Below are 56,124 nucleotides of genomic sequence, written 5' to 3'. Positions count from 1 at the left end.
AACCAGTAACTGGTTTCACTTACCAGCAAAGATAGATATGTCAGTTGAAGTCCAATGGTACTATTTTCAAAAGTTTTATTAATAAAGGGGCACAAAAATTAAGGTTAATACAAACATTCAGATAACATGCGTCAATACTCAATCTAAAACGCAGGTACATTAATAATCACTCAGAAATAAGCTCTTTCGTTGTCTAGGGTATAATACTGAGTCCAATTGGAAATATATAAAGAGTCACTCTGAAGTCTGCAGGCTTTTCTCTTTTGGTTTCACGTGTTGGAGAGAGAGAGAGATAAAACGGAAAAACTTGCCGTTTACATCCGTGGAATCAGGGGAGCGATCTTCCCCGTTGTTAGTTAAAAAGCGATCTTCCGTTGGTTCCAGCCACAAACCCCGCATTCGGAATTTAACGCACGTGGCTTACTTCAAAATGGCTTCCCGTTCCCACGGGAAGCGTTATCGTGCTTCTTGGTGTCTCCTTGGTGCGTCTGAGGGTCGTCCTCTTTCAGACCCTTCTTTATACTGCCTCACGGGATCTCAGGTGTCAATCAGGTTGCAGGTGATGCAACCTCTCTCTCTCAACCAGCCCACTTTGCCCGAGGGCTTTACAATGTCCCTGCGAGTTGGCACGTCTGCAGTTCCCAGGTGTCTCCTGAGAACAATGCCACAGTCACCAGCTTTTGTCCCAGTGGAATGTCTTTCCATTTCCTGTGTCCATTCAGCCTGTCTCTCTCTCTCTCTTTTGGGTCATTGACCCCCCTTTTCTAGGGCTCTTGCAATTCTCACAAAGGAGGGGGCTGGTATCATAACACTATGTATAAGAATCGAAACACCTCGAAGCTCTTTGCTTCTACCCTCCCCCTCCAAGTTTCACCTACCATCTGGTGTTTCTCTGTCCCCTCCCCCCACCTTTCAAATCTACTCTCAGCTTTTTTCTCCAGTCCTGCTGAAGGGTCTTGGCCCGAAACGTTGACTGCTTTTTTTCATAAATACTGTCTGGCCTGCTGGGTTCCTCCAACATTTTGTGTGTGTTTTGAAGCTTTCAGGTACCTAAGTACATGTTGGTATCTTCCATGAAGGTGATGTCAGCTTCATCTCACTCACTTTTGCATGGAATCCTCGACAGAGTGTCGTGAAAGATTTATCAAGGACATGTTCAATGTCATAACAATACTGCATAAGCCTCATTCTGAATCTTTGCAGACATGGATGTAAATCATCCAAGTGTTTTAAGCTGAAGAGCTGGCAAATGGCTGTGGACTGTTTCAAACAGGAACTTTGTGCCTATCATGTAGCAGTTGAAATGCCACGGGCTCTTAACTTGGTAAGCAGCCTCATGTGTGGCCCTTTGTCAAAGGCCTTCTGAAAGTCCAAATATACAACTTCTACTGCATCCTCTTTATCTATTCTACTTGTAATCTCCTCAAAAAAATCCAACAGGTTCATCTCAGGCAGGATTTTCCCTTAAGGAAACCATGCTGACTTTGTCCTATCTTGTCTGTGTCACCAAGTACACCATCACTTCATCCTTAACAATTGACTCTAACATCTTCCTAACCACTGAGGTTAGGCTAACTGGTCTATAATTTCCTTTCTGCTGCCTTCCTCCTTCCTTAAAGAGTGGAGTAACATTTGCAGATTTCCAGTCCTCTGGCACCATGCCAGAGTCCAATGATTTTTGAAAGATCATTTCTAATGCCACCACAATCTCTAACACTACCTCTTTCAGAACCCTTGGGTGCACTTCATCTGATCTGGGTGACTTATGTACTTTTAGGTCTCTCAGCTTTTTGACCACCTCCCTTGTAATAGTAACTTCACCCACGTCTCTTCCTTCACACACTACAACATCTGGCACACAGCTATTGTCTTCCACAGTTGAAGACTGATGCAAAATACTCATTTAGTTCTTCAGCCATCTCCTTGTCCCCATTTTTATTTCTCCTGCCTCATTTTCTAGCTGTCCTATATCCGTTCATCTCTCTTTTATTTTTAACATACTTGAAAAAGCTTTTACTACCATTTTGATATTATTTGCCAGCTTGCTTTCATATTTAATCCTTTTCCTTCTGATTTTTTTAGTTGCTCTCTAAGTTTTAAAAACTTCCCAATCCTTTATCTTACTGCTAATTTTTGCTTTGTTGTATGTCCTCTCTTTTGTTTTTACATTAGCTTTGACTTCCCTTGTCAGCCATTGTTGCACTATTTTGCCATTTGAGTATTTCTTCACTTTTTGAATACACATGTCCTGCACCTTCCTCATTTTCCCCAGAAACACATGCCATTGCTGCTCTGCTGGCATCCCTGCCAAAGGCTCCTTCCAGTTTACTTTGGCCAACTCCTCTCTCACACCACTTTAATTTCCCCTACTCTACTAAAATACTACACAGTCAAACTTTACTTTATCCTTATCAAATTTCAAGTTGAAATCAATCATATTGTGATCACTGGTTCCTAAGGGTTCTTTTACCTTAAGCTCCCAAATCACCTCCAGTTCAACACATAACACCCAGTCCAGTATAGCTGATCCCCTAGTAGGCTCAATGACAAACTGCTTTAAAAAGCCATCTCTTAGGCATTCAACAATACTCAACAGTATTTAGATTGATTACCAACCTGATTTTCCCAATCGACCTGCATGTCAAAATCTCCTGTGACTATCATAACATTGTCCTTTTGACATGCCTTTTTTATTTCCTGTTGTAATCTGTGGTCCACCTCCCAGCCACTGTTGGGAGGCCTGTATATAACTGGCATCAACATCCTTTTACCCTTGCAGTTTCTTAGAAACATAGAAAACCTACTCCATGTACCTGTCCAGGAGTCTCTTAAAAACCCGCATTAGTTTCTTGCAGTTACCCTTGCAGTTTCTTAACTCAAACCACAAGGATTCAACATCTTCCTATCCTATGTCACACCTTTCTACTGATTTAATGCCATTCTTTACCTGTAGAGCCATGCCATCCCCTCTGCCTACCTTCCTATCCCTCCGATACAACGTGTAACCTTGGGCATTCAGCTCCCAACAATAACTGTCCTTCAGCCACAATTCAGTGGTGGCCACAACATCAGACCTGGCAATCTGTAATAGCGCAACCTTATTTCTTATACTATGCACATTTAGATAAAACACTTTGAGTACCATATTTGCTATCCTTTCTGATTATACATCCCTAATATTTTGATACTCAGCCTGTTGGCTGCAACTAAGTCCCATCACCTGCCTGCCCTTCCTGATAGTCTGACTGTACACAATCTTTACTTTTTTACCACCAGTCCTATGCTGAGTCCCTTCACTGTGGTTCCCACCCCCCAGCCAAATTAGTTTAAATCCTCCCCAACAAGCCTGCCCATGAGAACATCCTGTTTCTACCCTCACTGCTGTGTGGCACAGGCACAATCCTGAAATTACTACCCTGGAGGTCCTGCTTCTCAGCTTTCTACCTAGCTAATTCACCTGTTCTGTGCATGGGGCAGGATCTAAGTCATCTAGCCTGAAGAAACATCAGAAAATTAACAGCAACAAGAAGCTGTTCACTTGTTCCATATACAGGAAGAGATTCACTCAATTGGCCCACCTGCTACTGACAATGAATTCACAAGGGAGAGAGACTGTTCAACTGTTCTGGGTGCACTTGGTCATCTGATTTGCTGACACATGAAAGAATTCACACTAGGGAGAGGATGTTAATTTGCTTGGACTATGGGAAGCAATTCACTCAGTCATCCTACCTACAGGCACACCAGCAAGTTCATAGTGGGGAAAGGCCATTCACCTGCCCAGACTGTGGGAAGCGATTTGTTTGGTCATTTGGCCAATTTGCCCACCAGTCAGTTCACACTGCAGGTTGCAGGTCGGGGGTGGGGGGGATGCCATTCACCTTCTCAGACTCTGGGAAGGGGTTCACTCAATCACCTCACCTACACACACACCAGTGTTCACATTGGAGAGAGGCCTTTCATTTGTTAAGTGTGTGGGAAGGGATTCACTCGATCATCCAACCTACAAGCAACTTATGAATTAATACAGGAGAGAAACCATTCACTTGCTGCTCAGAGAGTGGGAAGCCATTCAGTCAGTCAGCTCAGCTGAGGGTAACCAGTCAGTTCACACTGGGAGACTACTCACCTACTCAGACTGTGGGAAGGGATTCACTCAGTCATCTTACCTACTGGCACACCAGGCAGTTCACACTGTGTAGAGACCATTAGCCTGGTCAGAATGTGGGAAGGGATTTACTCGGTCACCCTACCTACTGGCACACCAATGAATTCACACAGGAGAGAGGCCATTCATGTGCTCAGACTGTGGGAAGGGATTCACTTGATCATATAAACTAGTGGTGCACCAGACAGTTCACAATGGGGAGTGTCCTTTCACCTGCTCAGACAGTGGGAAGAGATTCAGTCAGTCATTTCAACTGAAGGTACATCAGTGAGTTCCCACTGGGGAGAGGCCATTCACCTGCTCTGAATGTGGGAAGGAATTCACTCGGTCATCCCACATTGTAAGGCACTACCAAAAAACTGGCAAAAAAGTTTAAATAATTTTCATGCTAGATATTTAACCATCACAGTTGCTGAATCAAGAGTTATATTTAAAATTGACTGTTGGTGTCGAACTCTGCAATTATTGCTGCTGTTCATCAAAGCCAGTTCTGCACCTTGATCACTGGGCATGGGAGAGGTTTCTTCTGCAGGTGTTCCCCTTTAGGGTTGCAAATATTGTTCCCTTGTTCAAGAAAGAGTGTAGAGATAACCCAGGAAATTTTAGACCAGTGAGTCTGTCTTCAGTGGTGGGCAAGTTGTTGGAGAAGATCCTGAGAGGCAGGATTTATGAACATTTGGAGAGACATAATCTGATTAGGGATAGTCAGCATAATTTTTGTCATGGGCAGGTCATGCCTTATGAGCCTGATTGAATTCTTTGAGGAAGTAACAAACCACATTGATGAAGGTAGAGCAGTGGATGTAATGTATATGGATTTTGGTAAGGCAATTGATAAGGTTTCCCATGCAAGGATCCTTCAGAAAGTAAGGAGGCATGGGATCCAAGGAGACCTTGCTTTGTAGATCCAGAATTGGCTTGCCCACAGAAGGCAAAGGGTGTTTGGAGATGGTTTGTATTCTGCATGGAGGTCGGTGACCAGTGATGTTCCACAGGGAACTGTTGAGACCCCTCCTCTTTGTGATTTTTTATAAATGACCTGGATGATGGGTTAGTAAGTTTGCTGATGACACAAAGGTTGGGGGTATTGTGGATCATCTGGAGGGTTATCAGGTTACAGCAGGACATCAATAAGATGCAAAACTGGACTGAGAAGTGGCAGATGGACTTCAATCCAGATAAGTGTGATGGGTTCATTTTGGTACTTCAAATTTGAAGATAGAATATAATATAAATAGTAGGACTCCTGGCAGAGTGTTGAAGCTGAGAGATCTTGGGGTCTGCGATAGGATACTCAAAGCTGCTGAGTGTTGTTAGGAAGGCTTATGGTGTGTTGGCATTCATTCAATCTCTCCCTTTTCCGATTTAAACTTTGAAATTTCAACTTTATTCAGTCGAATCTGTACAGCAATAGTTATAATTATGGCTACTTCGAAGAGCACCAGGCGAAATCCGGACCCGTCTAATGGGAAATCTAAAAAGGCTGACGAATTCGCGGAAGAACCCCCTTGGGTCAAGAGATTAGAATCTCGAATCAGCAGTATCTGTACTGAAATAACTCAACTAAAAGATAAATTTGAAGAAAAAATTGACTCTTTGAGCCTCGATCTTAAAGAAGTTAATCGAAATGCGACTGATCTTTCTTCTCGTTTGGATAAGGCTCAACAACGAATCGTGGATTTGGAAGCTTGATCACGTCGGAATAATACTCAATTTGTTGGATTAATAGAGAAATCAGAATCTGCTGACACACTGGATTATTTTGCTAAAATGTTTCAGTGTTTCAGCAACTCCCGGAGATTGAATCGGCTCAAAGAACTGGTGCTTTAAAATTTTTGGATGAAGGTAAAAACAGGCATATTGTTGTGGGTTTTCTCCATTTTAGAGACAAGGATCGCATTATTAAGCTTGCAAGAAAACAAAGATTATTTTCATTTCAAGGCTCAGAAGTCCGTTTTTTTGAAGATTTTCCATGCGAAATTGTTAAGAAACGTTCTGCTTTTGCTCCTTCTATGAAACTAGCGTATCAAAAGAAGCTCTTCCCATTATTACAATATCCAGCAAAATTAAGGCTCTTTATTAAAAATTTTAAAATTCTAAAAATTCTTTATTAAAAATTGATAGGCTGTAGTTAAGTTTGAACCATCTAGAACTTTTTTTGCAGCATTTAAATGAATTAATTGTTTTTTTATTCCGTATGCTTTATTGAAGATTTTTTAAGTAATTATTTGGATTTCCTTGTGTTTTAAAGACAGATTGGACAATTTAAAGATGGCGATTGTTTTCCTTTTGTGCAAATATTTCAAGAATTGTTTTGGATGTGTTTTTCTTCCCTTAACTAATATTATGAAGGTTACTTTCAAATTGAAGGTCGTTTTGTTTTACAAGAAAAATTCTTTGAACCTTTATTTGATTTTGAGAAGAGATGGGGCTTATTTGCTCGTTACTATAACTGATAGATTTCCTCCAAGATCTAAATGTAAATTTTGTTTTGATGTATTTTTTCTTCTTGTTGGTGGTTTGATGTTTATTTTTTAGAAGCTTTCTATATGACGCATGGCTCTGGGGTTGTGCCCTCAATGGGTTCTTTTTTTTCCCTCACTTTTCTTGCTTAGTAGGGTTTTTTTTATTCACAAAAACTTTCAATCTTTAAGATAACTTTTTGAGGCATTGTATGTGTTGTTACTTCGATGTACCTATGAATTTTGGAATAATAATAATAAAAAGATCTGAAAGGAAAAAAAAGAAAAGAAAAACACTATCCTTCCAAGTTAATTATACTGAGATTTATGTTGACTGTAATGAGATTTATAGTCGGTAGAGGGAGATAGAGATTACTTTTTTATTATTATTTTTTATTACTTAGGTAGGCAAAGTTGTATTTGCGTCTATGCTTTTCTTGGGGCTTGTGTTGATTGACATCGACTTGTTTCTGGGCTTTGTAGTTTGGGTGTTTTTTTTTCTTTTTTTATCCCCATTATGGAATCCCAGAGCATACGCTAATTATTTTTATTGTTGTTCATCTCTGCCATTTTCGATCACCTTATCCTAACATGCGCCTAACTACTTTTTTTAGATACAAAGTTTCATGATGATATCTAAACAGTTAAATGTTTTAACTTGGAATGTTCGCGGCTGGAATCACCCTATTAAGTGTGAGAAAACATTTAAAGTTATAAACCGATTCCAGCCTGATATAATTTTTGCTCAAGAGACGCATATCAGGTTATGTGTTAAAATTTGATTTTTTAAATTTTGGAAGAGATCTCAATTTCATGCAAATTCCCAGAGTAAAACTAGAGGTGTCTCTACTTTTATCAATTCTAATATTCCTTTTAATCAGAAGGATATTATAGCTGATATTAATGGTAGATTTTTAATTGTTAAAGGAATAATTTGTAATAAGAAAATGGTTTTGGTTAATATTTATGGACCAAATGTTGATCTTCCCTAATTTTTTAAAGCCATTTTTGCTCTATTACCTGATTTAAATGAATATATGTTATTAATGGGTGGTGATTTTAATACTTACTTAAATCCTTTAATGGATAAGTCATCATCCAAACATAAACTTCCTAATCATTCTGCATCACTTATTAATTCCTTTTTAACTGATTATGGTTTAATTGAGATCTGGAGGCACATGCATCCCAGTGATAGAGAATATTCCTTTTTCTCACATGTTCATAATAAATATTTGAGAATCGATTATTTAATAGTCGACCCTCGACTTTTATGTAATGTTCAGAAATGTGAGTATGATGCGATTGCTATCTCTGATCATGCTCCTTTACATTTAATATTTGAATTGAAAGATGTTGTTTCTACCAGACCACTTTGGTGTTTTCCAGTACATTTATTACAAAGCTCAGAATTTGTTATGTTTATTGAAACTCCGATAAAAGAGTTTTTTTCTCTTTAATGATATAGGAAACGTCTCAAAGTTAGTAATTTGAGATATATTAAAAGCTTATCTACGTGGTCAAATTATATTGTATCTAGCTAAATTGAAATAATATAAAGCCAATTTTATATTTCTGGGGATAAAAATAATAAGCTCTTAACTTCCCAACTAAGAGCAGTTAGAGCTAAAATACAAATTTTAAAGCTAAAAAACAATGGAGATATAGTAAGTAACTATGAAGATATTAATAACACTTTTCCAGATTTTTACTCTGATCTTTATAGATCTCAATTTCCTGCAGATTCCTCCAAAATGGAGGCTTTTAACATAAGATTAAATTTCCAAAAATTTCTGATGAAGTTCAACAGATGTTTGATGCTCCAATTACCGAGCATGAAATTCAGAAAGCTATTTTATCAATGCAGTCAGGTAAAGCTCCTGGACTTGATGGTTATTTGGTGTGATTTTTCAAAAAATTTGAAAGATTACTTTCTCCGTATCTTTTGGAAATATTTCATGAATCCTTTGAGAAGGGTAATTTACCTTCTTTTTATAAAGCATCTATTTCCTTAATTCTTAAAAAAGATAAAGACCCCGTTGAATGCTCATCATATAGACCTATTTTGCTATTAAATGTGGATGCAAAAATTCTTTCTAAAATAATGGCCAACCACTTGGAAAATATTTTAATTAAAATCATCTCTATGGACCAAACGGGCTTTATTAAAGCCCGTTACTCTTTCTTTAATGTTCGGAGATTGATGAACATTATTTATTCACCATTATCTAAGCAACCTCAATGTGTTATCTCTCTTGATGCAGAAAAGGCATTTGATAGAGTTGAGTGGCCATATTTGTTCAAAGTATTAGAAAAATTTGGTTTTGGTAATAATTTTAATAGATGGATTCAAATGATTTATAAGAACCCTATTGCCACAGTCATTACTAACAACTACAGGTCTTCTTTCTTTTCACTTTCTCGTGGTACTAGACAGGGATGTCCATTAAACCCTTTATTATTTAATCTTGTATTGGAGCCTTTAGCTATAATATTACAGGAGGCCAAAAACATTCATGGTATTTCTATAAATGGAACCATACATAAGATTTCTCTTTATGCAGATGATATTTTGATTTTTATTTTGAATCTTGAGGAATCAATTCCTAATCTTTTGGAAACACTCAAAGATTTTGGAAAATTTTTGGGATATAAACTTAATTTGAATAAAAGTGAATTGTTTCCATTAAATGCTCCTGTTAGTACATATAATGATATTCATTTTAGAATTGTAAATACATTTAGATATTTATGTATTATAATTACTAAAAAATATAAAGATCTTTATAAAGCTAAATATAGTTCCTTTAGTTGAATCCATGAAACTACTATTTTCTAGATGGAATCCACTTACTCTTTCTTTAATAGGTCATATCCATGCTGTGAAAATGATGATTTTACCTAGATTTTTATATATTTTCCAAAATATACCTATCTTTTTAACAAAAAAAATTTTCGATCAAATTGACTCTCTTATTTCTTCCTTTATTTGGAACAATAAGAGACCAAGAATTAACAAGTACCATTTACAAAAACTCAAAAAAGATGGTGGACTTGCACTTCCTAATTTAAGACTGTATTATTGGCCTGTGAATATTAGACTATTATGTTTTTGGTTATACTGGCTTGATAAGAGCCAAAAACCACTATGGGTTGATTTGGATTTAAAAGCTGTTAAACAATTTCATTTAACTTCAATATTAGGAGCTCCAATACCTTTACAGCTCTCTAAAATTCCAAATTTAAATTTTTACCTGGTTATTAAACAATCTTTAAGGATTTGGATTCAGTTTCACAATTTTTAAAAATTTTAAACAATTTAAGTTGTCTAGTTTTTTATATCGGAACTTTCCATTTAACCCTTCAATAACTGACCCCATTTTTCTCCTATGGAGAAATAAAGGGATCCGTTTTTTTACGGATTTATTTTGTGATGGTCGATTGATGACTTTTGAAGAGTTAATTAACAAATACTCTCTCACTCATACACATTTTTTGCAATATTTTCAGGTTAGACAATTTTACAACAATATTTACCTAAGTTTCCATATTTACAAGAATCTGATTTGTTGGATACTATTTTGAAATTGAATCCCTTAGTGAAAGGTTCCATTAGCAGAATTTATAATTTATTTTTGTTACAAAAAGAGAACCTATCACTAAAGATTAAATAAGATTGGGAGAGAGAACTTAATATGACCTTTGTGAATGAAGATTGGATTTGAATTTTGAAAAACGTGAATTCTTCTTCTATATGTGCCAATCACTGTTTAATTCAATTTAAAATTGTCCATTGTTATTACTTAACAAAGGAGAGACTATCTAAAATATTTCCTAGTGTAGATAATTACTGTGATAGATGTAAAGCTGAAGTAGCTACTTTGTCACATATGTTCTGGTCATATTCTTCATTAAAACTGTTTTGGAAATCTTTATATTCTACAATTTTTAAAGCTTTGAAAATTAATTTACAAACTAATAGATTAACTGTTCTATTTGGAATAGTTCCACATCATATTCAGGGTATTTCATCTTCAGATCAACATGTATTTGCATTTGTTACATTGTTGGCAAGAAGGGCTATTTTATTAAAATGGAAAGATATCTCTTCCCCTACATTAATTGAATGGTTTTCTCAAGTAAGGTTATGTCTCAGTTTGGAAAAAATTAGAAGTAGAACTTTTGAACCTCGATTTGATTTTGAGAGAAGATGGGGTTCTTTTGCCAAATATTACCATTTAATTTGAATTATTTTATATGGTTTCCTTCTAATTTTATTATCTTTTTAAAAAATGTGAATTGGCGGTTGATGACTTTTTTTTCTTTATATATTTAGATGATGGTTAAATGTATTGCTTCCGGGGGTTGATTCCTAATGGGTTTTTTTTGTAGTTAGTGGGTTTTTTTTCTTAGTTAGATAGTTAGACAGGGTTCTTTTTTTCCCTTCTTTTTTCTATATATAATTTTTTTTCCATTTTTATATATTACGATCAGTTTTTTTCTTCAGCTCTATTAATTGTATACATATTAATTTGTTGAAGTCTTGTATTATTCTATAGCTGTAGAAGATTTCATGGGATGTGTGAATGATGATAAACCTGATTCTGATACAGGACTCTATTATGGACTGAGAGTGGGAAGGGGGCAGGGAGAGGGGAATCATGGTTCAGGAAAGGGGAAGGGAGAGGGGAGGGAGTGGGAAACACCAGAGAGACATTCTGTAATGATCAATTGTTTGGAATCAAATGACTTTATCTGGTATCTCTGGGCTGGGTGTGCCTATACCCCTGCCACCCCTCGCCCCTAGCACTCCTTCTCTGCCACTTGTCCCACACCCCTCCTGCGGCTCTCCACCTTGACCATTCCCAACATCATTTTCTCCTGCCAGATTTACAGACTTGCTCTCCGCACCTCGTTGACAAATACAGTACTGTGCAAAAGTCTTTGGTACCCTAGCTCTCTCTCTATATATATATACACACATGTATATCCAAATCTTTTGTATAGTAGTGTAAGTTATTTTGAATCAATATGCATGTGTGAGAACATAAAAATTTGCATGTATTTCCATGCACATGTAAGTATGCATCCATATATGTGCTAGTATTTGTATGATCAGTCTTGATTTTTGGAGCAGTTTTGAAGGGCCAAACTGCTTGCTTAGCTCCTATTTTTGTTTGTTACATGAGCTTGGTGCTGGATGAACCCAAGTGCAGAAAACAGGCGCGGAGGCAGAGTCGGGAGGCGTTATTGACATAGCGAGTGTGGAATCGGTATCCAGGAGCGATGCTAGACTTAGAACTGGCAGTCCTAAGAACCATGAAATGAGGTTACTCACACCGGAGTCGACCAATGAACTGGCAGCTCCTTGTTGTGATCACAGGGTCTTTATCCTGCATTTTCTGATGGAAAGCAGGTGTGTGTAGTTAATGGAACCTGGGAAAGATCGGAAACTAAACGAGGGGATTGAGGTCTGATTCCTGAGGTAAATAGCCAGGTGGAGGATTGCCAGAAGGGACCATGACGGGGGGAGTGGTTTGGGGGAGGGGATGGTTGATCAGTATTTTTAGTCCATTTACCTATCTAGGTAATTCCTCCAGGTGTTCCCTTCTCCAGGTCATGGAACGAAGCTCCCTGGCTCATTGTTTCGCTTTCCTTGTTGCACTTAGGGTTAGGGTTAGGTATTACACAGTCAATGCTGTCTGTTCCTGAATCACGACAGCTTCCTGTAATTGGCTTCACTTATTACCTTATCTGTTTCTTTAGTCTAATTTTGCCTATTTTAACTATCAGCACTTTATGCGTCTTGGACGCTGGATGACCCATCAGTGTCCCTGACACTTATCTCATGGCTCCCTGAATCCTGCGTCTCAGCCCCTGGGCCAATCGCAGTGTATCGGGTGGCAGCGAAACAGAAATCTGAAGTCAGACTCCAGGAGGGACTGTCCAAAGGAGCAAAAATAAACTTACTTTCTGGCATTTGCTCCTCCCAGGGAATTTCCCTCCAGCAGTTCAGTCATAGGGTATTCCTAGCATCGCTACTGCATCGGGACAAGTAATCTCGGTGGAACCTCCAAAATCTGTCAAGTATCTCTTCACTAAGTCTCACAAAACACAATACCAACACTGAGTGGATCTTTATCAAATGCCTTTATTCTTTATTACTTGCAAAGGGAAAGTTTACCTCCGCTCCCACCAGGAAAGGCAGGGAACTTCCAACATACCATTTACAAAGCATTCATTTTATACGTAAGAACGAGATGAGTTGACCATTTCCAGCCAGCTCAGTCCTCTGTGGCTGACTCGTCTCTGCTACTTACTTTTTTTGCACAATGTTCAGTCAATTAAATAAATAACACAAAATGATATACTTATTCATTTATTTATTGATGAAAGCGATCCAATATTATATGTATTTGTTGGAAAAAGTGAACCTTTGCTTTCAATAACTGGTGTGGTTCCCTTGTACAGCACCAGGTTTCCCCTGCTATCCAAAGGTAGAGTGTTCCTATGAAACCTTTCGTAAGCCAAAATGTCATAAAGTGAAGAAGCAATTACCATTAATTTATATGGGAAAAGTTTTTGAGCATTCCCAGACCCCAAAAAAACCTACCAAATAACACATAAAACCTAAAATAACACAAACATATAGTAAAAGCAGGAATGATATGATAAATACACAGCCTATATAAAGTAGAAATATTGTATGTACAGTTTAGTTTCACCTTCTAGAATCGGGAAGACAGCTGGTTAAAAGTGATTTGTAGAGAAAAAGTATCAGCACACACATGCATGCGCACACACCTGCCCACACAAGGTTTCACGGTAACGGTAGTCTTTTTTGGGCTAAACACACATTTAAAGTGGGCGCCTTTTTTTTCGTAAAAGCGAAAATCCTCTTTGGGTCAACGAAAACAGGTACTAATGTAGGTCTTTCATAAAAGCTAAGTGTCGTAAAGCGAACGTTCGGGAAGAGGGAGCCACCTGCAATAACTTCAACAAACATTTCTGGTAACTGTTGATCAGTCTTGCACATTGGCTTGGAGGAACTTTAGGGTTACAAAGTCCTCCTTACAAAACTGCTTCAACACTGGGATGTTGGTGGACTTCCCTGCACGAACTGCTTGATTCAGATTCTTCCACAATATTTCTATAGGGTTATTATCAGGATTTTGACCTGGCTATTCCAAAACACAGATTTTCTTCTTTGTAAACCATTCTGTTGTTGATTTACTCTTGTTTTTCGGATCATTGTCTTGTTGCGTCATTCAACTTCTATTAAGTTTCAGGTGACGGACGACTACCCTGACATTCTCCTGTAAAATGTCTTGATACAATTTTGAATTCATTACTCTCTCAACAATTGTAAGTTGTCCAGGCCCTGAGGCAGCAAAGCCATCTCAAGCCATGGTGCTCCTTCATAGTTGGGATGAGGTTTTGGTGTTGGTCTGCAATGCCCTTCTCCTCTGGGCATAGTAGTGTGGATTTCTGCCAAAAAGTTCAACTTTTGTCTCATCTGTCCACAGAACATTGTCCCAGAAGCGTTGTGGAACATCTAGGAGGTCTTTTGCAAACTTGGGACATGCAGCAATGTTTTTATGGAGAGCAGTGATTTCCTCTGTGGTGTCCTTTCATGAACACCATTTTTGTTCAGTGTTTTTCTTGTTGTGGACACATGAACAGAGACTTTAGCAAGTTCTAGAGATTCCTGCAGGCTGTTTGCTGTTACCCTTGGGTTCTTTTTCACCTCCTTCAGCATTGCACGTTGTGTTCTTGGTGTGATCTTTGCTGGATGCCCACTCCTAGGGCAGCAACAACAGTGAATTTCCTTCACCTGAAGTCATTTTCTCTTACTGTGGACTGATGAACACTTAGGCCTTTAGAAATGCTTTTGTAGTCTTTTGGAGCTTCATGCATCTCTTCAATTCTTCTTCTACGGTCCCTGAAAGTTGTTTTGATTGAGGCATGGTACACATAAACAAATCTTTCTCGAGAAGAGCAGGCTCTGTCAGTAACCTGATGTGTCTTTTTTATAGAGCAGGGCATCTCTACAACCCACATCTCCAACCTCAGTCTCATTGATTGGAACACCTGACTCCAAATACCTTTTAGGCATTACCCCAGAAGGGTACAAATATATGTAATATTGTATAATATTTCTCAATAAATAAATAAAGAAGTATAATTTTTGTCATGGTCCGGTCCGTGAAATCCGTATTCCGGTTCACGGTCCGGTCTATGTTCCTTATTCCAGGTTTTCCAGTTTTCCCCAGTTTCTGTTGAGGCAGCTGCTTCTCATTTGGGCTGGCTTCAGAATTCAGCCTCTGGCTGCTGGATTGTTCCTCTCCAAACCCTCTGTCTGTATCCCTTCCCTTCACCTTCCTCCTGGAGCCTTGCCTCGCCTGGAAGACTTGCCTTGCCTGAAGCCTTGCCTTCACCGCTCTCAAGCTCTACCACTGGAGCAAGATAAGGAACTGTCTTTCGTTGGTTTTGAACTGTTTTTGTGTCCACGCCTTCGCTAGGTAGATCCGGCCATTTGCCGCTACCTGGTGTTGGGAACCATCTTTGTGTCCTCGCTTTCGCTAGGTAGGTCCAGCCATCTGCCACTACCTTGTGTTGGGAACCATCTTGTCTTATGCTGCATTCCGTGTAATGAGTCCCGGCCCTACATCCTGTACCCAAGGAGGGGTCCCGGCTCTGTGTTCTGTGTAATGAGTCCCAACCCTACGTCCTGTTTCCAAGGAGGGGTCCCGGCTCTGTGTTCCATGTTCCTGTCTCTTCCTCGACCAAGCCAAGGCTTTGGGGTCTCGTCCAGTCCTAGCCACGTCCAAGAACCTTGTCCTGTCCAAGCCACAGCTTTGTGTTCTTGTCTTGTCCATGTGCCTCGGCTAGCCCAGGAGTACCTTGCTCAGCCCGGTGCTGGGGTTCCCTTGTCCTGTCCAGGAGTCTCGTCCTGTCCTGTTGCCTCTCCTCGTCCTGTAGCTACGTCTTGTCCTCGCCTAGTTCTGGAGTCTGAGCCCCAGTCATGACCCAGGTTCTGGGTCCTTGCCCAGTCTCTGGCTCGGAGTCCATACCCAAGCTTCGATGTGTGCTCGCCTATTTCCGGGGTCTGAGCCTGAGTCCAAGCCCAGGCTCCTAGTTCCCAGTTCCATGTCCTGGTTCCGCTATCCTAGTCAAGTCCTAGCCCAGGCCTGGAATCCTTGTCTCATCCAGGGCCTGTTTCATGTCCAGCGTCGTTTCTTCCCCACTTTCCTTGTTTTCTTGATACACCTAGTCCTCTCCCTAGTACTTCAGTGTCTGTGTCTTGCATTTGGGTCTGCTCCCAATGCCCACTGTATGACTATTTTTATTGTGTTATTTATCTAACTGGGTTCTATTTATCTGTTTTAAGACTTGCATGAAGATCTGATCACATTTAGGTCATATTTATAGACAATAGACAATAGACAATAGGTGCAGAAGTAGACCATTCAGCCCTTCGAGCCTGCACTGCCATTTTGAGATCATGGCTGATCAACTACTATCAATACCCAGTTCCTGCCTTGTCCCCATATCCCTTGATTCCCCTATCCATAAGATACCTATCTAGCTCCTTCTTGAAAGCATCCAGAGAATTGGCCTCCACTACCTTCCAAGGCAGTGCATTCCACACCCCCACAACTCTCTGGGAGAAGAAGTTTTTCCTTAACTCTGTCCTAAATGACCTACCCCTTATTCTCAAACCATGCCCTCTGGTACTGGACTCTCCCAGCATCTGGAACATATCTTGTCCAATCCCTTAATAATCTTATATGTTTCAATCAGATCCCCTCTCAATCTCCTTAATTCCAGTGTGTACAGTGTTCCGGTTGGAGCTTAAAAGAGTTCAGAAGGAACTCAGAGTACAGATAAGGGGGGCAAAGGAGCAGTATAGGAGGAAGCTAGAACAAAAGCTGCAGAAAAAAAGCATGAAGGAGGTGTGGGATGGGATGAAGATCATCACCGGATGCAGTGCAAAGCGGGGGGCGAACATAAGTGGAGATGTGGAGAAAGCGAACCAGCTGAACAACTTCTTCAACAGGTTCGACAGCTCAATCTCATCCTCACCGCAGAAATCCACACCAGGCTTACTTCCCTCACAGGAAAATAGCCACTCACAGGAGACCTTGCCCACGCCCAGGATTACGGCTGCACAGGTGGAAGGTCAACTGAGGAAGATCTGTACCAGCAAGGCGGCTGGACCGGATGGAGTTTCCCCACGATTACTGAGGGCCTGTGCGACTGAGCTGGGAGAACCACTACAGCGCATCTTCAACATGAGCCTGGAGCAGAGAAGAGTACCCAGACAGTGGAAAACATCCTGTATTGTCCCGGTACCGAAGAAACCACAACCAAAGGAGTTGAATGACTTCAGACCTGTTGCCTTGACGTCGCACGTGATGAAGACCATGGAGCGGCTGATAATACAGAATCTGAGGCCACAAACCAGGCACGCCCAGGATCCTCTTCAGTTTGCGTATAAGGAGAAGGTGGGAGTGGAGGATGCTATCACGTATTTGCTGCACAAATCACTCTCTCACCTAGAGGGGGTCAGTTGTGCTGTGAGGATTACATTCCTTGACTTCTCTAGTGCCTTTAACACCATCCAGCCCAAGATCTTAAGGCACAAACTAACGGAGATGGGAGTAGACTCTCACATGGTGGATTGGATAGTGGACTACTTGACAGATAGACCTCAGTATGTGCGGTTGGGAGACTGTAGGTCTGACACGGTGGTCAGCAGCACAGGGGTGCCGCAGGGAACCGTACTCTCTCCGGTCCTGTTCACCCTGTACACATCAGACTTCCAATATAACTCGGAGTCCTGCCATGTGCAGAAGTTCGCTGATGACACGGCCATAGTGGGGTGTGTCAGGAATGGACAGGAGGAGGAGTATAGGAAACTGATACAGGACTTTGTGATATGGTGCAACTCAAACTACCTGCGTCTCAATATCACCAAGACCAAGGAGATGGTGGTGGACTTTAGGAGATCTAGGCCTCATATGGAGCCAGTGATCATTGATGGAGAGTGTGTGGAGCAGGTTAAGACCTACAAGTATCTGGGAGTACAGTTGGACGAGAAGCTGGACTGGACTGCCAACACAGATGCCTTGTGCAGGAAGGCACAGAGTCGACTGTACTTCCTAAGAAGGTTGGCGTCATTCAATGTCTGTAGTGAGATGCTGAAGATGTTCTATAGGTCAGTTGTGGAGAGCGCCCTCTTCTTTGTGGTGGCGTGTTGGGGAGGAAGCATTAAGAAGAGGGACGCCTCACGTCTTAATAAGCTGGTAAGGAAGGCGGGCTCTGTCGTGGGCAAAGTACTGGAGAGTTTAACATCGGTAGCTGAGCGAAGGGCGCTGAGTAGGCTACGGTCAATTATGGATAACTCTGAACATCCTCTACATAGCACCATCCAGAGACAGAGAAGCAGTTTCAGCGACAGGTTACTATCGATGCAATGCTCCTCAGACAGGATGAAGAGGTCAATACTCCCCAATGCCATTAGGCTTTACAATTCTACCGCCAGGACTTAAGAACTTTTTAAAAAGCTATTATTAATGCTTTTTGAGATAGTGATTTAGATGCATATCATATTTTTTACTGAGTTAAGTATTGTATGTAATTAGTTTTGCTACAACAAGTGTATGGGACATTGGAAAAAAGTTGAATTTCCCCATGGGGATGAATAAAGTATCTATCTATCTATCTACAAGCCCAGTCTCTCTAACCTCTCTGTGTAAGACAGTCCAGACATCCCAGAAATTAACCTCGTGAATCTACGCTGCACTTCCTCTACAGCCAGGATGTCCTTCCTTAACCCTGGAGACCAAAACTGTACACAATACTCCAGGTGTGGTCTCACCAGGGCTCTGTACAAATGCAAGAGGATTTCCTTGCTCTTGTACTCAATTCCCTTTGTAATAAAGGCCAACATTCCATTAGCCTTCTTCACTGCCTGCTGCACTTGCTCATTCACCTTCAGTGACTGATGAACAAGGACTCCTAGACCTCTTTGTATTTCTCCCTTACCTAACTCTACACCATTCAGATAATAATCTGCCTTCCTGTTCTTACTCCCAAAGTGGATAACCTCACACTTATTCACATTAAACGTCATCTGCCAAGTATCTGCCCACTCACCCAGCCTATCCAAGTCACCCTGAATTCTCCTAACATCCTCATCACATGTCACACTGCCACCCAGCTTAGTATCATCAGCAAACTTGCTGATGTTATTTTCAATGCCTTCATCCAAATCGTTGACGTAAATTGTAAACAGCTGTGGTCCCAATACCGAGCCCTGTGGCACCCCACTAGTCACCACCTGCCATTCTGAGAAACACCCATTCACCGCTACCCTTTGCTTTCTATCTGCCAACCAGTTTTCTATCCATGTCAATGTCTTCCCCCCGATGCCCTGAGCTTTGATTTTACCCACCAATCTCCTATGTGGGACCTTATCAAATGCCTTCTGAAAATCGAGGTACACTACATCCACTGGATCTCCCCCGTCTAACTTCCTGGTTACATCCTCAAAAAACTCCAACAGATTAGTCAAGCATGATTTACCCTTGGTAAATCCATGCTGGCTCGGCCCAATCCTATCACTGCTATCTAGATATGCCACTATTTCATCCTTAATAATGGACTTTAGCATCCTCCCCACCACCGATGTCAGGCTGACAGGTTGATAGTTCTCTGTTTTCTCCCTCCCTCCTTTCTTAAAAAGTGGGATAACATTAGTCATTCTCCAATCCTCAGGAACTGATCCTGAATCTAAGGAACATTGGAAAATGATTACCAATGCATCCGCAATTTCCAGGGCCACCTCCTTTAGTACCCTAGGATGCAGACCATCTGGACCTGGGGATTTGTCAGCCTTCAGTACCATCAGTCTTCTCATCACCGTTTCCTTCCTAATGTCAATCTGTTTACCTCTGTTACCCTATGTCCTTGGCCCATCCATACATCTGGGAGATTGCTTGTGTCTTCCTTAGTGAAAACAGATCTAAAGCACTCATTAAATTCTTCTGCCATTTCTCTGTTTCCCATAACAATTTCACTCAATTCATTCTTCAAAGGCCCAACATTGTTCTTAACTATCTTCTTTCTCTTCACATACCTAAAAAAGCTTTTGCTATCTTCCTTTATATTCCTGGCTAGCTTGCGTTCGTACCTCATTTTTTCTCCCCGTATTGTCTTTTTAGTTAAATTCTGTTGTTCCTTAAAGACTTCCCAATCATCATCCTCCCACTCACCTTAGCTCTGTCACACTTCCTTTTTTTTAATGCTATGCAATCTCTGACTTCCTTTGTCAACCACTGTGGCCCCTTTCCCCCCTTTGAATCCTTCCTTCTCCAGGGGATGAACTGATTTTGCACCTTGTGCATTATTCCCAAGAATACCTGCCATTGCTGTTCCACTGTCTTTTCTGCTGGGCTATCCGTCCAGTCAACTTTGGCCAGCTCCTCCCTCATGGCTCCATAGTTTCCCCTGTTCAACTGCAACACTGACACCTCCGAGCTGCCCTTATCCTTCTCAAATTGCAGATAAAAACTTATCATATTATGATCACTACCTCCTAATGGCTCCTTTACTGCAAGATTGCTTATCAAATCCTGTTCATTACATAACACTAAATCCAGAATAGTCTTGTCCCTGGTTGGCTCTCGTACATGCTGTTCCAAGAATGCATCCCATAGGCACTCTACAAACTCCCTATCCTGTGGTCCAGCACCAACCTGATTCTCCCAGTTCACCTACATGTTGAAATCCCCCATAACTACTGCGACATTACCTTTGCCACATGCCAATGTTAACTCCCTATTCAACTTGCACCCAATATCCATGCTACTGTTTGGTGGCCTGTAGACAACACCCATTTGGGTCCTTTTGCAGAAATAGAGAATATTCTACAGGGTTCACAAACGTTTTACCACCAATGTATATTGTAGCATATTAGCTTAGCACTCTGGAATTTGTAAAAGTACATTTTGTCACTTCATATTGTTACAAAAATACAAAGTTGAATATATATTTGCACAGATCTGTAGGATCAGACATCTCACACACTCTTCTGCTCTCCTCGGAACTGTGTGTTATCAAGTTCCTCAGCCAGTTACTATTCTGTCCCTGAATTAAATTCTGCCAAATATAAATTAAGGCCATAAACACTCGAGATAACCAGCCTCAACCACATCACAAATACAGAGGGCTGCTCCCCACTCCTTGCTTGCACTTATGCAAAGACTCCACCGGGTCACCTCGATTAGTTACTGCACCTTTTTGTGTAGCCTCCTGTAAATCATTCAGGGTCCCCTGGCCTTGTTCCAACAGCAGGGCTGAGTGTAACACTGAAGTTAGACACAAAAGGGTTAACTTCCGTTCTTCTGCTTCATCTAAAACGTAAATTATCTTGTGCTGCTGAATGGGCTGAACAGTTCCCGAGGATAGTATATTTGCAGCTATAGCACTGAATTGGGTCATATCAAAAGGGTAGAATACTGTGTCACAAATGATCCCTCAGGCTCTGGTTGTCTCCCGAACTCTCTCCGTTACCACGGGCGCCACTGCGGCAGTGAAAGTTGCAGATTTCACCCCGTCCACAGGGAGGCAGTCCATTTCCCCAATCATATTCACTATTATAGTGTGTCGCCTCAAATGATCACCCCAATCTACATCACATCATCATCAGTTCTTGCACCAAATACACATAGCACTCTTCTCTAAGCTGAGAGTTGACTTTGCAGCTTTTTAATCTGTTTTAAACACTTGATATGATCAGTGCTGCCTTTCTTCTCAGCTGCCGATTTCTGCAGGACATTCATAGCAGTCCGTAACTCCTGACCACCTACTTTTCCATTTCTGAAATTCTGTATTTGCCTGTTTACACTCCAGTTTTCTCCTTTTCTTGTTACGCATTCACACTGAGCCTGAACTGACTCATGTGGATCCAATTTGCCTGACCCTGCTCCCTCAGAGTTTCATTTTCTTTCCCCTCTCTCCAGCTCTTTTCTCTCTCTTAACTCATTCGTTTCATTTCATTTTTCAATCTTTTTATTGATTTTCAAATAAAGAATATACAAATCAGAGGAGGAGCTTAGCAAACAGATAATATGAAAGACATAAACAGCAATAATAAAAACAGAATGTATATAATGTCAAAATCAAATAGGTAAAATATTATGCTGTTATATATACAATGGTAAAAAAACTACAACTCCTCATAGCAATCATAAAAAAATTGGAAATTTTATTGATAAAGGAAAAAAACCCACTAACTAGACTGAAACAAAAAAAGAGAGAAAGAAAAAAAGAAAGAAAAAGAAAGATTGGGCAGTCCAGTTGAAGATAAAATTTTAAAAAAAGAGAAAAAAAAACATCCTTCCAGTCATCTCCGAACCTTCACAGATAAGGATTTTCCCCAAAGAGAATAAAGAAAAATAAATAAATAAATATAAATTAAATCATGTGAAAACATTGAATAAAGGGTCGCCAGACGTTCAAAATTAAAGGATGTATCAAATGTCCGGCTTCTAATTTTCTCTTAACTCTTCCCTACACTTACACAGTTCCTCTACCAGTTTCTGTTTTCGTATTTTGCATAGGGTTCCTTCCCCACCACTCTCAACCTTTCATATCTACTCCTCATAGTCAGGCCATTTCCTTAATACAGTATATGACGACAAAAGTAATCTCTTCAATTCTCTGACAACCCTGGGTTCTTCTTGTCCTTTCCTTTCCCCATTTCAATATCCTAATATAGTGGGTGGTTCAATATGAAACTAGGGTCCCAGACTTCCATTCTTTTTCTTTGAGCATAGCTGGGATGCCTAAAATATGTTGACTATTCATCAACTGAACTAGCTTAGGAAACTCACTACGTAAATCTGAATTCAAAGCTACATGTTTATTGTTGCTGCACAGTATAACTATGTTGACTCCAGGCCAACAATTTAAAACTGAATTCTACTGATCCCTCTGTATCATTACCCACTCAAACCTCTTCTCCAATTTATATCACTGAAACAGAGAACACCCATTGGCCAAATGATCGATCCTTTCTTCTCCCAGTCCCCGGCATGGTGGTTCTTCTTTGTAATGGTTAGTCTCTAGAGTTATCACCCCTTTGCATTTGAAGCTCCTAATTTGTTAAACACTTCTCATGTTCATATGATGCACGTCATTCTTTTTGGTTTGAGGTTATCCGTCTGACCTACAACAGACTCCCTTTGGATCTACACAATTTCATGACTTAGGTGACTTCTTTTGTTCTCTTCAACTCTGGTTCAATAGTCAAACTGAGACACTCAAGACACTGGGCCAAGTTAAAGAGATTACTTCTGCAAACCTGCCACTGTACATAATACTGTACACAGTTTATCAGAATGATTTCAGGTTCAGGTGGTCAATAGCTGAAATCAAAAACTTCACAAAATGGAGGTTACAGAGCAGCTTTGCTAAACGGCAGCCTCCATTCCTTCAAACTCATAGCAAGAATGCAGACAATTGGTTTCTCTATTTCCCCTGTCCTTGATTAATACAAGCTCAATGTTTTCTTCCATATTATAATTTGCTCATGGCCAACAGTGGTGTATTCTAATAACTAGCAGTGCGACACATAGCCCTTTAGAATAGTGAAAATGACCTATAATAGTTGAAATGAGCAGGGAGATATGGAGTTTAACTACCAATGTCATTCTTCCTTGGCCCAGAGATTAAATGGATGAAGAAGCTTTCAGACATAACTACAGACAGTTTCTTCTTCGGTCTGCAGAAAGTCATGCAGGAAATTCAAGGGAAAACTCTTCACCGACAGAGTGGTGACTGGAACCCATCACCACAGGGAATGTGATAGGTCAACAGCAAGGATGGATTTAAAAGGACTATTGTAGAACAGAAACACTGGTAGGGACCAGCTGGGCTGAGTTCACTCCTGACTGTACACTAAGTGTGTTGCAGATTCACTAAATATCCACGATAGAGTTTAAAATAGAACTGATTTATTTATCACAGATCCAGAACATTAAACCCCAGTCCCATTAAAGGTGAAAATCAGAACTTCCTCCCATACCCAGTGACCAGGGTGTAGAACTGGGTTTGATGCACAGCAGCAATAATTGCAAAGTTTGACTCCAAGTCTCTGGATTCAGCAAATGTGATGGTTAACTGTCTGGCATGCAGCTTATTTAAATTTTCTCCCCAGTGTGAAATTGGAAATGTGCCAAAAGGTCGGATGCCTGACAGAATCTCTTTCCACAGTCTGAGCAAATGAACGGCCTCTCTCCATTGTGAACTTGCTGGTGTGTCTGTAGGTTGGATGACTGACTGAATCCCTTTCCACATACTGAGCAGGTGAATGGCCTCTCCCCAGTGTGAATTCGCTGATGTACCTTCAGGTAAGATGACCGAGTAAACCCCTTCCCACATTCTGAGCAGTTAAACCGCACCTCGCCAGTGTGAACTTGCCAATGCACTTGTAAATGGGATGACTGACTAAATCCCTTTCCACACTCTGAACAGGTGAACGGTCTCTCCCCAGTGTGAACTCGCTGATGTACCTTCAGTTCAGATGACCAAGAAAATCCCTTCCCACAGTCTGAGCAGGTGAATGGCCACTCCCCAGTGTGAACTGACTGGTGGGCCAGTAGTTCAGATGATCGAGTGAATCCCTTCCCACAGTTTGAGCATGTGAATGGTCTCTCCCCCGTGTGAATTCGCTGATGTATCTTTAGTTCAGATGACTGAGTGAATCCCTTCCCACAGTCTGGGCAGGAGAAAGGCCTCTCCCCAGTGTGAATTCGCTGGTGCGTCTGTAGGAGTGATGAGTAGGTGAATCCCTTCCCACATACTGAACAGGTGAATGGCCTCTCCCCAGTGTGAACTCGCTGATGTGCTTTCAGTTCAGATGACTGAGTAAACCCCTTCCCACATTCTGGGCAAGTGAATAGCTTCCCCCCAGTGTGAACTCGCTGGTGTGTCTGGAGGTTGGATGACTGACTGAATCCCTTCCCACATTCTGAGCAGGTGAATGGCCTCTCCCCAGTGTGAATTCGCTGATGTACCTTCAGGTAAGATGACCGATTAAACCCCTTCCCACAGTCTGAGCAAGTGAACGGCGTCTCTCCAGTGTGAACTCGCTGGTGCGTTTGCAGGTGGGATGACTGAATGAATCCCTTCCCGCAGTCTGAGCAGGTGAACGGTCTCTCCCCAGTGTGTATTCGCTGGTGTCTCAGGAGGTGTGATGGGTGAGTGAATCCCTTCCCACAGGTTGAGCAGGTGAACAGCCTCTCCCCAGTGTGAATTCGCTGATGTACCTTCAGTTCAGATGATCGAGTGAATCCCTTCCCACAGTCTGAGCAGGTAAACGACCACTCCCCAGTGTGAACTGCCTGGTGTGCCAGTAGGTCGAATGACCTAGTGAATCCCTTCCCGCAGTCTGAGCAGGTGAACGGTCTCTCCCCAGTGTGAATTAGCTGGTGTGTCAGCAGGTGTGATGAGTGAGTGAATCCTTTCCCACAGTTTGAGCAGGTGAATGGCCTCTCCCCAGTGTGACTTCGCTGATGTACCTTCAGTTCAACTGACTGAGTAAACCTCTTCCCACAGTCTGAGCAGGTGAATGGCCTCTCTCCAGTGTGAATGCGCTGATGTGTCTGGAGGTTGGATGATTGACTGAATCCCTTTCCACATACTGAGCAGGTGAATGGCCTCTCCCCAGTGTGAATTCGCTGATGTACCTTCAGGTAAGATGACCGGGTAAACTTCTTCCCACAGTCTGAGCAGGTGAACGGCATCTCCTCATGTGAACCGAATGGTATGCTAGTAACTCAATCACCAAGTGAATCCCTTCTCACAGTCAGAGCAGGTGAATGGCCACTCCTCAGTGTGAATTTGCTGATGCATTTGTAGGCTGGATGAGTGAGTGAATTCCGTCCCACAGTTCTCTATCAGTTCATCAAGTCAGATATCAGACATAGTGAATCCCTTGTATAATTAATACAGTCGAAGAACTGATCCCCAATGGACAAATGCTGGTGTGCCCTCAGCAACCCCGATTCCAGTGGATTTCACTGAATTACAACAGAAAACCTTATTTAGGAGGCAAAGCACGTTTTCAGCTGGGATGAGATACTTGTTCATCTTCAAGGATCATTGGTGTCACAAAGGAAATACTTGGTCTCTCCTTAAATGTCTGGACAGAGACAGCAAAACTGAGGTGTTGTTGCGTTTGAGATTCCTGTACACATTTTTTTTTGCTGTTCCTAACCTGTAAAAACATTTACAAAAGACATCAATGAGTGAAGGATAGCATTTCAGGAAGACTATTAGACCATAGTGTATCATTATCCACTTTGGTAGAAGAAATAAAAGCATAGACTATTTTCTAAATAGAGATAAAGTTCAAAGAGACTTGGACTCTTACATAGGACTTGTAACCCACTGGTGAGGCCTTGCTTGGAGTATCATGTGCTGTTTTGGTCCTCTTATCTAAGAAAAGATGTGCTGACATAAGAGAAGGTTCATAAAAATGATTCTGGGATTGAAAGGCTTTTCATATGAGAAGCACTGAATGGCTTTGACCTACTGGAATTCAGAGGAATAGTGGGGGATCTCATTGAAACCTACTGAATGTTGAATGGCCTTGATAGAGTGGATGTGGAGAGGATGTTTCCTATGGTGAGGGAAACTAACACCAGAGGACAGAGCCTCAGAATAGAGCAACATCTATTTAGAATGGAAATGAGGAGGAATTTCTTTAGCTAGAGAGTGGTGAATCTGTTGAATTTGTTGCCATAGTTGACTGTTCAAGCCACATCACTGGGCATATCTAAAGATGAGGTTGATAGATCATTGATTAGTCAGGGCAAGAAGGGATATGGGGAGAAGGCAAAAGATTGGTGATGACACACAAAATGAATCAGCCATGATGAAATGGATGGAGGTGGAGTTAAGATGGCGCTAAACGGCAACTCCTTTGCTTGCATCTTCAGAAACAGCTCTACTTCCATTGTTAATATCTTTATTTTTCCCTTTCAGGGTTCTTTTGAAGACCCTGACCTGGAATTACATGCAGACCGGTTCTTTGTGGGAATGGGACCCATTCTCCGGGTTTCAGGACCGACCGTTGTTGTTGGACATGCCAAGGGGTCAGCCTGAGAGTCTGACTCGAATTCGAAAGCCTAAGATCTCGGGACTCTGGAGAAGGGCAGATCGAGGTTGGTGTCACAGCAGGAGATTTGTGTGTCTTCCGGGAGGCTGGAAAATCTTTCGCTGTGGGCACAGAGCTTGTAAAAAATGACGGAATGGACTTTTTAACATTGTAAACCAGCGGGTTGTTGTTATGTCTCCTGCTCGCTGTGAAAATGGGGGGCACCTCCCTCTCCCTTGCCAGGGAGAGAGAGAACCTGTAGTTTGTTGAATGTCTGATGAATTGCGATAGCCTTTGCAGTAACTGCAAGATCTGTGTATTTGCTATTGCCTAGCTCACGCTTGAGCTCGATAGCTGGTGCGCTTTTTTTTGCCGGGGGAGGGGGGCTTGCTGCCGTTTTCGTGCGGGAGAGGGGATTTGGGGTGACTGGGGTTCTCACGTTTAACTGTCGTTCATTTTTTGGAGCACTTCTCCGATTTCATGGATGTTTGCGAAGTAAAAGCATTTCAGGATGCATATTGAATACATTTCTCTGACATTAAATTGGACCTTTGAACCTTTGAAGATCCCCAGGGCCTAGATACAGATCGTGTGGCTGAAAAACAGGGAAGGACCCAGAATTTCTCGGGATGCGGAGTCATGGTGTGTTCAGAGCTCACATTAATTGACCCTCAGTTGCAGTTCAGACACCAATGCTGATGAAACCCCTGCCCACAGCCCTGCTCCTACTTACTGTTGATCCTCCAAGAGCCTTTAGTCCACTGAGCGCAAGTGCAGTTTCTAGAACTGACTGCGACCCGTATGCATGCGCATTTGATCGCCTGATCACTGACCGCCAGTACTTGAACGAACACAAGAAAGACTGCAGGTGCTGGAAATCCAAAACAACACACACAAAATGCTGGAGGAACTCAGCAGCTCAGGCAGCATCTATGGAAAAGAATAAACAATCAACATTTTGGTAAGAGACTCTTCTTCAGGGTTGAGATAGAAGGGGGAAGATGCCAGTATAAAAAGGTGAGGAAAGAGGCTAGCCGGAAGGTGATAGGCGAAGCTAGGTGAGTGGGAAAGGTTAGGGGCTGGAGAAGAAAGAATGATAGGAGAGGAGGGTGGACCATAGGAGAGTGAAGAAGGAGGAAACCCAGGGGGAAGTAATGGGTAGGTGAGAAGCTCAGAGTTGGGGTTGGAGGAAGTTGGGAGGAGGGGATTTGTTTCCTGGAAGGAGAAACTGAGGCTACATCCACACTAGACTGGATAATTTTGAAAACACTGGTTATGCGTAAAAACGATAGGCGTCCACGCTATGCGTTTTTGAAAATAACTCTGTCCACATTGAAATGGAGATTTTGACAAATCTCCTCCTGCTGCGCATGCGCAGGACACATCTACCGAAAACAAGCGACATGTTTGGTGTTGAATCTCGCCGTAAAAGTGCGCGTTTGTGTAGTTACAGACTAGAAAAACTTAAAAAACAATGGACAGCTGTTGGCTCTCATGCAGGAGAACTTAAAACAAAAAAAAACACAAATACTGGAGCGTACGGAGGCAACCGACAGGGAATTCACGGACTGTATGACCCGGCTGATGACGAACATTGAAAAACTGACTGTTGCATTAATAAAGCACATTGTTAAATGTATAAAACATGTCTGCATCAGTGTTATCTTGTATTTCCATACAATGTTACATTAGGCTGTTACACATCTATTGTCAGAGAAGTACTTGCATAAATAGGTAAACCACCTTCATACGAGCAAGGACAGAAAACGGCAAAGTGAGTACAGTATACTTACTTATTCAGTAAGTTATGGATCAAAGTATTTGGTGAGTACATTTCTAACTCTTCTGGCTTCAATCTCGTTGCCATCTGTTCTGAAGTTGTTAGGTTGCATTCAAGAAAACAATGAAGGAGTCTCAAGATGGCGCTCATGGAGTAAACCGCATCTAGGCTTTGCTCCAAACCTTTTACGTTTTTTTTAACCTACAAACACCCCTTAAACTTATTTTAAAGGGGTCTAAACATATAGAATTTTTTTAAAAACTATTTGAATTACTCTCAACCCGCTGAAATGTCTAGAGCAAAAGAACCGAAACAGACGAAAGAACCGTTAACTTTAGAAGTTGTTGTGAAGTTTATAGACGCTAGATTTGATGAATTGGAGAAAAAATTACTTGGAAGATTTGCACAGTATGACAATCGTTTGAGATCACTCGAAGAAAAGTTCCTGACCTTTTCACGGGAATCAAATGAACAACAAGCAAGCATTTTGGCTCTTGAAGAAGCTGCTCGTAAGAAGGATCGTATAATCGAAAAAATGCAAGAAGAGCAAACTTCGACGACCCAACAGATGGAACGCTATAAAGCTAAAATTACTGATTTGGAAAATCGTTCTCGAAGACAAAATCTTCGGTTAATTGGAATCCCGGAAAAATTTGAAAGCGGTGATCTGACCGTTTTCTTCTCCAAATTTCTAGTGGATGTCCTGGGCGAAGATGTCCTGGATAACCCCCCATTAATCGATCGGGCTCACAGAGTCTCTAGATATCGGGCAGATTCAAATCTGAAACCACGGCACATAATTCTCAGGATCCATTATCCTCACATCAAAGAACGACTGATTCGTGCGGCTCGTAAAAAAGGTATGATAACCTATCAAAATTTTAATTTTCGCATTCTGGAGGACTATAGCCCCGAAGTACTACGGGCTAGGCTGGCTTTCAGATCGGTTATGTCGAATTTTCACCAGAAAGGCTACAAGCAAGCGTTGCTGTTTCCAGCACACCTGAGAGTCACCCTTCAAGATGGATCTTTTCGGCTGTTTAAATCGCCAGCGGATGCTCAAGGTTTCCTGGAACAATGACATTTGATCGGGCTGATCAATGTAATCTAGCCTATAGATTTGGATCTGGTATAGATTGACGTTTGGGTTCTTTTTTGATACGGTTCATATATATTTCTTATATATGATTAAAGCTCTCTTTTTTCTACCGGGTTTATTCCGATTTCATATTTTTATATATTACTAACCGATTAATGTTGAAGATGACCTATTAGGGTTATTTTTTTTTCTTTTTTTAATCGATATACGCTCTTTTTTTATATTTTTAGCATTTGAATATTAAGATTTGGAAGAATAAAATGGCGTTTCTTCTTCCCGACAGACTCCAGTGTCTATAGCGTCATAACTGTTTTGATTTGTTCGAAAGTGTTAAACCTTCATTTATTATTTTAATTTTTTTAACCCTTTTGATAATATACATTTATAACACTAATTTTATATTTTAATTTTTCCTATATCAACCCTTTTTTTATAATGTGGGTTGTTTGTATTTTTTTTAACTTTGTTACGTCTGAGTTGCCGTCTTGAGACAAGGGGGTAATTTTAGTATTAGATCGCTCGCTTGCCTCTGTTTGGCTTTTTTCCTGGGGTTTTGAGGGTGGTGGGAGGGAGATTTTTCTTTTTTTTCTTTTTTTTGCTTGCTTTTTGCTTAGTTTTACTTCATGGGCTTATATGAAACTACTAAAATGGCTGCGGTGCTGTGACTTCCGGCTTCCCTTTGAACTTACTTTCCCCTTCCGAGTTCATGAGTTCACTTTTCTTTTAAACCTATATGTTAACTGTAATATATATTGTCAATATGGATAAGACTATTAACTTTGTTTCTTGGAATACTAATGGTTTAAATCATCCGATTAAACGGAAAAAAGTATTCAAAGTATTCCATAGAATGAATGCGAATGTTATTTTTGTACAAGAGACTCATGTTAGGAAGGTGGATAGTCAGAGGTTGTTTAGGTTTTGGAAGGGCCAACAGTATCACTCAAATTCGCAAGCCAAAGTGAGAGGTGTTTCTATTTTTATAGACTCATCAACTGCTTTTATACATCATGAAACAATTTCAGACCCGCAAGGTAGATTTTTGCTTATTACTGGGTTGCTTTTTAATCAAAAAGTTGTTTTAGTTAATGTTTATGCTCCAAATACTGACTGTCCTGAATTTTTTAAATGTTTATTTACATCCTTTCCTAATTTGAATCAATACAGATTGATAATGGGCGGGGATTTCAATTGTTGTTTAAACCCTTTGATGGATAGATCCAAACCCATTCAAACTCTTCCGAACAAATCGGCTTCTCTTATTAATTCTTTCATGATTGATTCAGCTATCTGTGAAATCTGGCGTTTTCTACACCCTAATGATAAAGAGTTCTCATACTTTTCCCATGTGCATCATAATTATTCAAGGATTGACTACTTTTTCATTGATCAGCACTTCCTTACAGATGTCATGGATTGCAAATACGACTCTATTGTTATATCTGATCATGCACCTTTGAAGTTATCTATTAAGGTGACGGATTCACATATTAGTACTAAAAGTTGGAGGTTTAATTCTGTTTTACTGCAGGACTCTGACTTTATTAACTTTATTAAACAGCAAATTGATTTGTTTTTCTCAATAAATTCCACAGTAGACATCTCTAGTGGAACTCTCTGGGATACTTTTAAGGCATATATTCGTGGACAGATTATTTCATATTCTGCCGGAGTTAGGAAACGAACTAACTCTAAAATATCAACATTAGTTGATAAAATTAAGGCAATTGATAAGATTTATGCATTGACCCCTAGTAAAGAACTTTATAAAGAAAGGGTGGAACTTCAAATGGAGCATAGTTTATTGTTAACCTCTTCGATTGAAAGTCAGTTAATTAAATCGAAAGCTCAATTTTATACATATGGAGATAAGTCTGGTAAATTACTAGCTAACCAATTGAAAATTGTTTCGGATAAGCGACAAATTACTAAGATTCGTAAACAAGATGGTACTCTGACGATTGATCACAAAGAGATAAATACAGCCTTTCAAGATTTTTATAATTCTTTATATCAATCAGAATGTACTAAAGACTCTTCTATAATGAGTGAATTTTTAAGGAAATTGAATATTCCAAAAGTAACTGCTGAGGATAGTGTAATTTTGGATACACCTATTACGGAGTCTGAAATAGAAAAGGCCATTTTTTTAATGAACTCGGGTAAAGCTTCGGGCCCAGATGGTTTTTCTGCAGAATTTTTTAAATCCTTTTCTTCTATACTTTCTCCTTGGCTTTGTAAAATTTTTAAAGATGCATTAAGTATAGGTAAACTACCACAATCTTTTTATGAAGCTTCTATTTCTTTAATTCTTAAAAAAGATAAAGATCCCACTGAATGTGCATCTTATCGGCCTATATCTTTGCTGAATATGGACTTTAAGATTTTTAGTAAAATCCTGGCTGTTAGATTAGAAAATATATTGCCTCGGATTATTTCTGAGGATCAGACTGGATTTATTAAAAATCGTTATTCATCTTTTAATATTAGAAAATTAATTAATATTGCTTATACTTCTTCATCTAAAATCCCAGAATGTGTCATCTCCTTAGATGCCGAAAAAGCATTTGATAGAGTCGAATGGTCATATTTATTTAATACTTTGCAACATTTTAATTTTAGTTCAAAATTTATATCATGGATTAAATTAATATATCAGAAACCTTTAGCTTCGGTTTTCACTAATAATCAAAGATCCCCTTTTTTTCAACTATTTCAGGGTACAAGGCAAGGTTGTCCTTTAAGCCCTTTATTATTTGACATTGCTTTGGAACCCTTGGCTATAGCTATTCGTGAATCACCCAATATTTTAGGTATTACCCGCGGGGAGACGATGTATAAGGTATCATTATATGCAGATGATTTGTTATTATATATATCTGATCCTGAAAGATCTATTCCTGCTATTTCTTCTTTGTTTGCTCAATTTAGTAACTTCTCTGGGTATAAATTGAATTTTAATAAGAGTGAACTTTTTCCATTAAATATGCATACTCCAATTTATAATCGGGTACCATATAGAATTGTTACAGACTATTTTACTTATTTAGGAATTAAAATTACTAAAAAACATAAAGATTTATTTAAAACTAATTTTTTGCCTTTAATAGATCAAATTAAGCAACTTGCTAATAGGTGGTCCCCACTATCTATGTCTTTGGTAGGTAGAATTAATGCCATTAAGATGATGATACTACCTAAATTTTTATACCTATTTCAAGCATTACCAATTTTTATTCCTAAATCTTTTTTTGATACAGTTGATTCTAAAATATCGTCGTATTTGTGGCAGAACAAAAATCCTAGGTTAGCTAAAAAATATTTACAGAAGCCTAAGAAGGAGGGCGGTTTGGCTCTACCAAACTTAAGATTTTACTATTGGGCAGTTAATATACGGTATTTGATATTTTGGACACAAGAATCGACTACAGTTGCTGGCCCACAATGGGTAAATTTGGAATGTAAATCTGTGCAAGATTTCTCATTGATTTCAATCTTAGGATCTTCACTTCCCTTTTCGTTATTTAAAATGAATAAACAGATAACTAATCCTATAGTCAAGTATACATTACGAATCTGGTTTCAATTTCGTAAATTTTTTGGTTTGAATAAGTTTATACTGTCAAGCCCTATAACAGCTAATTACTTTTTTCGACCATCTTCCATAGATCAAGCCTTTTATTTATGGAAAACAAAAGGTATAACATGTTTTCGTGATCTGTTTTTGGATGATAACATTATGTCCTTCGAACAATTATCTAATAAATATAATTTATCTAAAACCCATTTTTTTAGATATCTACAAATTAGAAATTTTTTATATAATGAACTAAAGTCTTTTTCGAAAGAATGTCCATTGGACATTACAGAAAGAATTTTAGCTCTTAATCCTTGTCAAAAGGGTCTTGTTGCTATCATTTATAATATGATTATGAATCTACAACCAGATATATCTGAAAAAATTAAGAAGGAATGGCAGGAAGAACTGCATTGCCCTATTTCTACTGAGCAATGGGAAAAAATTTTATTATTGGTAAACTCATCCTCTATATGTGCTAAACATACTCTAATACAATTTAAGGTCGTACACAGAGCTCATATGTCTAAAGATAAACTTGCTCGATTTTACTCGTATGTTAATTCAACCTGTGATAGATGTCATTCTGATATAGCTTCATTGACTCATATGTTTTGGTCCTGTCCTTGCTTACATAACTATTGGAAAGATATTTTTAATATTATTTCAAGAGTTTTAAATATTAATCTCCAACCACACCCTTTTACTGCAATTTTTGGCCTACCAATGATGGATAATAAGTGTTTATCCGCTTCATTCCAACGAATGATTGCATTTATTACACTAATGGCTAGAAGATCCATTTTACTGAATTGGAAAGAAGCCAATCCTCCAACAGTATCTCAGTGGTTTTCCCAAACTATTTCCTGTTTAAGTTTAGAAAAAATTAGAAGTGTGGTTTTCGATCCTTCAGTTAAATTTGAGGAAACTTGGAGACCATTTATCCAGCATTTTCATATGAATTATACGGTCTGATCCTGAACCTTATTGTCACTATCCTGAATTGTGTGGATGGAGGTTGGGAGTCATAGGCACTACTGTATATATATAACATTATGCGATTGCCCATGTTGGTTAGTTTTCTTTTTCTATTTAGTTGTTGTTTTTTTTTTTGTTTTGGGGGGGGGTTTTCTTAATCATTTATATTATTATATGAGTTTGAGAGATTCTATGTATGGATCAATATATATTTGAATGTTTATCAATCTATTATGTACTCTCAAATGTCTTGTAACAATATTTTTCTTCTGTTTTTTTTCAAAAAACTAATAAAAAGATTTGAAAAAAAAAAAAAAGAAAAGAAAACAATGAAATAGCGCGCTGCTGTCTGACAGCGTTTTCAAAAATACCCACCCTGGAAAGCGTTTCTGAAAAGTTCCGGTTTCGGGGGACGAAAATGCTGTTTTAATGTGGACGGAGGGTAAAAATGAAGAGAAAAAGCTTTGGTTATGGATTTATCCAGCGTAGTGTGGACGTAGCCTGGTACTTATGCCATCAGGTTGGAGGCTACCTAGACAGAATATAAAGTGTTGCTCCTCCACCCTGAGGTTGACCTCATCTCGGCACAACAGAAGACTATGAATCGATATGGGAATCAGAATTAAGATGTTTGGACACGGGGAAAACCCGCTTGTGGTGGATGGTACAGAGGTTCTCAGTGAAGTGGTCCCCTAATTGATGAGGCCATCAGCCCAGTCTGTTTGCATCTACAGCCTCAAGGAAAGCTCTCTCTTCGTCTGAATCATGGTGTTCCTTGACCCCCTTGAGAACTGTTTTTGAGTGACACTGGCTTTTGTATTGGCCAACTCTATTGCACTGGAGGCTTTTCACTTATTTTGCTGGACAGAACTCTTTGACATGGAATGGAGACTTGCCACTTCTCCTGCAGTTCGACATTTTACATGCTCTGTTTCCCTTGTCTGTTTTGTTTAACAGACTGTTTCTGTAGTCTTTCTGACTGCACCTTGTTTGTACCCTCCTCTTTGTACAGCTTCTACTTTTACCTCAGCATCGTTGTCATGCCTCAGTTCTGCTTGTCGCAGATGAACATTCTCACTCTGTCTGACCATAATAATAGCTTTGTCTAGTGTCAGATTTGCCAACAACTGAAGTCTCTAAAATTTGGTTTGTAGTAGCCGACAACAGTTCTGTCTCTCATGAGCTCTTCTCTTAGATTTCCATATGCACAGTCGTCTGACAGGGCGTACAATCCTGCGATAAATCACTTACGCTTTCTGGCTCCTGTTTTCTGGAACTTTGAACTTTGCCCTCTCGTATAACATATTTAGCTTTCCTGTGAAATACTCTTCCAATCTGTCCTGCATTCTTTTGTACTCCTTTTTCTGAGCATCTATCAGTCCTAATCCACCCATGATGTCATCTTTGTCACCCATGCAGTATATCAGTGATGCTCTTCTGAGTGAGAATGCTTGCAACCCTAAATCATTCAAGGCATTTGAGCAACCTCCCCAAGCCCCCTGGTTAAGAGAAATCACAAGTCTCAGGGGGTGCTTTAATGGTGTAGATATTGGTACTGCAAGTATTTGCTCCATTTTCCTGTTTGTTTATTCATCATTTTATTTATTTGGACTACAGAAGTCCAAATAACTCCAACTGGCATAGGCAGTTTAGATTTAGTCTAGCTATTTTTCATTGAGATATGCTAACAACTAACAGTCTTACTGTAAGTTTTTTTCTCGTTGGTTATCTTACTTGGTCTGTAGCACCAATTCATCAATGATCAACCACTTCTGACACCATGTTGTGCTCGATACTGAGGGATAGTGTAGAGCACACCAAGAGACTAGCCTGCAGGATATTTAACTGAACTCTGCTAGTACAAAATGTGAACTCCTCCCACATGGGAGTGGCTAACCGAGTTGTATCAGAGTATCACTATTAGCTACCACTATACCATAGATGCAGCCTGACCCGCTGAGTTCCTCCAGCATCTTGTAGGAATAAATAACAATTTTTTTCAGTCAATAAGTTTCCAAAGTTTTCAAACAGTATAGAACAGGAACAGGCCTTCAGACCCTTAACCCAAAATGTTGTGCCAAAAGATCTAAAAAGTAAATCAAAACCACTCAAAAACTAATCCCTCTGACTTACACAATGTCCAGGCATCCACCACTGAGTATAAAAATTACCCCTCACATCCCTTTGAACCTACCCTTTCTCACCTTCAATGCATAATCTCTGGTATTAGACATTTTGACCCTGGGAAACAGATACTCCCTGTCCATAATCTCATATTCCTCTCATAATCTTGTAAACATTTATCACATCTTCCCTCAACTTCCCAATGCTCCAGTGAAAACCCAAGTTTGTCCAGCCTCTCATGATAGCACATGCTTTGTCACCAGGCAGCGTCCTGGCAAACCTCTTTTGCACCCTCTCCAAAGCCTCAACATCCTTCCTATAGTGGGGCAATCAGAACTGAATGCAGTAATCCAGATGTGGTTGAACCCAAGTTTTATAAAGTTGGCACATAACCTCTTGAGTTTTGAACTCAGTGTCTCAACTAATAAAAGCAAGCATCCCACCAGCCTGCTCATCCAACTCGGTACAGGATTCTGAGTTAGATGATCAGCCATGATCATACTGAATGGCGGTGCAGGCTTGAAGGGCCAAATGGCCTACTCCTGCACCTATTTATATGTTTCTATGTTTCTAAACTAGCTTATCAACCTGGGTAGCCACTTTCAAAGAGCTCTGAACTTGGATCCCAAGATCTCTCTGCTCAGCAATAATGTTAAGGACCATGTCCTTAACAGTGTATTGTCTTCTTGCATTTGCCCTATTATCTGGGTTAAAGTCCATCTGTCATTTCTCAGCCCATATTTGAACCTGGTATATATCATGCCAGTCATCTACACTATCCATAGTTCCACCAATTTTGGTATCATCCACAAATTTACTAAATCAACTATTTATATTTTCAAGCAACACACACAAAATGCTGGTGGAACACAGCAGGCCAGGCAGCATCTATAGGCAAAAGTACAGTCGACATCTCAGGCTGAGACCCTTCGTCAGGACGTTGGCTGTACTTCTGCCTATAGATGCTGCCAGGCCTGCAGCATTCCACCAGCATTTTGTGTGTGTTGCTTGAATTTCCAGCATCTGCAAATTTCCTTGTGTTTGTGTATTTATATTTTCATTCAGGTCATTAATATGCAACACAAACAGCAGAGGTCTCAGCACGGATCCCTGCAGAACTAATTGCAGACCTCCAGTTTCTCATGATAGCACATGCCCTCTTAACTAGAAGAATGAGACAGGACAGTTAACAGAAGTTTTTGCAGGGGAACACTTTGCATCTAGTGACCACAATGCCTTTAGTTTCAAAGTAATATGCAAAAGGGTAGGTCTAGTCTGCAGTTGAGATTCAAAATTGGAGAAAGGCTAATTTTGATGGCATCAGAAATGATCTGCCAAGTGTGGGCTGATACAGGCTGTTTTCTGGCAAAGATGTACTTGGTAAGACGGAGGACTTTAAAAGAGAAATTTTGAGAGTACAAAGCTAGTATATGCCTGTCACAATAAAAGGTAAAGATAATAAATGTAGGGTACCTTGGTTTACAAGATATTGAGGCCCCAGTTAAGATTAAAAAAAGGTCCATAGCACATGTAGGCAAGTAGGAACAAATGAGGTGCTTATGTAGTATAAGAAATGCAAGAGAATATTTCTTCAGGCAGGTGAGGTTCATCAGCCTACCCAGGAGGAGGAAAACTCTGATTTTAAACTTCTGCTGCCTTGCAGCCATACCTACCCATGGGAAAGGCCTTGGGAGTGAACCTGAGGAAGAAATCTGGAGCCAGGGTTCCTAAGCAGTTTGACATGGGTGCCAAGCTGTATCAGAGCTTGCCCTTCCCTTAGACTACATCAGTGATGTGGAGAGGGGGATCCTGGTGCATGGGCAACAGCTGGTTCTTCAAATTTTCCTTCCCAGGCTTGTGCCCTGGAGAGGACATAGTCCACCAGAGGCACAAACCCATGATCCCCTAGGATCGACAGCTGCCTACTACTTCAGAAAGAAATCAGGAAGGCTAAAATAAGGCATGAAGTTGCTCTAGAAGACAAGGTGAAGGAGAAGTCCCAAGGGATTCTACACGTATGTTAAGAGTAAGAGAACAAAACTAGTCCTCTGGAAGATCAGAATGGTAATCCATGTGTGGAGCCGAAACAGATGGGGAGATCTTAAATGCATTCTTTGCACCAGTATTTACTCAGAAGATGCATACAGAGTCTATAGAAGTGAAGCAAAGTGGCATCAAATTCATGGACCCAGTATAGATTACAGAGGTGGTGTTTGCTACCCTGAGGCAAATCAGTGTGGATAAATCCCAAGGCCCTGACAAGGTGTTCCCTTGGACCCTATGGGAGGCAAGTACAGAAATTAACTGGGTGGGGTGGGGGCTAGCAGAGATATTTATATTACCCTTAGTGACATGAGAGGTACCAAAAGGTTGGAGGACAGTGAATATTGTTCCGCTGTTTAAAAAATACTCTAAACATAAACCAAGAAATTATAGGCTAGTGAGTATAACATCAGTTGTGGGAAAGCTATTGGAAGATATTCTAAGCGACTGGATATACAGTACAAGTATTTGGATAGACATGAACTGATGAAGAATAGTCAGCATGCTTCACGTCTGGTAGGTCATGTCTAACCAAACTTACAGAGTTTTTCCAGGAAGTTATCAGGAGAGTGGATGAAAACAAGGCAGTTGATGTTGACTTTAGCAAGACATTTGACAAAGTTCCGCATGGGAGGTTGGTCAAGAAGGTTCAATCACTTGGCATTCAAGATGAGGTAGTAAATTGGATTAGACATTGGCTTTGTGGGAGAAGCCAGAGAGTGATAGTAAGACCATAAGATACAGGAACAGAATTAGGCCATTCAGTCCATCAAGCCAGCTCTGCTATTCCACCATGGAGAAGAGCCAGAGGTCATGGTACATATTGGTACCAATGACATAGGCAGGAAAAGGGAAGAGGTCCTGAAAAAAAGAGTACAGGGAGTTAGGAAGGAAGTTGAGAAGCAGGACCGCGAAGGTAGTAATCTCGGGATTACTGCCTGTGCCACATGACAGTGAGAATAGGAATAGAATGAGGTGGAGGATAAAAGAGTGGCTGAGGGATTGGAGCAGGGGGCAGGGACAGGTTTCTGGATCATTGGGACCTCTTTTGGGGCAGGTATGACCTGTACAAAAAGGACGGGTTGCACTTGAATCCCAGGGGGACCAATATCCTGGCGGGGAGGTTTGTTAAGGCTACTGGGGAGAGTTTAAACTAGAATTGTTGGGGGGGTGGGAACCAAACTGAAGAGACTGGGGAAGAGGAGGTTGGCTCACAAATTTAGAAAGCTTGTAGACAGTGTGAGAGGGAGGATAGGCAGGTGATAGAGAAGGGACGCGCTCAGACCTAAGGTTTGAGATGCGTCTATTTTAACGCAGAGAGTATTGTGAACAAAGTGGATGAGCTTAGAGCGTGGATCAGTACTTGGAGATGATGTGGTGGCCATTACAGAGACTTGGATAGCTCAAGGACAGGAATGGTTGCTTCAAGTGTCGGGTTTTAGATGTTTCAGAATGGACAGGGAGGGAGGCAAAAGAGGTGGGGGCATGGTGCTGTTGATCAGAGATAAGTTCCACGGCTGCAGAAAAGAAGCAAGCGAAGCAAGAGGCTGAGAGTGGAAGACTGAAGCATCGCGGAGGGAAGCTCGTCTTTCTTTTCTTTCACTGATTGGGGAAAAGAGGCTAGACTGCACAGGCGCATGACATAACGCGCCGAGGTTTAAAAGAAAGACTGCCATATACAGCGGCCATCGTTAGAGTGGACTGAGTCAGAGTGGGACGGCTTTGGCTCAAACAGACTTCAGACTTCAGGCAGAGGCGAGGGTAGGTTCCGGTAAGTTTCTGTTTTTCTTTTTTTTTGTTCAGACTAGAGAAAATGCCAGGCAGGATGTTGGAATGCTCCTCTTGCAGGATGTGGGAAGTCAGGGAGACCTCTAGTCTCCCTGACAATGATACCTGCAAGAAGTGCATCCAGCTGCAGCTCCTAACAGACCGTGTTAGGGAACTGGAGCAGGAACTGGATGACCTCTGGATCATTCAGGAGACTGAACAGTTTATAGATAGTAGCTTCCAGGTGGTAGTTACATCTAAGGAACAGGGCACAGGTAATTGAGTTACCGTCAGGCGAGGGAAGAGGAAAGGGCAGGTTGTGCAGGGTACCCCTGTGGCCATTCCCCTCCAAAACAGGTATACTGATTTGGATACTGTTGGGAGAGGATGGCTTACCTGGGACAAGCTGCGGCAGCTGGATCTCTGGCACTGAGTCTGGTTCTGAAGTGCAGAAGGGAGGGAAGAAGAAGAGGAGAGCGGTAGTGATAGGGGACTCCATAGTCAGGGTTACAGACAGGAGATTCTGTGGTCATGACAGAGACTCCCAGATGGTTTGTTGCTTCCCGGGTGCCAGGGTCAGGGATGTCTCTGATCACATGCACAGCATTCTGAAGTGGGAGGGTGATCAGCCAGATGTCGTGGTACACATCGATACCAATGACATAGGTAGAAAGAGTCAGGAGGTCCTGAAGAGTGAGTACAGAGAGCTTGGTAGGAAGTTGAAAAAACAGGACCTCAAGGGTAGTAATCTCCGGATTGCTGCCTGTGCCACGTGCCAGTGAGGGTAAGAGTAGGATGCTCTGGCAGTTGAACACATGGCTGAGAAACTGATGTAGGGGGCAGTGTTTCAGATTTCTAGATCATTGGGACCTCTTCTGGGGCAGGTGGGACCTGTACAAGAGAGACAGGTTACACCTGAACTACAAGGGGACCAATATACTTGCAGGGAGGTTTGCTAGTGTTACTGGGGAGGGTTTAAACTAGATTTGCAGGGGGATGGGAACCAGAGTGCTAGAGTAGATAGTGGAATGGGGGTAAAAATAAATGATGTTAGTAGTTCATGTAAATCATGTTAATAGTAAGGTTGTGTGTGGTGGTAATAATCTTCTGAGGTGTGTATATTTCAATGCGAGGAGTATTGTGGGAAAGGCAGAAGAGCTGAGGGCCTGGATTGACACGTGGAATTATGACATCATAGCCATTACAGAAACTTGGCTACAGGAGGGGCAGGACTGGCAGCTTAATGTTCCAGGGTTCCGATGTTTCAGATGTGATGGAGGCAGAGGGATGAAGGGTGGGGAGGTGGTGGCTTTGCTAGTCAGGGAAAATATTACAGCGGTGCTTCAGCAGGACAGATTAAAGGGCTTGTCTACTGAGGCCATATGGGTGGAGCTGAGAAACAAGAAAGGTATGACCACATTAATAGGGTTGTATTATAGACCACCCAATAGTCAGCGAGAATTGGAGGAGCAAATCTGCAGAGAGATAACAGACAACTGCAGGAGACAGAAAGTTGTGATTGTAGGGGATTTTAATTTTCCACACATTGATTGGGACTCCCATACTGTTAAAGGTCTAGATGGGTTAGAGTTTGTGAAATGTGTTCAGGAAAGTTTTCTAAATCAATATATAGATGTCCCAACTAGGGTAGATGCAATATTAGATCTCCTATTAGGAAATAAGTTAGGGCAGGTGACGGAAGTGTGTGTAGGGGAACACTTTGGTTCCAGTGACCACAACGTCATTAGTTTCAACTTAATCATGGATAAAGATAGATCTGGTTGTCGGGTTGAAGTTCTAAACTGAAAAAAGGCCAAATTTGAAGAAATGAGAAAGGATCTAAAAAGCGTAGATTGGGACAGGTTGTTCTCTGGCAAGGATGTGATTGGTAAGTGGGAGGCCTTCAAAGGAGAAATTTTGAGAGTGCTGAGTTTGTATGTTCCTGTCAGGGTTAAAGGCAAAGTGAATAAGAATAAGGAACCTTGGTTCTTGAGGGATATTGGAACACTGATAAAGAAGAACAGACAGACATACATACTTTATTGATCCCGAGGGAAATTGGGTTTTGGTAAAAACCCAACCTAAAAAGGAGAGATGTATAACATGTATAGGCAACAGGGAGGAAATAAGATGCTTGAAGAGTATAAAAAGAGTAAGAAAATATTTAAGAAAGAAATCAGGAGGGCAAAAAGAAGACATGAGGTTGCTTTGGCAGTCAGGGTGAAGGATAATCCTAAGAGCTTCTACAGGTATGTTAAGAGCAATAGGATAGTAAGGGATAAAATTGGTCCTCTTGAAAATCAGAGTACTCAGCTATGTATGGAACCAAAAGAAATCAGAGAGATATTAAATGGGTTTTTTGCATCTGTATTTACTAAGGAAACTGGAATAGAGTCTATGGAAACAAGACAAACAAATAGGGAGGTCATGGAACTTATACAGATTAAAGAGGAGGAGGTGCTTGCTGTTTTGTGGCAAATCAGAGAAGATAAATCCCCAGACAGGGTATTCCCTCGGACCTTGAGGGAGACTAGTGTTGAAATTGCAGAGGCCCTGGCAGAAATATTTAAAATGTCGATATCCACGGGTCAGGTGCCGGAGGATTGGAGGATAGCTCATGTAGTTCCGTTCTTTAAAAAAAGACTCAAAAAGTAAGCCAGGAAATTATAGGCCGGTAAGTTTGACATCAGTAGTAGGTAAATTATTGGAAAGAATACTAAGAGATAGGATCTACAAGTATTTGGATAGACAGGGACTTATTAGAAACAGTCAGCATGGCTTTGTGCGTGGTAGGTCATGTTTAACCAATCTATTAGAGTTTTTCGAGGAAGTTACCAGGAAAGTGGATGAAGGGAAGGCAGTGGATGTTGTATACATGGACTTCAGAAAGGCCTTTGACAAGGTCCCGTATGGGAGGTTAGTTAGGAAGATTCAGTCGCTAGGTATACATGGAGAGGTAGTAAATTGGATTAGACATTGGCTCAATGGAAGAAGCCAGAGAGTGGTAGTGGAGGATTGCTACTCTGAGTGGAGGCCTGTGACTAGTGGTGTGCCACAGAGATCAGTGCTGGGTCCATTGTTATTTGTCATCTATATCAATGATCTGGATGATAATGTGGCAAATTGGATCAGCAAATTTGCTGATGATACAAAGATTGGAGGTGTGGTGGACAGTGAGGAAGGTTTTCAAAGCTTGCAGAGGGATTTGGACCAGTTGGAGGAATGGGCAGAAAAATGGCAGATGGAGTTTAATGCGGACAAGTGTGAGGTATTGCACTTCGGAAGGTCAAACCAAGGTAGAACATACAAGGTAAATGGTAGGACACTGAGGAGTGCAGTAGAACAGAGGGATCTGGCAGTACAGATACATAATCCCTAAAAGTGGCATCACAAGTAGATAGGGTTGTAAAGAGAGCATTTGGTACATTGGCCTTTATAAATCAAAGTACTGAGTATAAGAGTTGGAATGTAATGGTGAGGTTGTATAAGACATTGGTGAGACAGAATTTGGAGTATTGTGTGCAGTTTTGGTCACCTAATTACAGGAAGGATATTAATAAGGTTGAAAGAGTGCAGAGAAGGTTTACAAGGATGTTGCCGGGACTTGAGAAACTGAGTTACAGAGAAAGGTTGAATAGGTTAGGACTTTATTCCCCGGAGCATAGGAGAATGAGGAGTGATTTGACAGAGGTGTATAAAATTATGATGGGTATAGATAGAGTGAATGCAAGCAGGCTTTTTCCACTGAGGCCAGGGGTGAAAAAAACCAGAGGTCATGGGTTAAGGGTGAAGGGGGAAAAGTTTAAAGGGAACATTGGCGGGGCTTCTTCACGCAGAGAGTGGTGGGAGTGTGGAATGAGCTGCCAGATGAAGTGGTGAATGCGGGCTCACTTTTGACATTTAAGAAAAACTTGGACAGGTATATGGATGAGAGGCGTTTGGAGGGATATGGCCCAGGTGCAGGTCAGTGGGACTAGACAAAAAAAATGGTTCAGCACAGCCAAGAAGGGCCAAAAGGCCTGTTTCTGTGCTGTAATGTTCTATGGGGTACATTATCAAATACCTTGCTGAAATTTATATACACTACATCTACTGCTCTACCTTCATCAATGTGTTTAGTCACATCCTCAAAAAATTCAATCAGGCTCGTAAGGCATGACTTGCCTTTGACAAAGCCATGCTGACTACTCCTAATTATTTTACGCCTCTCCAAATATTCATAAATCCTGCCTCTCAGGATCTTTTCCATCAACTTACCAACCACTGAAGTAAGACTCACTGGTCTATAACTTCTTCGGCTATCTCTACTCCCTTTCTTGAATAAGGGAACAACATCTGCAACCCTCCAATCCTCCGGAACCTCTCCTGTTTTCACTGATGATGCAAAGATCATTGCCAGAGGCTCAGTAATCTCCTCCCTCACCTCCTACAGTATCCTGGAGTACATCTCATCTGGTCCTGGAGACTTATCCAACTTGATGCTTTCCAAAAGCTTCAGCACATCCTCTTTCTTAATATCTATATGCTCAAGCTTTTCAATCCACTTTAAGTCATCCCTACAATCACCAAGATCCTTTTCTGTAGTGAATACTGAAGCAAAGTATTCATTAAGTATGTCCACTATCTCCTCCAGTTCTATACACACTTTTCCACTGTCACACTTGATTGGTCCTATTCTCTCACATCTTACCATTTCATTTTCCATTTCTTTGTCTCCCGTTACTGCCTCACCAGCATCATTTTTCAGTGGTCCTATATCAACTGTTACCTCCCTTTTAGTCTTCATATAACTGAAGAAACTTTAGTATTCTGATTTATATTATTGGCTGGTCTGTCCTCATATTTCATCTTTTCCGTTCTTATAGCTTTTTTAGTTGTCTTTTATTGTGTTTTAAAAACTTCCCACTCACTTTTGCTTTCTTATATGCCCTCTCCTTGGCTTTGATGCAGTCCTTAATTTCCTTTGTCAGCCACAGTTGCCTACCTCTGCCATCTGAGCGCTTCTTCCTCTGTGGGACATATCTGTTCTGTGCCTTGTGAACTATTCCCAGAAACTTCAGCCAACTCTGTTCTGCCATCATCCCCACCAGTATCCCTTTTCCAATCCACCTGGGCAAGCTCCTCTCTCATGCTTCTGTAAATCCCTTTATTTCATTGTGACACTGATATATGTGAGTTATGCTTATCCCTCTCAAATTGCAGTATGAATTCAATCATATTATGATTACTTTCCTAAGGGTTCCTTTACCTTAAGCTCCCAAATGTTAAGATGGGTGAAGTTAAGATGGCACTAAACAGCGACTCCTTTGGTTGCATCTACAAGAACAGGTTAATCTCTTTTTTCCCTTTTCAGGGTGTGGAGGTTCTTTTGAAGACTCTGACCTGGAGCTACACTCTGATTTTGATTCTTTGCGCAAATGGGACCTGCTCTCAGGACCTCAAGATCTGCCGTTTTCTGATATCCCAAGGATGTGGCCTGGAAGATGAACCCGCCTTCAGGGTTCTGGGAATTTGTAGCTCTGGAGACGTGCTGATTCTAGGCCGGTGCCCCAGACTGAAGCATTGCGGGAAAACACAGGACATCAGGAGCAGTGGTTTAGCTGCCAGGGGTTGTGTGCCTGGAGAGCTGTGCCTTTTTGGTGCCAGCTCTTTGGGCACAGAGCTCGGAAAAGCAATGCAACAGGCTTTTAACATCATAAATCTATGAGTTATTTGTTATCCCTCCCTTCTCGTTGTGAAACAGAGATACCTCTTTTTCCCTTATTAGGGAGAGAGAGCACCTGTGGTATGTCAAATTGTCGGGTGAACGAGTAGTTTTTGGGCCACTGCAAGTCTGTGTTTTTATTGATGCTTTGCTGCACACTTGAGTGCTTGGTGGAGGGTGCTGATGCTCTTTTTGCTGGTGGGGGGGCTTTGGGGTTTAACACTTTAACTGTCAATCATTCTTTGGTGCACCTCTCTGTTTTCATGGATGTCTGCGAAGAAAAAGAATTTCAGGATGTATATTGTATACATTTCTCTGACATGTAAAGCTCTGCAAGGTTTCCCTGCTAATGTAATGGTTTCTCTGTAAGGTTTCACTCTTAATGAAATGATTTCTCTGTAGCAGCAGTGTTTGGGTTATGACTAGCGATAACAGGGCTTTGGAATGTGTGCCATCCAATGAGAGGTGTGTTTCTTTCGTTTGTGTCTGAGAGAAGGTATTCATGGGCTATTGTTCGGTGGAAGATGGAGAGAGAAGATGTCAGAACGGAGAGGTCGTAGACTACAGTGCTCAGTGGACGTGGAATGGGGTTGGGAGTCAACGATGTCTGGAGGAAATCGATAGAGAACGAATGGACGGGAAAGTCGTGAGCTCCATATGTGCAAAAGACAGTTTCATTAAAATGGGCCCTTTTCTTTTTGTTTTCTTTGCTAACCCTCTATAGTCAAATTAAGAATTATAAAGCTAAATAATTTAATTGCATAATGTACAAATTGTTATTTTGTGGTACTGATTTGTAACAAGGGAAAACATCACACAGCATCCACACAAATGAGATTTCACAAGTTTGACGGGCTGAAGAGTGTCTTTCCCTGGACTAACACAGCCCACTGAACCTGAGGGTTACACATGCACTTATTGAACCTAATAAGATCTGGGCTATTACACCATATCCAATTTAAAATAGCCTTTAAGATAGGATCGAGCACAAGCTGCTCTAAAGCGCCATTTTGTGGGCATTCAACAAATTCCCACTCTTACGATCTGACACCAACCTGAGTTTACCAAACCCCTTGCATTTTGAAGTCTGTGTTACAATTGTGTCATTACCCTTATTACATGCCTTTTCCAGCTCCCTTTGCAATCTCAACCCCACATCTTGGTGACTGTTTGGAGGCCTATATATGATTCCCATAATGGATTTTTTTTTTACCCTTGCAATTTCTTAACTCCACCCACAAAGACAGACAGACAGACAAGAAAGAGTCAGCATTCTGTGACCCTATGTCACTTCTTTCTAAAGATGCAATTCCATCTCTTACCAACAGAACCACACCATCACCTATGCCTTCCTGCCTGTCCTTTCGATACACAGTATATCCTTTAATGTTAAGGTCACAACTATGGCCTTCTTTCAGCCATGACTCAGTGACGCCCACAACATCATACTGACCAATCTCTAATTGCGCCAGGAGTTCGTTCACCTTATTCCAAATGCTACACGTATTTAAATACAGCACCTTCAGTCCTGCATTCTTCCCCCTTTCGAATTTTGCCTCTGTGGCACAGTTTAACTCTTTGCTCTGTCTGCATTTGCTCTATCCTTCCTTACATTCATGTTACACCCATCATATACTTGTAAACCTGCTGGCTTATCCTTAGCTTTATCATACTGGTCCCTATCCTCCTGCCGTATTAGTTTAAACCACCCCCAACAACTCTAGTAAATCTGCCCGCAAGAATATTGGTCCCCTTTGGATTCAGGTGCAACCTATCCCTTTTGTACAGGTTCCACCTTCCCCAGAAGTGGTCCCAATTATCCAGAAATCTGAATCCTTGCCCCCTGCCCCCAATTAACTCTTCAGAGTTCCTGCCTAATGCCATCATAATTTGCCCCACTCTGACAAGGACCATACCTATCCTTATCTATAGCTAACCTGAAATATGAGGAGTTGTGGTTACTGTTCCCTAACTGTCCAGTCACCTGGCCATGCTCAGTATCCAACACCAGATCCAGTCTTGCCTTATCTCTTGTTGGACCATCCACATACTGATTTAAGAAACCTTCCTTATACCGGGGAAGTTGAAATCCCCCATGACAACCACCCTATTATTTTTACACATTTCATTAATCTGATTACATACCTTTTCCTCAATGTTCCAGCGGCTGTTAAGGGGTCTGTAGTGCAATCCCATTAGTCTGATTGCACCCTTCCTATTCAGCAGAACACCCTGTAAGTATATTGGTTTCAGGTGCAACCCATCCCTCTTGTGCAGGTCACCCCTTCCCCAGAAAATGTTCCAATGACTCAAACAACATGAAACCCTATCCCTAAACCATCTCTGCAGCCATTCATTCATCCGTGCTACCACCCAGTTCCTACCTGCACTAGCCTGTGGAACAGGGAGTAATCTGAAGATTACAACCTTGCAGGTTCTTCTCTTCAGCCTCCTTCCTACTCTATATACTCACTGCATAGGACCTCTTCTCCTTTTCTGCCTCTGTCATTGGTGCCAATATATCCACAACCTCTGGCTGTTTCCCCTCCCCTTGAGAATAACCTGCAGCCGCTCCGATACGTCATGGATCCCAGCACGCGGAAGGCAACACACACCGTGTCCTTTGTGGCCACGGAATCCTTCTGTCCCCTTAACCATCTAAGCCCCTATAACTACCGGAAGGCTCAGAGCCAGTCACAGTGCCATGGCTGTTGCCGTGATCTGATGGTTCACCCTCCCTCCCAACAGCAGTATCCAAAGGGGTATACTGTACCTGTTGCTGAGAGGAATGGCCACAAGGGAACCCTGCACAGACTTCTTAACCCCCTTACCTCTCCCGGTAGTCACTCATCTACAGTCCCAACCTGAACTCTGGGTGTGACCATCTCTTCAAAAGACTCGCCTATAACATCTTCAGCCTCCGAACGACCCTCAGTACATCCAACCCCCCCAACCCGGTCAGTCAGGCGCTTAAATTGGGTGCACTTCCCGCAGATGTCGTCATCCGGTATCGCGAATTCCCACATCTGTCAGGAGGAGCATTCCATTCTCACTATTCTGTTTCGAAAAGGAAAAAGGCTTGCCTCTTCTTAACTGTGCCGAGAGAAACACGTCCGTCCGTCACTGTATCCGCGATGCGCATGCGCGCAGCCTGCACCTTCGCTCAGCAGCTGAGAGGGAAAGGACCAGGGACTGTCCCGAGGTGCAGAGCCCACGGTAATTGTCCCTCGGCTCCGCGGTTCGGACACCGATGCTGATGAAATCACCGCCCAGAACCGCGCACTACCTTCTGCGGTTTCTCCAAGAGTCTTTTGTCCACTAAGCGCATGCGCTATTTGCCGGAATTGACAGCGCTCCATACGCATGCGCATTTGATTGCCTGTTCACGGAGGGCGAATTCTGGAACGAACACGAAGAAGTCTGTAGATGCTGGAAATCCAAAACAACTCGCACAAGAGAACATGGGAAATAGAAGGAGGAGTCGGCTATCTGGCCCGTCGAGCCTACTCCGCAATTCAATACGATCATGGCTGATCTGGCAATGGACTCCCTCCACTTACCTGCCTTCCCCCCCATAACCTTTAATTCCCCTACTGTGCAAAAATCTATTCACTCTTGTCTTAAATATATTTACTGGGGTAGACTCCACTGCTTCATTGAGCAAAGAATTCCACAGATTCACCACTTTCCTGGAAAAACAATTCATCCTCATATCCATCCTAAATCTTGGAGCTATGTCTCATAGATTTTGTCTCATCTGTCAGTGGAAACAACTTTACTGCCTCTATCTTATCTATCTCTTTCGCTAGAGGAACTCAGCAGCTCCGGCAGCATATACGGAAAAGAATAAGCAGTCGACGTTTCATTCAGAGACCCTTCTTCAGGACTGGGGGGTGGGGGGGATAGAGACTCCAGAATAAAAAGGTAGAGGGAGGAGAAAATGCTAGCTGGATGGTGATAAGTGAAGCCCGGTGGGTGGGAAAGATCAAGGGCTAGAGAAGAAAGAATTTTCCAACCTGATGAACCAAACCACAGTGCAGCAGCCTTGTTTATTTGAGTGTAGAGCCCCAAGGAAAGCTGTCTCTTCATATGAATCATAGCATTCTTTGAACCGCTGAAGAACTGTTTGAGTGACACTGGCTTTTATAACCATATAACCATATAACAATCACAGCACGGAAACAGGCCATTCCGGCCCTCCTAGTCCATGCCGAACTCTTAATCTCACCTAGTCCCACCTACCCGCACTCAGCCCATAACCCTTCACTCCTTTCCTGTCCATATACCTATCCAATTTTACCTTAAATGACACAACTGAACTGGCCTCTACTACTTCTACAGGAAGCTCATTCCACACAGCTATCACTCTCTGAGTAAAGAAATACCCCCTCATGTTTCCCTTAAACTTTTGCCCCCTAACTCTCAAATCATGTCCTCTCGTTTGAATCTCCCCTACTCTCAATGGAAACAGCCTATTCATGTTAACTCTATCTATCCCTCTCAAAATTTTAAATACCTCGATCAAATCCCCCCTCAACCTTCTACGCTCCAATGAATAGAGACCTAACTTGTTCAACCTTTCTCTGTAACTTAAGTGCTGAAACCCAGGTAACATCCTAGTAAATCGTCTCTACACTCTCTCTAATTTATTGATATCTTTCCTATAATTCGGTGACCAGAACTGTACACAATATTCCAAATTTGGCCTTACCAATGCCTTGTACAATTTTAACATTACATCCCAACTTCTGTACTCAATGCTCTGATTTATAAAGGCCAGCGTTCCAAAAGCCTTCTTCACCACCCTATCTACATGAGACTCCACCTTCAGGGAACTATGCACTGTTATTCCTAGATCTCTCTGTTCCACTGCATTCCTCAATGTCCTACCATTTACCCTGTATGTTCTATTTGGATTATTCCTGCCAAAATGTAGAACCTCACACTTCTCAGCATTAAACTCCATCTGCCAACGTTCAGCCCATTCTTCTAACTGGCATAAATCTCCCTGCAAGCTTTGAAAACCCACCTCATTATCCACAACACCTCCTACCTTAGTATCATCGGCATACTTACTAATCCAATTTACCACCCCATCATCCAGATCATTTATGTATATTACAAACAACACTGGGCCCAAAACAGATCCCTGAGGCACCCCGCTAGTCACCGGCCTCCATCCCGATAAACAATTATCCACCACTACTCTCTGGCATCTCCCATCTAGCCACTGTTGAATCCATTTTATTACTCCAGCATTAATACCTAACGACTGAACCTTCTTAACTAACCTTCCATGTGGAACTTTGTCAAAGGCCTTGCTGAAGTCCATATAGACTACATCCACTGCCTTACCCTCGTCAACATTCCTCGTAACTTCTTCAAAAAATTCAATAAGGTTTGTCAAACATGACCTTCCACGCACAAATCCATGCTGGCTACTCCTAATCAGATCCTGTCTATCTAGATAATTATAAATACTATCTCTAAGAATACTTTCCATTAATTTACCCACCACTGATGTCAAGCTGACAGGTCTATAATTGCCAGGCTTACTTCTAGAACCCTTTTTAAACAATGGAACCACATGAGCAATACGCCAATCCTCCGGCACAATCCCCGTTTCTAATGACATCTGAAAGATCTCCGTCAGAGCTCCTGCTATCTCTACACAAACTTCCCTCAAGGTCCTGGGGAATATCCTGTCAGGACCCGGAGATTTATCCACTTTAGAATTTCTTAAAAGCGCCAGTACTTCCACCTCTTTAATTGTCATAGGTTCCATAACTTCCTTACTTGTTTCCCACACCTTACCCAATTCAATATCCTTCTCTTTAGTGAATACCGAAGAGAAGAAATCGTTCAAAATCTCTCCCATCTCCCTCGGCTCCACACATAGCTGACCACCCTGATTCTCTAAGGGACCAATTTTATCCCTCACTATCCTCTTGCTTTTAATATAACTGTAGAAACCTTTCGGATTTACTTCCACCTTATTTGCCAAACCAAACTCGTATCTTCTTTTAGCTTTTCTAATCTCTTTCTTAAGATTCCTTTTACATTCTTTATATTCCTCGAGCAATTCCTTTACTCCATGCTGCCTATATCTATTGTAGACATCCCTCTTTTTCCGAACCAAGTTTCTAATATCCCTTGAAAACCATGGCGCTTTCAAACCTTTAACCTTTCCTTTCAACCTAACAGGAACATAAAGATTCTGTACCCTCATAATTTCACCCTTAAATGACCTCCATTTCTCTATTACATCCTTCCCATAAAACAACTTGACCCAATCCACTCTCTCTAACTCCCTGCGCATCTCCTCAAAGTTAGCCTTTCTCCAATCAAAAATCTCAACTCTAGGTCCAATCCTGTCCTTCTCCATAATTATATTGAAGCTAATGCTATTGTGATCACTGGACCCGAAGTGCTCCCCAACACATACATCTGTCAGCTGACCTATCGCATTCCCTAACAGGAGATCCAACACTGCCCTATCTCTAGTCGGTACTTCTATATATTGTTGCAAAAAACTATCCTGCACACATTTCACAAACTCTAAACCATCCAGCCCTTTTACAGAATGATCTTCCCAATCTATGTGTGGCAAATTAAAATCTCCCACAATCACCACCTTGTGTTTACTACAAATATCTGCTATCTCCTTACACATTTGCTCTTCCAACTCTATATAATGGTCAACTCTATTTCATTCATGGCACTTCACTTTTTTTGTTGGACAGAGCTCTTTGACATGGAATGGAGACTTGCTACATCTCCTGCAGATGGACTTTTTAATCTGATCTTTGTTTTAGCTGAGCTCTACTGTCACCTCTCAGGATGATGCCAGCAAAGGCCCTTTAGTGTGGTCAGACACACCCCTTGGGCTTGACTGAAGATGATGCCCAATGTCCAACTGCAGACCAGGAAACTTCAATACTCAGACAGTGTCTGGATCTGGAAGACTAAATGGTCTTGTCATGTAGTAATCTGGTGTTTGCCATGTGTATTAGTGATTTGGAGGAGAATGTAGGTTAAACAATTAATGAGCTTGTGGATGACAGTAAAACCGGTGTGTGGTGAGAGCGAAGATTGTCTAATTTGCAATGAGATGGAGACTAGCTGGGAAAGTGGGCCAAGGAACAGCAGGTGGAACTTAATGGGATAAGTATGGTGTGATAAATTCTCGTAAGTTAAACCAGAGCAGAACATACAGAGGGAATGATAAGGCACAGGGAGAGTTGTGTAACCACGTCTCTCATTTCAGGACCATTTCTATCCCATACATCCTGGGATCACAGGGTTTACTGTTCCACCTCTGAATTTTTTTTTACATTGATTTAAAAGTTGCCATTTTTGTGTGCCATTGGGTGTTTGTCATCCTAGCCAGTTCTGCCTGAAGTTGTTTGCTCTGATTGTTTCATGGTGAAATTTGACAATGGGGGCTCCGGTGATGTCATCGTCCAGACTGGCTGCTTAAATCAAGAGCTCCTCCAGAAAAACACATATTTTGCCCCATTAATCCATCAAATATAAGATCTTTCAAAAATATCTGAATTGATAAGGGTGGCAAGAATGGGGAAAAAGAATGGAGATAAAAATAGCATCACTGCAGAGCCTATGTAAGAGAGAGGTACAATGCGCGGCTCTCCTACCCGACCATGTGGTGGTGAAGCTGACGCTGGGCCTTGTTTAGGCGAAGTGGCAAATATGATAAGGATTTTGGAAGAGATAAGGGAAGTCCAAAAAGATATAAAACAGCAACTCAATGATATAAAGTCAGAGCTCGCCAACGTCAATCAGAAAATAGTGATGGCAGAGACACAAATTGAGAAGGTGGAAGATAGCGTGCAAAACGTGGAACAGATACTAAGTCAGTGCTGGAGATTCCCCTGACTATGGAGATTGAAATTGAGAGGGTGCATCATGCGCTCATCCCGAGGCCTTCCGGAGACAGAGAAAGTAAGCCGCGCTCAATAGTATTTAGATTCCTTTGATTCAAAAGCAAGGCGGAGATTCTACAAAGAGCCTGGGGAAAGAAGAGGGTGTTTTGGAACAGGAAGTTAATATATTTCAATCAAGATTACCCCCCAGCGGTCCTACAGAAACAGAAGGAATATTCCGAAGCGAACTGAATACAAAAGCAAGAAAAGATTAAATTCCAAACCCCATACCCTGCTAAACTGAGGGTGTTTTATGAAGAAGGCAAACAGCTATATCAGACAGTGGAAGAGGCAACTGCAGACATGAACAACCGAGGATTGCCTGTTAGCGTGGCCAAACCGAGGGAAAGCCTGGCTGAGCAGTTATCCTGATCTGTTTGGGAAATAATAAAAGAACCGAGAAAGCAGGGGATGGGAGAAAGACGAAAGAAGGATATTGGGAAGAGATTGTGAATTCTCCGAAGGCAGCCCTCACCTCTTCCAGAAGAGCCATAAGGTTTGGCTAACTTTAGAAGTGCTGATAAACTAAACTAAACTAAATAGATGGTGATATACCTATCTTGAGAAATACGTATTATAATGTGGATTCTATATTACTAATCTTTTTTTTATTCATTCATTCACTCTTTTTTCCCCACCTAAATGAGAATATATACATGGGAGGAATACACAGGGAAATCATTTCTGTGTAATGAACATAATTTTTTTAACTTACTTTTATAGGTACTGCAGTGGGGGCCCTCAACTCACAGGTAGGAGGGGCTATCCCCCATGGCTAGACGTTTCTTCTAGCTCAACCCAGGATCATCTGGAGACCCCAGTCTTGGAATCACACCTTCGTTACCTTTTTTTATTATTCGCGTTTCTTGGCTCTTATTTGTTCAGGGAGTAGATCGATTAAGTTATATTCTACAAATTTCAATGATATACTAACAGACAAAATACACATGGCTAAGGACAAAGTAACATTCATTTCTTTTAATGTCATTGGGCTGTTGAATCCAATCAAAAGCAGTAAAATTCTATCAAAAATGAAAAAAGAACAAGCCCATGTAGTATATTCACAAGAAACTCACTTAAGTGATAATGAGCATGGAAAATTAAAGAGAATGGGCTTCACTAATTTGTTTTTCTCCTCATATAAATCAGGACATAGAAGAGGAGTTGCTATTCTCATCTCAAGCTAAATTTTGAAAAAGTATTCGAAATGGGAGATAAGGAGGGCAGATATATTCTGGTAAGGGGGAATATAGACAGAAATCCAGTTACTTTATTAAATATATATGCACCCCAAGAAAGTGATATTAGTTTCTTCCAGAAAATTACTAATATTATGGTAATGGAAACAGAAGTTCTCTCGATATGTGGGGGAGACTTAAATTTACAATTACAACCAAAGTTAGACTCTTCCAACAGAAAAAATTTATGAAACAAAGTCCTTACATAAGAAAGTTAACACTCTTTTTAAGGATGTTGGTTTAATTGCTATATGGAGGGACCTTTTCCCCCGACAGAAGGGATTACACTCATTATTCTGCCCCCCCCCATTCTGTATATACAAGAATAGACTATTTCATAACATTTGGAAAAGATAAAGACAAAATAATCACCTGTGGAATTGGGACAATAGATGTAAGTGACCATGCATCTATATATTCATCTGTTGATTTTGACCTACAACCAAAGAATACAATGTGGAAACTAAATTCAAGTCTACTTGATGATCCCTATTTTAAGGAACAAATTAAAAAAGAAATTGGTCTTTACTTAAAATTCAATGATAATGGAGAGGTTTCACCTCCCATTCTATGGCATACTCTGAAGGCTGTCTTAAGAGGGAAAATTATAGCGATATCTTCATACAAGAAAAAATAAGGAATAAAACATTAGAGGAATTACAAAATAAGCTGAAGGAACTAGGAAAAAAACACAAATTGAGTTTGGCACAGGATGCACTAGAAGAAATTTAAAAATTAGGAATTAAATTAATAGTTTGGCTGCACAAGAAATTAGAAAAAATTTAATGTTTCTGAAACAGACACTATGAAAGTGGATCTAAATATTGACATGGAAACTGAAAAAAAAGGATAGCAGAAAATACAATTCATAGAATTAGGGATCCAAGAACAAAACTGATAAAAAAATAAGCTAAGTGAAATTCAAGAAGTATTTGAAATGTTTTACAAAACTCTATATTACAAAGTTCCAGGTGGAAGCATAACCCAGATTGACACCTTCCTGAATTCTTTGGAGTTACCCACTTTAAGCAAAAAACAAAATAGAATGATAACTGCTGACATAACTGAAGC

General features: G+C 41.1%; 1 protein-coding gene across 4 annotated transcripts; it reads right to left on the bottom strand.

Annotated features, from left to right (window-relative positions):
* Nucleotides 1-23,634: 23,634 nt before the first annotated feature.
* LOC140716577 (uncharacterized) lies at nt 23,635-49,186 on the bottom strand. 4 transcript variants are annotated; one of them, XM_073029429.1, is made up of 4 exons: nt 48,956-49,186; nt 27,534-27,730; nt 26,075-26,139; nt 23,635-25,918 (listed from the first exon to the last, which is right to left on the bottom strand). In XM_073029429.1, the coding sequence occupies exon 4, from the start codon at nt 25,443-25,445 to the stop codon at nt 23,841-23,843; it is 1,605 nt and encodes a 534-aa protein (XP_072885530.1). In that variant the 5' UTR covers nt 25,446-25,918; nt 26,075-26,139; nt 27,534-27,730; nt 48,956-49,186; the 3' UTR covers nt 23,635-23,840. The 4 variants fall into 4 exon arrangements, with proteins under 4 accessions (XP_072885530.1, XP_072885529.1, XP_072885532.1 ...); XM_073029428.1 differs by lacking the exon at nt 26,075-26,139; XM_073029431.1 differs by lacking the exons at nt 26,075-26,139; nt 48,956-49,186 and adding an exon at nt 48,018-48,097.
* Nucleotides 49,187-56,124: the final 6,938 nt, after the last annotated feature.

The sequence above is a fragment of the Hemitrygon akajei genome, chromosome 25, assembly GCF_048418815.1.
Source record: "Hemitrygon akajei chromosome 25, sHemAka1.3, whole genome shotgun sequence".
NCBI lineage: Eukaryota > Metazoa > Chordata > Chondrichthyes > Myliobatiformes > Dasyatidae > Hemitrygon > Hemitrygon akajei.
The sequence above is the reverse complement of the archived record's forward strand: the minus strand, read 5'-3'. Positions and strand labels throughout refer to the sequence as shown.

What these genes read in the sequence shown, in the direction of transcription:
- LOC140716577 (XM_073029429.1), bottom strand. Translation starts at nt 25,445, where the DNA reads ATGCCGTTCACCTGCTCAGACTGTGGGAAGAAGTTTACCCGGTCATCT.